General features: G+C 48.1%; 1 protein-coding gene across 2 annotated transcripts; it reads right to left on the reverse strand.

The window, feature by feature from the left end:
- Positions 1–12549: 12549 nt before the first annotated feature.
- LOC133354644 (PR domain zinc finger protein 1-like) lies at positions 12550–52724 on the reverse strand. Of its 2 annotated transcripts, none has more exons than XM_061571680.1 (8): positions 52592–52724; positions 52226–52287; positions 31041–31283; positions 26194–26313; positions 22420–22657; positions 17491–18992; positions 16883–17011; positions 12550–15621 (listed from the first exon to the last, which is right to left on the reverse strand). In XM_061571680.1, exons 3-8 carry the CDS (start codon positions 31272–31274, stop codon positions 14794–14796), a joined length of 3051 nt encoding a protein of 1016 aa, XP_061427664.1. In that variant the 5' UTR covers positions 31275–31283; positions 52226–52287; positions 52592–52724; the 3' UTR covers positions 12550–14793. The 2 variants fall into 2 exon arrangements, with proteins under 2 accessions (XP_061427664.1, XP_061427656.1); XM_061571672.1 differs by having other exon boundaries at positions 31041–31286.
- Positions 52725–72089: the final 19365 nt, after the last annotated feature.

A 72089-nucleotide genomic window follows, 5' to 3' on the forward strand; every position in this document is an offset into this window, starting at 1 on the left:
ACAGTACTGTGGGTTTTGTCCAACATATACACAAGTTAGTCTATAAACAATCTGCCTCTCGGCAAAGGCCTTCTGCACCAACGTTACATAATAGTTTTAGTTTAAGCAGGCAAACACTGGAATGATTTTGACATTCTGGGTCTCATCTGCAATTTGACAGTCAGAACTGGTAACACAGTTAGAAAGTTTTCATTTTGTTAAATTACAAAACTGTGCTGGTGTTCTTCCTTGACTTTGTTCATAGATTGTTTAGCGAGTAACGGTTTTTTTTTATTTCATGAATGCAATGTATTTTTTTTAATAAAGATCTGATGCTGGCAATCAGGTTGTGAGACGTTGTCCATCCCTCACCCCTATCCACCATTTGAGGTCTCGCCTTTCAAATGGAGCCACTCGCGACCTCATTAAATTATTAAGGAGAGTTCAAATGGAGGCACCAGTAATTACATGTCGTTTAGATGTTCCAGCTATGTGGTTAGCATTATACTGTATGGAAAAACTATATCCTGCGAACACACCCCCGCACTCCACCTCTACCGAACCACGACCACCGTTGCTTCACGTCTGAAAACCAAGCAACGAACACTGACAAAGCCTCCGTGCAAGGTTTCAGATTAATGTGCACGCTTACAATTGTGTTGCAGCTTCTTTAAATAGAGTGAAACCGCGATACAGCCGCTCCTCCAATGGACAGCCAAGTTGAGCGTTAGTTGCGGGCAAAACGCTCACGGTTCACGGAACATTTGTATCGAGTTTTAGGGCTTTATGATTATTATTTTCTTATTCACCCTCAATTCTATCCTGATTGCGCGATCCGCAGCAAGTCACGAGACGAAATATCCGTTAGGATCCCTTGGAAGTGGATGTCGCAGAGCCACTTCTGAGATCCCTTTCAGGTGACCTCTGTTAGAAGGCCAGCACTCTCCCACCAAAACCAATCGTTTGAATTCTCAGGGATCGAATTTGGCCAAATTACGTGTCGAACCAAATCGAATGTCGTTTTTTTTTACATCGATACATATATACCGTATACAGTCAGTGGTGGCCGGCCCGAGACCATCGACTCGCTTGAGTTGAGAACCCAGTTTAGTCACGGGCGGCCGCCTTGATTCGAAGTTGGGATCGCAGCGATGACAGCCAGCTCGGAGCTCTGACCTCTCAGTCACCCCGGCCACCTCCTTGTTGTACTTAAAACGTGGGATGGTAGATGTGGGAAAACGCGCGAGGCAGGCAACGTTACCGTGAGGATTCCCTCTTTATTTTAGGGTGCCACGGTGGAAAGATGATTACTACTTCGCCTGGTTATACAGTAGGGCATAGGTTCGATCCCGACCCTGACGCCCGCCGTATATTTTGAGTTTGCGTGTCTCTCCCCGTGGTCGGGTGGATTTTTGCCTGGGTCCTCCGGTTTTCCCCTCCACATTTAGCAACATGCGTTTCGAGTATCTGGCTCCTATAAATGTCCACGCAATAAGCCACTTCGTTGAGCTATCATTATTACCAGGTGGCTTCTGAAAAAGAACTACACAGCTCAGTGGTAAAATAAAACATATTTTATAGTTTTAAAATAGTTTGAAGTTTCCACGTTAATAAAACTTTTTTTATTTTGCTTGGGATACATTTGCTTTTAATTCTTCTTGGGGTTTATATCTTATTTAGTTTGATAGGAAAAGCAGGCTACCTCTAGAAAACCGGCGTATAGAGGAGAACAACAATAAGATAAGATTGATAATCATCAGAGTAGTGAGGAGAATACCCAATAAGATAAGATTGACCATTTTAGTAGTGAAGAGATAAACAATGAGATGAGAATGATAATCATCATAGTAGTGAGGGGGGGGAGGAAATGAGATAAGAATGATAATTATCTTAGGAGGGAGGGGAAAACCAATGAAATCAGAATGATAATCATCATAGTAGTCAGGAAAAAAAAAATGAGATCATAATGATAATCATCATATATGTCAGGAGAAAAACAATGAGAGTTGAATGATAATGATCATAGTAGTGAGGGGAAAAACAACGAGATGAGAATGATAATCATTATCAAAGTGGTGATACTCATTTTTGTACATTTGGTATTTTACCATTCTTCTAGCACAAAGTTCTTATTTTTATGAACTGATACTCATTTAACAATAGTAAAATCTTGACTTAAAGCTTTCGTGACTGCAGGAATACATATTCTATGGGTCTTTAGGTAAAGCCACGTCGATAGAAAATAAATATCATGACGTTTCAATCGGTAACACAAGCAATCGTCTTCAGGTGAGAGAGAAAGCTGCTGAGACAAGGTCTTATATAGGCCTGAGATGGGTGCATCAAACATTAACAAGTGTTCTGAGATGTTATTATATATGCTGGTAATAATATACTGCCCATAGGCCTTCTAAGTCCATATTTTAATATATCCATTTATTGTCCTCGAATGTTTTTGGAATGTTTTGTACTAAACGTTGAGTTTAATAGCAATTCCCTGGGTTTCCAAGATGAAGTGTAAAAATGTACTCGGTGTGTTCAAATCAAAATGTAAGTGTGTTTGTTGAACTTCTTTTGCACCGTACATAACGAAGCATATGGGAAGTGAGTTTATGGTTTACGACTCTTAAATTGTTTGGCACTAACCGGCGACTTTTTGGCAAGGCGTGCTTTAGATCCTCGCTTTGTAACTGTGATTGTATAGAATCTATCGGTCACATTGTAAATGTGTAGTGACATATGACGCCACTACTGTGTCGGGACTGTACGAGCGTAGTGACATATGACGTCACTACTGTGTTGGCTCTGTACGGGGACTGTAGGCGGGGTGTCACAGAGGTCGCGTCAGGCCATGACACTCTGCATGAACCCAACAGGACACGTGACTGGACAAAGTGGGGCTGGGGGACCCAGGGGGGAGCTTGGTGGTCACGTGGTAAGGGGCCCGGACTTTCCCGAAGGATCGGGAAGGGGTGCGTGGCCGAGGCCGGGGTCGGCCACGCCGCAGCAGTTATAAGCTGGATGTAAAGAGAGATATTGGCTGTTCAACCCTTGGATGAAGACGCCATCAGCGGTCCTCAAGTCTCTGATCTTTGTCCATGACCAGGCAGCCTGTTAACCTGCCCTGGTCACGTTATGTAGTTAAAATAGGAATGGTGGTCACCACCTTAAGTATAGTATTCAAGTTGCTTGTTACGTGTTAATAAATAGTGTTGCCTCCAAGTTGAGTGTGCGCCTCAATTGAACTCATTACAACTGGTGCCAGAAGTGGTAAAACATTTTCTAAGTTGTAGGCTTAGTATTAGTGAGGCGGTATGTTGATGCCATGCAGACAACCCACCAAAATGTCCTCGGGCAACGAAGACGAGGAAGAGACCTTCCCTCCAACAGCCATGGGGATAGCTTCCCCGGAAGGTGCAGGCGAGGCTTGGTCGCCGGCGGAGCAGCGCTGCGCGACTCAAGCAGCCGCGTCACCGCCATCGCGGAGAGATCGCCGGCCTGCCCACGTGAGCACTGTAGCCGTGCTGGTCGCCGAGCTCGCCGCGGCAGAGCCGGCGACGGAGGATGCTGCCCCGAAGCCGTGTGGCGCCAACCTCGCTGCCGCTGCCGTCCGCACGCACGATTCCCCCTGGCCATTTTGGCGGGAGCATGGGAAGCGGAGCCTGCCATTTCCTCCTTCCCGCCAAGTTCGCCGCGGGAGATTCTAGCGCTGCAACGTCGAATCCCATTCCTTAGGAGAGTTTGTGGCGGCTGGCGAGGATTTGGAGGCGTTCAAATGACGCTTCTCCACAAACTGCACGCTGGTGGGCTGGACGGAGGCAAAGGCGTTGAAGGCACTTCCCACCACCCTCGACGACGATGCTTTAGCGGCATTTTATGCCATCCCACTGGGAGAGAGGACCACGTTATTGCAGGCCTTTGCACAGATGGCTGCGGTATACGACCTGCTGTCGAGCATTCGACACAAGTTCGCTGCGCGGAGGCGGGGGGAGGCCGAGACGCCCCTCGCCTTCCGCAGCGCTCTCCTGTCCTTGGCGCAGGCAGCGTTTCCCGAAGATGGAGCCAGCAGGGGTTGATTCTCTGGTCCTAGAATGGTTGCTGGTGCTGATGAAGGCATTGAACATCGCCTTGCCCGATGTATTCAAGCTCACCTGAATCTCAAGCGTCGAACCGGGCTGGTGACGTTCACTGCACCCGCAGAGGTGCATCAGAAGAGGACAAGCCGGCCCTGGCCTGCGCCGCGGTCGACAGCGGAGGTTGGCGGAGGCGCGATGAAGAGCGACGAGGGAGACACGATCGTCCTCGAGGAACCTTCCCTCATCCTGACAACAACCCCATCGTCTGCTACAACTCTGGGCTGCCAGGACACGTCTCATCAGGATGCCGCGCTGAAGTTGACGGCATCCCAGATGCCGTCAACTTCAAGGAGCCCTAAGGCGAGTCGCGGCATACCACACACTCGGCCCTCGTTCCAAACTCACCAATCTCATTCTCGTGTCAGTTCGCATCCGGTTGTTGTTCGCCCTCGTCGGATCGTGGCGCGTGAGGGGTCAGTTGTGTTGGGTGATGGCTGGCCACTCCGGCCGGCTCAGTGGTCGCAGTTGGCCCACCGTGTTGTTGCCGCGGCGGTGGGATCATCGGTGGTCATCGGAACGATACAGGGGGTAGAGGTGCAGGTGCTCATCGACACGGGGGCATCTGCCACCATTATTTCCGAATTTATTTTTTATGTTTTGCCCCGAGGATGTCGTTTCTTACACCCTGTTACCGTTCGGTACTTTGCCACTAACGAGGATTCATTAGGCATTATAGGCCAGATAATGGCGACATTAAATTGGCAGGGCCTGTCCTGGTTTCCACCTCCCTGGCTGTGCCCTGTCTGTTAGGGACCATTTTCCTGAGTAAAATGCCCTTAAAAATCTTGATAGATCAAGGATGTTTGGAATTGCCCTCGGGCCATCTCATCGCATTCTTGTCTTGCCCCACTCGAGTGTGCATGGCTAACGTGACTGTCCAGGCGCTAGCTAGCGTCACAGGTTAAGATCCCCCCCGGAGTGCAAATGCTTGTTCCCCTGCAGCGGCGAAAACCGCTCTTTATGGGAGGCCACCATGGGAAGGGTCGTGTTAGGACCCTCTAACAGGGCGGTCCAGGGGAAGATGCTCATGGGGGCTCAGATGGTGATCTATAGGGAGCAACAGCCGTTCATTCAGATCCTCAATGTGAGGCCAGATGCGTCAGGTTATACAGGCGGGCACAGTGCTGGCCCACGAGTCGACCACGAAGGAGGACGGTAACATTGTGGGGGGAGTGAGGGTCGCGTCAGCCACGGACCAAGGGCAGGTCGGCAAGGACAGCTGGGTGGATGCCCTCTGCTCCGAAAATTTGGCCTTGTCCGACGCCCAGAGGTACGCGCTGCGCACGCTGTTGCTTGAGTTTGCAAATTTTTTAGCAAGAGTAAATTTGACATTGGCCGCAAGACCCTCCTAAGCCACCATATTGATACAGTTGTTGCTCCCTGTCACATCCCTTCATCTCCAATCCACGAGGGCCGAGTGTCGGGTGTGCTGGGCGAGCTGGGGTGCGCACCCACTGAGGTTGTTCCTCAGGGTGGTTCTGCGGTCCCGCCCACAGGACCGGAGTGCGTCATGCCCTCAACGTCGCCGGCTGCTCCTGTTCCAGATGCTCTGCTTGATGGGGAGCGACCGTTGACCAGCCGTTCTCCACCGGCGCTGTCATCTCCTATGGAAGGACCGCAGCCGTCGGCCCATATTCAAGTCCCCCCGAGCCTCCCTGGGAGCTCACGCCCACCTCGCCTGGGGGCCCGGTCACGCGAACTCATTCTAAGACTGGCCGCTTTACATGACTTTCACACACCATGCTGTTGCCTACACCGTCGTTCAACAGTCACACTCACATGTCAAAGGAGGTCATTGGCTGAAACTGGCCTTTTATTGTAGTGTGCGTGCTGGGGGAGTAAGCGGGTGAGCCAGTATCATCTACATTTGTTGTTGTTGATTCCCCCTCTTTCCATGCGTTCTACTTTCCTTTCTCCCCCCCCCCCTCTCTCGGAATGTGTACATATTTTATATGCGGTATTTATTATCAGTCGCCGGTTATTTATTGATGTTGTTTTTTGGGAGACACACTTTTCTATACTTCCACAGATGCGTTACAGCCGGGATGGCTGTGTGTTACACGAGGGGAGGGGGGGGGGTGATGTAGTGACATACGACGTCACTACTGTGTCGGGACTGTACGAGCGTAGTGACATATGACGTCACTACTGTGTTGGCTCTGTACGGGGACTGTAGGCGGGGTGTCACAGAGGTCGCGTCAGGCCGTGACACTCTGCGTGAACCCAACAGGACACGTGACCGGACAAAGGGGTGCCGGTGGGCCCCAGGGGGGAGCTTGGTGGTCACATGGTAAGGGGCTCGGACCTTCCCAAAGGATCGGGAAGGGGAGTGTGGCCGAGGCCGGGGTCGGCCACACCGCAGCAGTTATAAGCTGGGTGTAAAGAGAGATATTGGCTGTTCAACCCCAGGATGAAGACGCCATCAGCGGTCCTCGAGTCTCCGATCTTCGTCCATGACCAGGCAGCCTGTTAACCTGCCCTGGTCACGTTATGTAGTATTTCCCCCGAGTGTTAGTTAAAATAGGAATGGTGGTCACCACCTTAAGTATAGTATTCAAGTTGGTTGTTACGTGTTAATAAATAGTGTTGCCTCCAAGTTGAGTGTGAGCCTCAATCGAACCCATTACAACTGCATATGTCCAAGAAAAATTAAACAAACGTTGCATACATTTTCATTGTGTCCATGAGTATGAAACTTTTTGTTGTTGTGTCGTAGCAGTATTTGTACGTTCATCCATCCTATCAATTTTCAAAATAACCTTTCTCTGAATAAACCACACCTTCTATGAACAAACAAGGAATTGGAAACCCACTCATTGATCGTTTTACTCATAGGCGATATCCTGTTGAGCATTTTCCAATTTAATACGCTACTATATATCGTTGTTTCTATGTAAATGGAATACATCTGTCCAGCACCTCGCATACAACCCTACAAAGAATTTTCCAAAGGCAGTGCCTCATCTACCACGAGAAGCCAGTGACTTGGCATGAGCTGCTTCACAAAACCATGAAGGACATAAGAAGATAAAAATGACTGTAATGAAACCAGCACGATAAAGTAGCTCATTGGGCTGTGGCTAAAAGTGGACATGCTCTCCCAGTGACGCATGCCTAGTATGCGCCCCAGAATTCCTTGCTGCCACACAGCATTCCATTTAGGGCGCTTACAATGCAATGCCTCAGGCCATATCATCTGTATGGTATGATTTTGTTTAATGATTATAATTTAGCAATAGCATTGACACTGTTGCATCATGAGATGCGATATTGCTAGCCACGTGCATGGATGGAGCATTTTATCGGTGTAAAAGCCCTCCGTGCCGACCGCTTTAAACGTCGCTTGAGCCATAATCCTGGTGTCACCCGCCCGTCAATGAGCTCCCCCATTCTCTGCCTGGGCTCTCATGTGGACCTATAAATCTGACCGCAGAATTTCATTCTTGACGCGTTCAATGTGGCTTGTTGTGACCAGGAACTGACAATCAGCCCGGGCCAACACACGAAACAAAGGGGGCTTGCCTTTCAAACGCACGCGCCCCGCCCGCCCGCCCGCCGGCTCCTTTTCAACATTCGTGGCTCCAATTTCACACCCACTTTCGGCGGCGGCGGCGATACGCCAAGGTTACATCCCCCTAGTCGCCCCCCTCCGTCTCCCGCCTCCGCGCGTCTCCCTCCTCCCTTCCCTCTTCTCTACGCTGCCCTTTCTTTCCTCGCACGCTGCACACCCCCCCCTTCTCTTTTTTTGTGCTGCGACAACTGAGACAACAGGCGAGAGTTCCGAAAAAGGAAAAGGGGCCCATCCCTGATGGGGGGGGGGGGGGGGGGCACACACCCACACGCACACGCGCGCGGACTCTCTCTCTCGTGTGTCGCCGTGGCCTCCCGGGCTCGTGGCTTGCAAAATAAATTTCCAGCCGAGGTGGCGGGTGGGGTGGGGGGGGGATGGCTCACCGAGGCTCGTGTTGAAGCGCCGAGCCAGCAAGACGCTAATGCCACGTTCCCAGGGCCGCTCAATAGCAGGCTGGCCTCCTCCGCGGAGGATCGCTCCCGCTCCATCGAAATCGTTTCCGCGGTTCAGTTTTTTTTTACTTTTATTATTTTAATTTTTTTACCTACGTGACTTTACCGAAAAAACCTAAGAATATGAATCCTTGCAGTCACGAAAGCTTCAAATCTAGAATTGCAAGCGCGAGTTCACATTTTAAGTGAATGTAAAAAAATGTATATGCTGTATATATTTCATGGAAGCTGCTTCGTAAGTGCAGGTATTTCGTAAGTCGGGTGTTCATAAGTCAAGGAATGTATGATACACTTTCACCTGGCCAAGCGAGCTGTAGCTGGGCCACCCAACCCACGTATGCTGGGCTGCACAGCTCGTTTTGTCAATGGATCTGTTCGCTTTTCAGCCGATCTATCCTTGGAAATAGTCGTGACAGCACGGGTCCAATGCGGAAGAGATGAGCGGCCAGGCTTCTCTTACTCAGGCCAGCTTCAGAGCCGTGTCTTCATTTAAAACACGTGCCAGAAAATGACGTGACCAATGGATTCGGGCTTGGGATAGGGTACGATGTTAAATTGTGTTACGGTCTCGAAAACGTTACGATGGCTTCCCTCTCCGGCTGCATAGCAGAGCGGGGTGTGGGGGGGGGGAAGACAAGACGTGAGCTCTGCAAGATCACTCCCCGAGTTTTCATTCGGACATTGCGTCTGATTCGCGAAATTATATGCGCGTTAGTTTTTATAACAATAATTATCACTATTATCGGTGACACGGCGTGGCTCAGGTCCACTTACTAATTGTCACGGAAACACAGCGACTGATCCTGGACTGTAATCTACTGGGATAATTTAGCGAGCGTCAATGTTGTACGATGTGTCACGTACGCAGCACCTTTTTGCCAATCCACTGCTGGTTGAGGGCTTCCACTGTGCCACGTGGATTGTGAGGATCGTTTGACCACCGTGTCGTATGGTGGTGGTGGTATTCCATTTAGGCTCAATCCTGATGTGTTACCGAGACCTGACGAAAGTATGGAAGGTTCTCGGTGATTACATCAAAGGCAATACCGTACAATCATCGTGCGATATTTTAGAAGTATGCTTTAGCTTTGGATGCTTTTAACACAAATATCTAATTACATTTCACGGAAGTTAACAATGACACGAGTTACAAGGCCGGCAGACTGGAATATAATGTTTAGTCTTATTTTGTTTTGGTTGTGTCTACAGGTTTTATGCCAGCTTGTCATAGTTTAAAGAAGAATAAAAAAAAACATCTAGGTTTCGTCTATTGGTCTGGAGGGTTCTATCCCCTGGATCTGGAAAAAGTGTGGTTTGATGAATGCGTGCCGGCACGTTCTACAACAACGCAATCACCGAGCAGATGAAAACAGCGATAACTGATTAGCGCTCTTGTGTACAGCACGGCCCAGCAAATCGGTCGTGCCCAGTCAATGCGAACACGTGGTATTCGAGGGCCTGATCGTACCACCGTTTACGTACATTTCCATGACGCCGTGAGAGCATCGGGGGACCAATCGTTAAAGGCCAAAGGCGCAGCACTGCCATTGCTTGCTCACGCCACTGCCAACGGGAAGGTCCTCACCCGATGGGAAGCTCAGGAGAACCCCTCTAGAGAGGGATTATTGAGCCAACTCTTTTCCACGTGGGCCAGACATCTCGGTAGAAGGAGCGAATATCCACACTTTACTCCACCACACACGACCTGCCAATCGAGTAAATGTGCTGGGTTGACAGAGAATAGAGAGATTGAAGAAACATTGCCTGTTGTTTTTAACGGCCGTGCCGGAAACTCTCACCGGTGACCTCTGGATTGCACATCCAGTGTGCTGCTAACCAGGGCTTAACCTGTGTTAAAAGGGCTCGCATAATGCACATGCATAATGTGCGTTGACTCAGTAATCTCCACCCCACGTGGCGCAAGAGCGCAGAAGCGTGGTCACCATATCTACACCTCGATATGAGGAACGAAACAGGTGGACTTCTCCACAAATCTGGCTGTCGCCTGATGAAGCTCGTTGTAATTACTGGCGAAACGTCGTACTCAGATTGTAAATGCTGTGGCTTGGCTCTCCAACACACCGGTGTGCTGTACTAGTGACGAATTGGCACGTTCTGTTTACATGACAACCCTTACTAGTTGGCTGTGTCGGGTGGTGGCGGGTTTTAACGACACGTTTATATATTTACGCGATCTAACCCAAAAAAAAAACCTCTATTATGTTGAACATTAATTCATATATTTGCAAATTTGGACAATGCCTGAGATATTCAAGCACTCGTGTGGTATTTTGTATTATTTTGATATCTTTCGGCTGTACAGTGGTCACCTCTGAGCAATTTAGTTTAAACATTGTTATATTATGAAATAATAATATTATAAAATGATTATGTTGTGCCATCTGACGGGACGTGTGCATTGCGACAGGAGAGACATCGCTGAGGCTTAGAGGTCACAGCTCTGAGCTGCCAAGGATGAGATCCTTGGTTTTAATCCGGATTTCAAATGATGGTATGTTTAGTCACCAATGACTCCGTAAAAAAAAAGTCACATTAAATTTGGTTATCAGATAATTTCCATCTCTGAGAATTAAAATTATCGATTTGACTGTCATGTATGTGTGTATGGTGGGCTTCTTTCGCGCCGTACGTAGCCAACCGTGCTAAGCAGAGGTGCGGGGGGTAGGACAATTATTCTAGATTTGAAGTTTTCGTGACTGCAAGGATACATAGTCTTTAGTTATTTCGGTAAAGTCACGTAGATGAAAAATAATAATAAAATATGAAAATAACTAAATAAAAAAAAATATGAAAATAACTAAATAAATTTAGTTATTTTCATATTTTTTTAATTATTAAAATAACTAAGTAAATGTAGTTATTAGAAGTTGTATTTTTTTATTTATTTTAAATCTCATCTATGTGACTTTACCGAAAGAACCAAAGAGAAGGTCAATAAACTAAACACAAAGGCAGTTCTAAAGAAACGAGTTTTCAATCTCGATGATTTCAAAGTGCATCGTTCCAATGCCTTCCTAATATCTGGAGGGCGTTTCAGACGGCCGCAGAAGCGCACATGACAGCGAGCAAAGCGGCAATCCATTACTCTCCGTCTTTAGAGCAGTGGGGGTAAGTCGTACTTTCTCCTGCGCGGAGCAGAGGATAATTGAAGGCATTTCAGACGTAGCTCCTTGATATCCGCTTTCATGGGCCGATCATCTCATGACAAGGCTCCCAAAGTAGCTCAAATCAGGATGACGTCGTGGAAAAATAAAACAGCAAAGAAGTTTCAACGAAGTGAAACGCAATCGAGAAAATAGAAACTCTCAAATGTATAAAATGTTAAGCCTCTGCTGAATCAATGTGCAATGACTTAGTTTTGCACTTGATTACAAAAGATTGTAAAATGGGGTTTTGAAAACTGAAGTCATAGAAGCCCTTTTATCAAGGTACATTTTCCAGTCAATCAGAACTTCCCAAACTGATTATTATAACTGTTTTATTTTTTTATCATGATGTGATGCATGTTGTTTCTGTACCAACCCGTGTGTTCAAGGGGGTGGGTGAGGAACCATGACTAGTTCAGATAGCATCCAACAATAAAACTAACAAAAGTAAACGTTTTATTTTAGGGGCCGTCCATAAATGACGTCACGCGATTTTTGACGATTTTCGACCCCCCCCATCGTCACACGGCGTCACAACAAGTCAGACCCCCCCTCAAATATGACGTCACAAAGCTCTGCTCCCCCCCTCCCTCAAAATAAAACACACTTCAAATCACTTTAAACTATTGTCATTGTAGTGCGTATTTAATGTGGCGCTGCACTGATGTAGGAGAACACATTTATTAAAAAGTATATTTAATTAAGTAGAACGTGTTGTCCATATTTATTTAAAGTTGCGCATTTTGATGTGACGTCACATTTCTCAAACCCCCCCCTCCTCGTCACACATCGTCACAAATGTCTGACCACCCCCCCTAGGTGCGTGACGTCATTTATGGGCAGCCCCTTACCAGGTAAGGCCCACTGAGCTATGTAGCTCTTTTTCAGAAGCGACCTGGGCACAAATGATATCTCGACGAAGTGGCTCATCATGCGGAAATGTTTCGCAGCCAAATCTAAACGCGTGTTTCTAAATGTTTAGGGGAAAAACCGGAGGACCAAGAAAAAAATTCACGTGAGCACGGGCAGAGAAACATGCAAACTCGAATTATATAGGTGTTAGGATTGGGATGGAACTCACGACCTCCTGCATACCAGGCGAGGGTGTTAACATCTCGGCACTGATGTTAACCACGGGCCAGGAATAAAAGTCATGGTGCAGTGTGCATACCGCTGCGTTGTATGGGGGGGGGGGGGTCTTAGTAACCATGCTTAAGAAGAAGCACCCAATAGCCATTGCCAGTGTAACATTGTGTTTAATTAGTCAATGAGAACAACCGTACAAAATGAATGTCCAGCTGTACAATGTTAAGAAAAAAATGAAAAACAACAAATTTGCCCCATTGCTGCTGATGGATAGGTAACAGTTGCAATTGATACTGCACAGTCACGAGAAGTTGTGTCAGTGGTTTGCGCGCGCACGTGCGAGTGTGTATTTGTGGAAGCCGTATGTCAGTCAACCCCACCTCCGCCAAAACGTTTGGCCTGCGTGGAAGAGTAGGCCAAAACACCCTTCAAGAAGGGCTCTCTCGAGGCTCCTGCTAGTTGAGGCTTTTCTTCCAGCAGCGGTGTGATCCCGGCAATTGCAGGGCTGTGCCTTTGCCATTTGCATGTGTCGGCGTGAATGTGCTCTAATGCTGTGGGCCACGTTTGCCTCTCAGTGCAGCTTTTCCTCACTCGTTGCTGGGAACCATTGTGGGCAAATCTTCTTCCGGTCGGCATGAACATCATTGTGAAAGATGTTCCAATTGCTCCGTTGCGTAATATTGTTTCCCCAAAACTACATCATTTACCGGATACTGCACTCATCAGCATTCTTAAATAACAGTTACTACCATGACCTTACTTTAATTGCGAACAATACATAAACAACAAAAAGTGTTAAATGAGAAGAGATTTAAGCGGTCATTTTATGTCAGTGAAATCGTAAGCGATTAAACAATATTTTAAATACAGCAGGCATTTGTGATTCATTTTAATGTTACCATATTCTCCGGATAATAAGACGGGTCAGAAAAGTAAGACGCATCAGTAACTTGTGCCCGTTGTCAATAAAGCTGTACAAATGTGGTTACACAAAACAAAGACAAAGATCCCCCGTATAGCCTTAACAGACTGTTAGGAAAAGTGCTGTTAGTGAGCACCCATGAAGGCCGGCACGGCACACGAGGGGGTGATTGGCCTTTGTCTCGCCAGTGGCGATGTTTACACATCGCACCAGGTACCCATTTGAGGCTGAGTCGACCTAGGGGAGGCCCAGGCCAGTTCAGATAATCGTCACCGGTGTCGACCGTGAGCAAGAATCAAACTCGAGGTCGCTGGGTTTGTAGCGGAGCGCGCTAACCGCTTCGCCACCGCTCCCTCCAACACACACACTGGATTATAAAACGCATTGTTGACCTGACTATTTTTCTCGAACACACAGGGTGAGGGTGAAAGTGGTGTCATATAAATCCGGAGAACCACGGCCATATGAAATGTGAGCTGCAGTTGTGCATTTCCGGAGAACTGCGATGTCCCTTCTTTAAAAAAAAAAAACAATGGCGGCCATCGAGAAAACAAAATATATAATTAGTGAGTCACAATGTACACAGTTACAATAAACATTAAATTACCTAAATCGTGAAAATTATTAGTATATCTTGTCGGGAATTTATTTTTATTGATAACTATCAAAAGGAAACGACCCGTACAGTATCTGCTAAGAATCCACGATGCTATTTAAAGTCCGTCACTTTTTGTGCTGAAGCCAACATATATTACGCAGTCTACCCCAAACCTGCATCACGACAAACCTGAGCTTTGTTTGTTTATTGTTAAAATCTAACAACAAAGAGGTATTTGATTTGTAGAGCTATTTCCCCCCAAAAAAGTGAAAGCTACCAAAACAGATCAGAGGGGAAAATCACGTGAAGAAGAAGAAGAATAATAATAGCTTGACCTGCAAGTCACGCAATGCATTTAGACAACGCCACGGCTGCTACACGCATGTATAAAACTAATGGCTTGTATGATAAAATATATATATTTGTTTATTACAGGTAAGAAAAAGTTACTTTAGATGTATGGAAACATTCCACGTGCGCCGATTGTCTAGCAATTTTTAGCTTTTAACGAACAACAAAAAACATCCTCACACATAAGTTACACGTTAAATATCGCCGTCGTATGCGCTTGATCGGGAAACTTTAGAAAAATGTTATTCCTTTTCACTTGCACCATTCAATCCAAATGCGGGCTTTAAGAACGTCACGGTGAGACACTCCTTTGCTTGCATTTCCGGCACAAGTTTAAGAGGACTCATAACCGTGGCATCGAGACGACCATCAAGGCCTGACCTTCAAAACGATGTCGAAAAATAATATTACAACAGATGATCAAAATCTGCAACACAACAAGTATTTTAGATTTTTTTTGTGTTTTTGACAGGCTGGAGTTGTAAAAATAATGCCTTTGGTGAGAGAGTTTTTCAATCGGGGGTTGTGGTTTCAACATTCTGGCCCTTTTACGATGCTGGCCACATTTTGGTTAATTTTGAATTGCGGCATATCGCCTTGCCCCGAGCCACGGCTCCCACCGACGAGCGACTCATCTTTCTGGGAACCCACACCTCGCTCTGGAGGAATGCCGCCCCCTCCCATCGCCGCGTCCTCCGACGTCATGTCCAACCCAGCAAACTCCAAGAGCTTTTTGACCTCCTCGGACAAGCTCAGGAAAGCCAGGCCTCTGTTCGCCGGGCAAAAAGTGCTCAGGATCTTGCTCTCGACGTCGACGTGGGGATGCATGGACAACTTCTCCGCCTCCTCGCTCACGTCGAAAATGTCGATCTCCTGGTTGACCCCGACCAGAGGGTCCTGTTCAGACCTGGACTCGGGGAAAGCCTGCAGCTCGGCTGGATGCCACGACACGGGGGACGCCTGCAAGTCCACCGCCGCCGTCGAGCCATTGTGCCCATGACGCCCGAGAAGATCCAGCGTCGGGGCCCTCAACGCGGCCGAGCCTCCGAGCTCCACGTCGGCGAAACCTTCACAGGAGGCTCGGGGATGATGCTGCTCGGACGCCACCGCCGTAGGCCCCTGCTGAGATGGGCAGAAGCCGTTGAGGTGCAGGCTCAAGCTGATCTGGTGGATGTAGCTGCGCTGGCAGTTGGCGCAACGGTGGGGCCGCTCGCGAGCATGCAGGCGCCGGTGGAGCTTCAGGTGGATGAACTGCGTGAACTTGGCCGGGCACAGCTTGCACTGGAAGGGCTTCTCGCCCGAGTGCAGGCGCAAGTGGGTCTTCAGGTTGCTCGTGCTGCTGAAGCGGCGGCAGCACACCTGTGCGGGTCAAACGGAGACGGACGCACATTTTTAGTGCTCTGGATGGGAAACTGGCGTGCTGTACTGCCCTGTGTAAGGGTGTGCAGTACAGAGGTCGCAGGTTCAATTTGGATAACAGGTGCGGCGATTAAAATGATGGTGCAAGTTATTATTCTTATTTATAAAATGCTTTGATACATTTATCATGTGATCAATATCATTAAGGCTATTACCGGTACCAATGAAGCCCTCATAAATATAAATAAATTGCGCTTTCGATAACGCATCCTCATTGGAACCATGTTACAGTGACCTCCTACAGCGCTTTTTCCTATAGCGCTCCATTTACTAAAAACTCACCCTTAGCGCCATAAGAGATATGCCTGTACTTAATCCCTGGGTGCATCGGTGCCTGTCAGGATATGTAAGTATGTATGTTGAACTTCTTTCACGTCGTACGTAGACAAACATGCTAGCCAATCGGTAGTGCAGGGGAAGGATTTAGGGTTGGCGGATGATGCAGGGACAGGGCGTTTGTGTAGGCGAGACACCCATATACAGACAGGGGCAAGGAAGTGGTATCTCTCGGAGGGAGTACAGCAAGTAGGTTTACCTATATACCCTGTCATGCAAAATGTTTCTCCGAATCGCTAACAGCCATAGACACTGCTGGACAACGATCTTCCCTTGTTTAATATACTAAAAAAACATGTAATCCAAGAATAAACTTAAAAAAAAAATACTCAAGTTTCTTTCCAAATGCCAAATAATACTCAATAAAGAACTGGCCAAGTTGAAGCTCGCCCAGCTAAAGGATTCCATGTCTTGCTGTTCAGCCCATGCTTACACGGATGCCTTACTCTGATTGCGCAATGCAACCTCCCTATGAAAAAAAATCAGCCACTAAAAACACACACACGGTCTGGCGTAGACATGAGTCTGTTGTGGTTTCCCAGAATATTTTTTTTCTCAAAATTTCTAAGCAGCATCGTGACGTACGTGCCGAGTGTGTCAAGTGATACGTTGGTCATGCATTAGGGTGGCTCTTCGGACTCTGGTCTAAAGACAAAAATGTATTTTTTGTTTTCTCAACAACGGTCGCCCCACACTTTGCACAACTGTGAAGTGCTTTTGCTGGATTCAAACCCACCGCCGGAACCTCCGGGTTGTTGAGGCTTCCATCTTAATAGCGAAGCTGCTTCGCTCCGGAATTCGCGAGCGCTGGGGTCGTCACAAACCCCGCCCCTCCCCCCCCTCGCGGCCACGGCTGCCCCGTTACCTGACACTGGTAGGGCTTCTCTCCGGTGTGCACCAGGTGGTGTTTCTGCAGGTGCGCCAGCTGCGTGAAGCCCTTCCCGCACGTCTGGCACTTGAATGGCCGTTCGCCGCTGTGGATGCGCAGGTGGACCTGTTGGGGGAATAACATCCTCGTCACGATGGCAACCCGTGCGGCGGGTGCAAGGTGGCTACTGTATCTCCCACCACGTGCAAGCGGCGAAACGTCGGGCATCGTGCCGGACAATACTGCGTGCACGCGAGCGTTGACGCTCACGTTTTTAAAAGTGGTGCGCGCATCGCTGCAACTTGTTCCGCATTTACACCAGTTTTTTTCTCGGTATTTCCAACAAAATGAGAATAAACGTCGATTCTTCTTGTAAAACGATCACGTAAAAATGTAAATGCCATGAAACCTGGCATCACACCTAAACATCTAGGACTGAGACTCAGCTGAAATAAGCTGACCGACCGCCTGACCATTCCTCTACATGTACAAAACAACTTTGCAATGGACACGTTGCGCTTATGGTAAAACACTTTCGTGTTAAATCCCGCAAAAGGATAAACAAATAAAAAATGGAAAAAAAACAGATGGATGCAAAAGCACACCTTCAGATTGGAGAGCTGCCCGAAGGTCTTGCCGCAGATGTTGCACTCGTAGATGGTCTTGCCGTTCTGCTTTTTCAGCGGGTATGGCACCGTGTGACCGTTCACGCTCAGGTTCCCTTTCGCCCTCGACTCCGTTTGCGGCGGCTGGCGATCACACGCCGACTTGGCGCCTCTCCCCTGCTGCTGGCCCTGGGCCTGCGCCGCGTAATCGCTGGGCGAGCCGTAGCCGTAATCCTCCGGTGCCACCGCCGGGCGCACCGCCGCCGGTCGCGCAGCCGCGAGCGCCGCGAGCTTCGCGTCCTCCAGCCGCGGCGAGAAGATGCTCCACGGGTCGCACCGGCTCAGCGCCGTGTGGTCCGGGGAGCGAGGCAAGCCGGGTGGCTTCCTCCTGCACGGGGACGCGTGCCGGTAGCCGCCGTCGGGAGACCTCGGCGGGTAGGAGAAGCCCCGGAAGATCTCCAGCGCAGCCGCGTCCTGCCGGTAGCCCGCGTCCCCGTTCTTGGCGTCCCTTTGCGCGGCGGACAGCGCCGGTGGAGAAAAGGCGCTGTTCTTAGCCACGACCAGGCGGTTCTTGGGGCACTTCCCCGAGCCGAAGCCGAACTCGTGCTCGGCGGCGAGAGAGGAGGCCGTGGGGATGGCCGGTGGGGGTGCGACAATGGCAGGGTGCAGAGACACGGGATGCACCCAGGAGGAGAACATGTCCATCCTGCTCACGTTCATCGGGTAGTTTGGGAACATAAATCCCTGGTACATGAAGGGCATCGTCCTTCCCATAGGCTGCAGGAACGTGGACGAGAGGTACTCGGCTTGCAGGCCTGAAGGGAAGCCCTCCAGCACGTGCGTCCGGCCATACAGCTCGCTGAGGCTCGGTGCGTAGCTGGGCTTTGAAGGCGGCGCGCTGGACACCGAGCTGTAGATGACTGACGTTCGCTTCGGAGGAGGAGGGAGAACAGGAGGTGCAAGAGAAGGGCACATGCTCTGACTGGGACTCACTCGGTCCGAGGGGGTGGATTTACCAGAGGACAGCTCTCCGGGAGATGGGACGACCTGGTCGAAGTCACACCTCACGCCCCTGCTGCTGCCGGTCAGCAGATCGTGGTGGGTGCTCTTAGGCGGCTTTAACGAAGGTTGGTGGCTCGGTTGACCAGCGGTAAAACTCCTGAGATTCTCGTCAACTTTGGTCACTTCTGCGGGGCATTCCCTCTTCACCTTAACCCTGACCCTGCCAGAGGAGTCCACATGGCTTTTGTCGCTCGTCGTGCAGCGACTGATGGTTTCAGGGTGGGGGTGCCTCCACTCCTCTGCCACGGGCGCCTCTCGATTCTCAGGCCTGTCTCGACTCTCCCCTCGCTGCTCCTCAACAGTGCAAAGGGGTGCTGTGCCCCTCTCTTCAGCGGCCAGAGCCGGGGCCTCCATCCGCTCTGCGTCATCGCCTCTCCTGCGCTTGGCGTCTCTCTCGACGGCCGCTGGCGCTGAACGATCATCACTCTCGGGCTCTTCGTCTGCAGGAAAGGGGAAGCGGGGGGGGGACAAATGAGGGGGGGTGAGGGGAGTGAGAGGGCACGCAGAGGAAACGAGGTGAGACTAATGGTCCAGCACACGCAACACAAACAAGACTCTGGGTTTGGTTGGTAAGATGAGACTCTGGCTTATCGACTCCGGATATCGGCGCTAGCTACTGACATCAACGCTCCACTCTCCTCCACCCCCCACCACACCCAATCACTACATTTCCAAACCACTCCCCATGCATCCCCCCCCCTCCACCCATTCAGCTCCTTCAACTCCTTCACTCCAACTCATGCCACCCCCACCACCCCACCACCCTCCCTGCCACCATCTCCATCCAGCCCCCTCTCCTGTTTGTCTACCGGGGAGGGGCGAGATATCGGGATTTAACAAATGACTCCGAGTGGCTCTACTGCTGCATTGTTTGGGACATTCCTGTGAGGAAAACAAGATCCCGTGGCCCCAGCTGAGAGATTTCGCTTTATCGGCTTTCGCAACTGGCCGAGATCCAGCGCGATTACCGCCTGGGATCGAGTCGCGAGCGCTATTGTCCTGTGAAAGGTTTGTTTTGTTTCTCTACTCTTTGTTTACAAAACTTCGGATGCAAAAAAAGGTAACTGTTGCAGATGTTTCTCTGCAGCAGAAACTGAAAGGGATGATAGCACAATAAGCGAAGGAAACGCCGCTGACGGAATTAGAGTTTCATCTTCATTTGCTGTTAGATGCTTTTTTTTTGTCCTGCACCACGTTTTGAGACGTGGGATACTTTTCACTTGTGTACATTTGTACAACAACAACAAAAATCGACCTGGATTGGAAATGTGTGCGCGCGCGTGTGACATTTGGGCTTATCATCAGCTTTACTATTATTGCAGAGCAACTGCAGGCAATCTGTGTGGCGAGGTCAGGGAATGTGTCTGCATTGGAGCCGAAGTCTGGATTTAATAAAGCAACGACAACGCCAATGATGGAACGGCGGCATCCGACGGAGGAAACGCACGCTAGCGGAAGACCAAAAGGGGAAACGGAACGGAAAATTAGACCGTACGTGGGCGTTAGATCGCGTGCAGATGCACGGGGGGAATCGCAAGCAGCGGTGCCGACATCCGGCAGTGGATAGAGCATGGCCTCAAAGCGAATATCTGTCAATGACGGGTCGCGTGCGGCCGCTGTTAGCGCACGCGTCCAAAACTAAACAAAAAACCTAAACCGGTTAACATCGGAGGTGGAGGGGCGCTGAGGTTCCAGATCACGCCAGCCAGGACGATGCCAGCAACTGATAGTGCTATTGTGTTACGGGGCTTTTTTAGCTAGGGGGTGGGATTCTGGGAGAGGGTTTTAGCGAGAAAGACAGAGAGAAGGTGGGTGGGTGGGCGGCTGGCTGGGGAGAGAGAGCAAAGGGATGAGAGAGGCAGGCGGGGGGGGGGGGGGGAGTCGTGTGAGAGTTTGAGCCCGGCGAAGTGAAGGCGAGTATTATTAGATTAGAAGGAGAGGCGTGCGTGTGGGTTGTAAATACCTTCCAAAGGCAATTAGTGCAGTTGTTGGGCGCAGGTCGCGTTTTAAGGTTTTAGTGTTTGGCATCCTGCACACATTCAATAGCAGTGTGACACAAACTGCCACTTGATTTTGTATTACTTACAATATCAACAGCGAGCAGTGCTTATATTCCCCGTATAACGTTACTGTTTATTCAATCAAAGCAGTGCTGTGTGCTCAGCCATAATACAAGTACATGACTTCAGTCAACTTTACATTGACCTCCCATAGAGGCACAACATTGACAACATTGGAAGTGTCTCCTTGCAAATACGCAACCTGAAGGAGCGAACGATCGTCGCCTGTAACTCATTGCCCCTGAGATTGGCGGTTTTCCCCATTGAGGCACGGGAGAGACGTGACGATAGCAGGCCATGCAACATTTATACTCGACAGGACCGTCCTGCCAAAGAGTCATGAGACTCGGCGAGGCTGGCGTGAGTAAAAACGAGCGGGATCCATAACACCGAACGCCATCCTTTCCCAAATGGGCAAGAGACTTCATCGCGCGTCGCCTTACCAACATTGCTTGCGGTGCATTACAGAGAGATGGCACGCATCAAGAGTGTGCGCGTGCGTCGGAGGTGGTGACTGAGTGAAGCTTTGCAGCACGGGGGTAAGGCGATGTGCTGTGTGGCTGGCAAGGGACCCTTGGAAATGGGGATAGTGAGAGATAACTAGCCCAGCTTTTCCCAGAGGGCAGAGGGAGCCAGTCAGATTAATCACCTGATAAGCCGGCTAAATGCCGCTTCTGTTTGTTTCCTTTTGCTCCAGATAACCCCTTCTCCCCACCACCACCAAGCTCCCCACTTCCCCAACCTTCCACACAAGCCATTACTTCCCAGCCTCTCATAATTCACCAACATCTCTTCGACAGCTCTCTGCCCCCCCCCCCACCGATAACCCTCCCCCCCCCCCCCACCTCTAAAGCCAAGATCCCCCGTATAGCCTGAACAGACTTTTGGGGCAAGTGAACGAGCACCTACGGAGTTTAACACGTCGGCTTTCGCGACCAATATTATCCGTAATGGAGCTTTTTTGGGTAGATCGCATGAATATAAATGCAATTAGGAAGGTTTTTCACATAAACAAAACATGCCGATTCGTTACTAGTACAGCACACCGTTGTGTTAAAGGCCGGCACAAGAGTGTGGGTGGCCATTACCGCACCCGCCTTTGTCTCCCGAGTGGCGATGTTTAGACACCACACCAGGTACTCATTTAAGGCTGAGTTGTCCTAGAGGAGCCCCAGGACGGTTTCAGATAATCGTCACTGGTGTTGTTGGCCATGCGCCGGGAATCGAATTCGGGCGACCAGATTCGCAGCGCAGCCAGCGCGCTAACTGCACCACCACTCCCCCCACCACCACCACCCAACCCCCCCCACACACACACTCCCCACACACACTCTGACACTGCCCTCAAATAGAAAGGTGATACTTGAGTGTGACAAGATTCATCACGTTTAACTTAATCTCCGCAAATTCACTTCCGTTGTTATTTTTAAACACGTAAGTTTGAAGGCTTGCTGCAGTCGCGCGCATCATTTAATTAGCTGCCAAATAAAATTGGCATTCGTAATTTATGCACGTGAGCCTTGGTTGTTTTAACAAAGGTGCCCTTTTTGAAGAAAGAAAGAAATAAAGGTTTCACTTATTGATTGCATTGTATGCATTTCAAATCTGCTTTAGCCGACTGGCCTTTGCTCGAAACATTTTACCAGCAAACATGCCGGGATGGATTGAATCGTCAATTAAATGAATTCCAAGTCAAGCGATTCGATGGCCTTCAATGTGAATATGTTCGCGGTGTACTTGTTCACGAATTGATCGACCGCGGCGCTCACCGCATCGCTCACCCACGTCGCTCACCACGCGCGCTCACCTTGCAGCCGGTGGTGTGCCTGGCCCATGCGCCGCGTGTACTCGGGCGAGTACCACACGAGCAGCTCGCGCCCGGGGGAGACCCCGCGCAGCGTGTAGAAGAAGACGTCGTCGCCGTGCTGGCACGCCACCAGGTTCTGCTCGCGCCGCGACCGCGCCGGGTTCACGAAGCGCATCCAGTTGCTGCGGCTCACGTCCCAGCCGTCCACAAAGTGCTGCAGCTCCCCGTGCCGGTAGATCTGGCGGACGCAAATGGACGCGCGGTCATGCACTCGCACCGGCCACGCCGCGCGACTTTGCGCGGGCCCGAGGATCGGAGGACCGAGCTACAGCGTCTCGTTAATGACGATGGCGGTGATGAGAGATCTGTTGGACGGACAGACAGATGGGTAGACGCACGCACGCACGCACGCACGGACGCGTCATGCACTCGCACTGGCCACACTGTGCTCGTAGAACCAATATAAAGCAGTTTGTTAATGACGATGGTTGTGAGACCTGGTGGACGAATGGATGGCACACATCATCAAACTGTAATTTTCCCATTCATATATTTTTTTAATACGACAACAATAATTTCAACCCGTGACTTGCACAGTGTTCACTCCTGACTATTGCGGATAGAGGCACATTAATGGACCACTTGACAGGCAGGAAGGCAGCCACGCAATGAGCTGGCACCTACAGCACAACAAGCTCTGCGATCCTCCACATATATAAGATGTTTTCAGCTAATAATGAGTGTTTATAATGAGAATCAATCACTATTTTCACCATTCCGCATTCATGCGCGCATTATGAACGTAGCGTGATTCTAACTGCACGGTACTTATAAAAGTAACACCTGCCTTTCATCCTCTTTGATGCGCATGCCCCATTTATTTCCGTAGTGTCCTGAGATGCAGCGGCATCCAAATTGCATTGTGTCGCGTGCTGCACGGCATGCACAACGCCAGCGCAATACAGCGTCTGGCGCAGGAAACTATCGTGGTGTGGGGCATGCTGTGGCAGACTTAATAGGTGCTCACTAACCCCCCCTTATATGCCACAACAGTCCATAAATGATACGTGTTATTGTTACGTTTTAACCGCGTGTGTACTGTTATTTCACACCCTCTTTCCAATTGCATTGTTTCCCCTTTAATCTGAAGATTATACATTACTATAAATGACAAAGGGGCAAAAGACCACGTGTTGACTCAATGGGCAGCTGATCCATCACATTAGCACACGATGGTCTTCCCTTTCTCCTCAGTGTCTTGCCAACTAGGTGCTGAACGTCTGCACATTGATGCCAAAATTTGGCTTTGGTTTCCTCTCTTGCTGACGGGACATTTCGAACCACGGTGGTCCATATGCCCCATCCATTCATTATTGTCATCTTAAACTACAACTTTCTTTTCGCTTAAATTACACTGCAACTTGTAAGTGCAATAAAAATAAACTAAACTTAAACCAAACAATTTTTATTTTACCACGTAAAGCCCACTGAGCTATGTAGCTCTTTTTCAGAAGCGACCTGGCCACAAATGACAGCTTATCGTGTGGTAATTTATAACAGCCAAATACTCTAAACGCATGTTTCTAAATGTGGAGGGCGAAACCACAAGACCCAGATAAAAATCCACGCGACCACGGGGAGAACATGCAAATGCCAAATATACAGGCGTCAGGGTTGGGATCGAACCCATGACCTCCTGTATACCTGGTGAGGTAGTTAACATCTTTCCACCATGGCGAGTATTTTATTTTTCACTTATTGATTCCAATGCACAATTGCGTTCTGATAAGCTGCCAAAATAAAACTATTCTTTGGGGGAAAAAATAAAGCAATTGCCAACATAGGACAGAGGTTCACTTTGACAAACAATGGATGGGACCTATACGTCAATTTTGCACCCACAATAGCGCTGTGCTCTTGCGGACGCTGCAGACACACATTGCTTCCTTTTGGTCTGCCTCCCCCTCTCCCTCGTGAGCGGAGCGAAAGCATCTTAATAATAGAGGCCGCATTTAACATTAACGTGACAGAGAAAAATGGCAAAATGTTAATCGCAATTTCCTGCGCCGTCTATCTTTGGCCCCATTTTTTTTTTAGGACTTCCGCAAGTGGAAATGCACGGTGCAGCGCAGTCATTGCGTGTTGTGCTTCTCCGCTGTTGACTCTTGCCACCATCCTCTCCATCTCTACCCCAACCCAGCTCCCCTCCCCTCCTCCTCCCGCTCCTTCAAATTCACGCTTGTCTTCCCCCCCACCCCCAACTCCTCCTCCGAGCTCAGGGCCACTGGGTCACGACCTGGGAAATGCGTAGGCCCTGACGGATCAGATTGGACGGGTGTTCCCTTCAATGTCTCTGGGCCGCCGTGTGAACGGAAGCCTCTGACCAGCCGACGCGGGCGGGGGCTGAGTTTGGGGGAGAGCGGCGGGAGGAGGATGAGGAGGAGGAGGGAGGAGGCGGCGATGGCGGTGGGAGAATTGGGTTGTTGTCTAGGGCAGCGGCGTTGTTGAAGGGAGGGCAGGAGAGAAAGCAAAGGGACCGGTGGAACCTACAGGAAATGCGCGCCAGAAATATCTCGTGCGCACACGGGCAGCGGAAAAAACAGGAAGGCGCAGCAACCTGTTTGTGACGGCGGCAGGAAAGCTTCGACTTTCCCACGCGTCCCCGATCGATCCGGCCGCGCGAGGATGCACGGGGGCCTGACGGAGGCATCCCCAGTTGAGGCAGCTCCATTGTGCGAATTTCACGTCTCCAGTTCTCATTGTTTTTGGTGCACTTCAGGGTTTTTCGTTTTTTGCGGGTCTCGGTTTAATTGCGAGCGGTTTTCCTTGCCGTGCATTTGAACATTACAGTGACGCTCGAAGGATGCCATCGTGCTGTCCGTGCCAGTTGACAGTGTATGCGCTAAAATATTAAAGCGGAATATTATAACAAATTTAATAATAGCCACAGGCAGGGAATCAAACTCGGGTTGCCGGGTTCATAGCACAAACCACTTTATCTCCGCTCCTCCCCGCCCTACTCCATTAACAAATACTAATACATTTTTGAATTGCACTTTGTATTTTAGGTTCTTTAATGACAATAAAAAAACATTTAAGAAAAAAAATCTAAACTAATAAATACCCCCACTGCTGAGTCACTCAATTGCCCATTTTTGTGCACACACCAATAGGTGACGGCTAGCATTTTGGCACGGTGGCCATAAAAAAACAATTGTAAATTCGAATAAAAGACGAAAAGTTAATTCTTGGAAATGGCTGAAAAGAATCGCGCGAGCTTCCTTTATTTTCTTTCAGAATTGCCCCACGCCGAAGTGGGGGAAGGGGACCAGCCCACCTTGCTCCGTCACCTCTCCGTTAAGTTTCCCCCCCCCCCCGCCCCGCCATATACTTCGCCTGCCAATGCCACGATAAGGAATGGTATCCTCAACGTCACGAGACGGCGCTTTTGTTGCATAGAATCTGGAAGGACTGCTGCCAGATCTCACTATCTCATCAACGATGAAGATGGCGGTGGTGGTGGTGGTGGTGTTGATGATCTGCTTTAATTGTCGTTCATACGGCGTTTCAAAAAGATCAAATATGGCAAGTTACAATCGTATGCTTAATATTGTGAGCCATTCCACGGCATCCTAGGTGGTGGCTGAGTGGAGTCCGTGTGTTCCACCAGAATACACCGTGTTGTGTTGGGCAGTTATGATGGTAATGATAATGGAGGTGATGATGAAGGTGATGATCGATATTAATGATGGTGATGATGCTGAAGATACTCACTCTCCAGAAGTACTGCCGGTTGGCATTCTGCGGCACGGCGTCGCGCAGGTAGACGTCGCCCTGCAGTGGGCCGAAGCGGGTCCCCTTGGGGATGAACTCTCTGCTCAGCACCCCCACCACCTGCATTGACACAAACACAAAGATCCCCCATATAGCCTTTCACAGATTGCTGGGGCAAGTGCTGTTAGCGAGTAGCACCTATGAAGACTGACTCGGCACATGAGGGGGTGGGTGGCCAGCACCACGCCCGGCCGCCTTTGTCTTTCCCAATAGCACCAGACACTAATTTGAGGCCGAGTCGACCTAGGTGAGGCCCAGGTACCGATTCAGATCATTGTCGACTGTGAGCGGTAATCGACCTCGGCTCGCCGGGTTCGTAGCGTTACCCGCCGCTAACCATGACACAACCGCAACCCCAGTGAAAATGACACACACGCAGAGAGACGTACAATTTGTATTCTGTGTGAAGTGCCGTGGTGCCTGTTGCTGACACAATCTCAATATGCTTGTATTCAGTCCTGTCCCAAGACTGGTTAAACCTGACTTTTGTTTGTGCTTCCAGCAGGGTCTGCCAGTTATTCTGGTCTGGGGTGGCATCCAGCAGAGACATCCACTGTCAACCGGGAGGACTTTTATATCATAAACATAACCTAAGGAATTCAAAGGGCCTGGCGCATGAGTCACCGAGGTATGGGTGATCGTACAACGCCCTGCATACCGATGTTCATTACTGCATGACTTCAGCGATATTGCAAATCAAGGATATTAGTTCTTAATTCTCCAGAGCAGCGTGGCATGTCTTCAGTGGTTCGATTTCGTTTATGTTGCCAATAGGCGATGAATTATGTGGTAACCGTTTGAGTGGGGTTATCAAGTAATTAGCTCCTATTGGCTATCGAGATGAATCGGTGCTGCTAAAATGTTGCCACCTCTGGTGGTACCGATTTTGTTCTGGCCCGTGGACTATATATCACAGGTACTACGGGTGTAACGATGCGTTGGTTCATCAATTCAGATGGTTTATTTAAGACTTAACGATACGTGAATCCAATCATGTGCAGGAATTAGTGTGTGTTTTCTTTCAATTGAAGCAGACAATGAAAATCAATTTTTGACGCTAAATGTCACATTTAGGCTGATGGCGCGCAAACAAGCCGATGAGACACCAAAACCCTCACGAGGCAGTAATAATGAGACAACAGAGAATTGATTCTTTCAATAAATCGTGGGGCCGATTCATTACAATTCACCAAACCCTTCGCTCGTCCTTGATACTTTACTGCCAATAGATTTTCACTTTGCAATGTTGTACCAGCGAACGTCACTGAAACTACCAGCGGTGCACCGTGAATTATTCCTGTCTTGTTCACCAACCTTCATGCTTTAAGCATGTGATCTAATCCTAGAGAACAGAACGGTCTCCTGGTGATGTCATGAACGTAAAAAAGGCGCCGCGCTTTTCCCATACAAACGGCTCAAGATGGGACCTCCCTAACACCTAAAGTATGAACTTCAAAAAATATGTCTTCGCCTTCCTGCAGGCTGTTAAGTTCTTCGCTAAGGCCCGTGTATCCTGTAGCTTAGTGGAACACAGACTGCTGTTGTGACACCAAATACCCCCCTGTTTCTGCTTTTTATTCGTCCAGTTGTATTTGTTTAAACACAGCACACCTGGCCAATGTACGGCGCACACACACAGACCAGGTGCTTGGGATTTAAGCTGCGCAACACCAATTTCGGGATGAGCGTCGTCGTTGCCGAGTGAAAGGGTGACGTTTCTTTCTTGACGGCAGTATTTCGGCTGCCGCTCAACCACCGATATCAGGCCACATCGCCGATAAATCGGTAGGCTGTTGACGTTGTTAGTGAGCGCAAGAACGAGCCTAAGTACTGCCAGAGAATGGGGTGGATAATGGCAATTATCAGCTCCGAATTCCAGCACTTTTGGTAGCTAGTCAGACACGCGATTTTTTTTTAAAGCGGACTGGAAACAAAATGACGCACGCTCAAAAGTGCCTTAAGACAGCAATGCACAAGAGGAAGCCTGAGCATGCTTTGCATGTCCATATGCGACATCACCGTTCTTGCGTCCATTCTACACACGGCCGGTGATGGCCACCTGCTAAGTGCCATCTCTTTTATTTAGGCAGCGGCAACAGTGCGATTGGAGGTTTTCTCAGTGTAAGTCCCTCCGGTACAATGATGGTTATACTATAGTGATGAGTTCTAATAATATTGAAACCAGTAATACAGCCGGTGGTTATAACAGGCTGTGTGCAGCCATTGCTGGGGGCTGTTCTTTCACCGGGCCAGGACACTCGTTTTTTTTGCAATCGGCGAGTTGCAGCATCCGAGGCAGGCCCGGCAGCGTACAGGTGCAATCGCAGAAAAACTCTGAGCGTCACCGCACGTCCCCCTTCCAACCACGCCTTGACGCGATCCGACATGCTGAAGCCGTTCTGATTTTTTTCGCTGTCGTGGTTATCAGTGTCGTCACACCTGCCCGGTAGCGTGGCTACATTTCGGTTAAAGTCCCAGCCGTTGTTATTTCTGCCACCCACGTATTTAAACAGGGCCCTTCACCTCCGGTTTGCGCCACGTGAGCTGAACGGACAGCTGCTGCCACCCTGGAAAAGCCTCACTTCTCCGTGCCCCCCCCCACCCCCCACATAGATTTATGAGCGAGGTTGCTGAATTAGCATTTAGTGTCCCCTCGCACTGAACGGTAACTCCTGACCTCACAGTCCAAACTTGTCTGGACTCACTTGCACTTCCATACTTGCCTTCAAAGTTACAACAACCTTGGTGGCACGGCTAGCGTTTCTTTTTTTGAGCGTTTCACCACACGCTTCTGCATGCATCTTTGTGTCCAGAGACTGACGATGTTTTGCCTACAGTGATGTGTGGCAAAAGCTCGAGAGAAGACATTCTCAAGTACACGGCCGGACCCAGAAGGCCATACTTCGATAACGAGTGGCTACGAAAACCCAAGCTTTTAAAAGTAATCACCTTTACCTCACGATGTCGTTCTAGGCAACACCACGCACCAACAGTGGCTGTTTACAAAAAAGTGACTTTACACTTTTTTTTTGTACGAGACGTGACGATGTTTTCACCGGCGTGTGGCATGATGACGTGGTTACGTCAACAGACAAAAAACCTCCGGGGCAATGCGTGAAACGAAAACAGGAAACCGAAAAGCAGCCACCATCATCGTTCGCTCCTCTGTCCGCCACGCACGTCGGGGAAGCAGCAAGGCAGTGAAAAATTAACACGCAGCTCGCCCAAGTGCGTTTTCGGCTCGTACTGCGTGCTGTTCGGCACGATGTCCGATGGTTCCCTCTACCTGCTAGGAGCTTCTTTAGGAACTGTGGCTATCGGCACGTGGCACCGAACGACACAGCGATACAACTCTAATTCCGTCAGCGGCGTCTCCTTCGCATCAGGCACCTCTCCCGTGGAGTAAAAAAAGAGTCACGCTTACAACTGCATTAAAAACTAAATCAAATGGTAAACACAATGAATGCTTTGTGGATGGGATCAACAGATGGGATTGTAACCAACTGGAAATGCATGAACTGTCGGTAACCCTGTGGCTGATTGAAAGAGGCTAAGCTATAGTTTTTTGTTGGTAGAACTGGCCACAAATTGAGCGGGCGACTTCGGAATTGGCAGGAATTTGCGGCTAAGGGTTTAATAGGGTGGCAGAGACACTGGGGTCGGCTGGAGGTCAAAGCATCGTCCAGGCCATTGGGAGGGTGGCTGAGGGCAGAGTGGGGGTCCTGTGGGAATCAGACGGATGCCCCGAAGACGAAGTGCAGCGTTTCCAGCTTCAGAAAGCCCCAGAGTGTAACGAAGCTCTCACCTATGGAGAAGCTTCAAATGTACACTACATCGCGCAACTTTGGACTCTCTGAGACTTCTGTAATAGCTGCTGCCAAGGAGGTGGTCCAGCGTTGTTGTTGTTGTTGTTGTCGTTCTTGCATGCTACACTACGACACAATTTGACTCCGCAATCACCTCTCCAATTTCTCAAACCCGAGGTCTCTCTTTGCCTGACATGCAGAGTTTGCAGGCTCTCCAACAATTATCCCTGCCAAGTCTTCCCAGAGGCCTCTTTCTTTCTCAGATATCAAACCTAACATTGTTATCCCTGAAATTACCCTTTGGCCTTCTTGGCCATCCATCATAAATCAAGCCGCTTTCCTGCAAAGAATGCTAGGTTCCATAATAGGGGTTTATTTGGGTTAGATCACATAAATATAAATGTGTCGTCAATCCGGCCACCACCCGACACAGAAAATTAGTAAGGTTTGTCACGTAAACAAATTTGCTAATTCGTTGCTCGTTCAACCCACAACATTTAGAATTCGAGTACCATGACATTTCGCCGTTAATTACAACAACCAGCCTCATCAGGCGACAGCCTCCTCCTGTTTCGGTCTTAGAGGCGCTACATGTGATGTCCTCACTTGTTAGCCAATCAGATGCCAAGACCAATGCGAGGTCATTATCCACGTTCAGTCAGTCCGGCAACGAAACCAAACATCCACTGCTGGTTTCATTAATGAACACCCTTAAACTACTACATCCTTTCCACATTACAACAAGAATGAACCTTGATAATTTAATCTCTTGTTCTTTTAAATACCTTTGTCTTCTGCCATTTATATTCAAACTGTACTCCCATCCTCACGTTGAGAGATGAATAAAGGTCCATTCCGAACTCTCTAAAAAAAACCCAGTGAATCCCTACACGCTAGGGTCAGGAGTGAGGTCTCTTGAATTCTATCTGGGTCGGCGTTAGGAGTGAGGTCACTGGGGTTCACCGTGGCTCAGGGCCTCACCTGTCCCGTGTGTGAGACGTGGAAGCGGAGGTTGCGTGGCAGCGTGGCCTCGGCGCGCGGCGCCGCTCCGGGAAGAGGCCCCGGCCAGGGCTGGTCCTGCACGATGTACGTGCACGTGTCCTGCAGCTCCCGCTCGGAGCGCCCGGCGGCGACGCCGTCCTCCTCCTCCTCTTCTCCCTCCAGGGGCTCGTCTGGCGCAGCCAGACGGGGCGGCTCCCGCTCACCCATCACCATGCGTCCTCACTGCTGCAGCAGCCACAGAGACGGAGAGAGAGACAGAGAGAGAGCGCTCGTTAGCGACCCGAGCGTCAAGCGGGGAGTACGTGCGAGTGGCGTGGCTGTCGAGTGTGCAGGCGGTGCAACTGCACTCGCGATCGTGGATGAACCAGGGGGGGAGGGGTATAGATGCTGGACTATGAATAGGGGGGATATTAGACAGGGAGCCACGTTTTCATTTCTCGCCCATGCCAACCACGCCGAGTCGCTACATCACGTGCGGACACTCACCCATCGCTCCCTCCCTCCTGTTTCATCTAAATTCCAATCACCTAATCGTTAACACCATTGCTATTTGTAAAATTGTCACCATCGATGTCATGTGCGTTGTGGTTACCGATACTACTGTCATCTCCATTGTTATCAGAATCATCTCAATGTCATCTTGACATTTCCATTATGATCATGAGCAAATCTGTTGCCATTCTGTATACCATATAGAAGAAACGCTAGTTCACTTAACTCGTGTATAATTTCAATTATATACCCAAAGCTGCTCATGTTATTATAATAAATGCGCCAACTTTGGAAAACAGCTTTAGAAAACTTCTTCATGACTTACATCCCAGTTTTATTCACACGACTGTCAAACGCGTTTTCTTAGGCCATTACATTGCTGTGATTATCATTCCAAACGCAATAAATATCCATCATTCGTCACAGCCGATTATATAAAACTCTCTACAGCTTCCTTTCCATTCCAAAAGCACGAGTCATAACATCCTTTACTTTAAACATGATCTGGGGACTCTGCCGTATTAATAATGAGAAAACAACAAAAAGTATTAGAGTTCATCTTCATTCACTTACATTAAACCCGGCTTCCTTGGCAATTATCAGGTAATGTTATTTAAAAAAGAAGTTAAATAATTTAAACAATATCCAACCGTGGAAAAAGAATAAAAAAAACCCCGCAAGTCTCGTATGCTCCTCTGGGCGTTCTTCAATTCTCAAGTTCTGTCATCGACAAAAAACCGAGCGCTTTGACGATCTAAGTACGGAAAAACATATATTTTGCTTGCAAGCACAGGGTGGTGGCGTGGCGCTTTTTGAAAGGGTGAAACCACAGAAGGGGCTGGCTGGTGGTGAGAGACTGAGCATTATTGAGGAACACCAGCATGGGGGGCAGGAGGGAGAGAGAAAAAGGGGAAACAGAGGGCGGGGGGCCTTCCGCTGTCCTAACCGCGAGCTGCTGCCGCCGCTGCTGCCCGCCCCACTACCCACCAGAGCGGTGGCTCTTGTAGACAACCGTCACGGCCGCCCCCCCGCCCCTCGTAGGGGAGACCGCGACTCGGCTATGCGCTCTGCCCACGCCACGCCACTTTGTGGTTTTCCCCAGGCCACGACGTTCCCCGGGGCTCGGTGACGTGGGTCTCCAAGCGAGCTGCACAGTCGCAGCGCCAACAAGAGCCGCCCGCGTCACCGTCAGAATGACGCCAGTGAGACATCGCTCGGGCATCGTGTACCCGGGCGGTTTTTACATAAAATCTGTGTCGCAAGAACGCGATATCTTGTCTCGGCCAGATCGGTGCGGTTGCCGCAACAATTTTTTGTGTGTTTTAATGGCGTCTAATTTAAATGTCCCCATTTGTTCGGTACGCTTTTAGTGAATCGCCGTCTGTGATGCACTCCGGTTTTTATTAGACAGTGTGCTACCCGCTAACCGGCTCTGCATAAACATGTTATATAAGTTGACCTTTGTTTAACCTTCACATGTTTTGTATTAGCGAAGTATAAAACGTTTCAAAGATTTTTCAATATTTTAGATTAATATTGTTCCGTTGGCATCGCCGGAAGATTTTCTAAAAATGTTTAACTTCATAAAAATTGAGAAACTTACGGCCATTGTGTGTTTTTTTTTGTAAGAAATGTTTCTTTATGGGGAAAGGAGGATAGTTTTGGCACTCAAAGATGTTACTGTTGGGATGGGACGTTCGAAATTATTTGGACGCTGACAATTATTTAGAACACTGTCAGATAAAACCATTTTATATTCACATAAAATTGTTACATGTATCCTATATACACCGTATTGTGAAAAAGAGCATAAAAGTTAATCGGATTCCCCCAGTATAACTAAATAATCTGATTCTGAAATCAGTGTATTACCCATCACGATATGAATCCGAAACATGGAAACTTATGAAGAAAATGTAATTAAAAAGTGCTTTAAAGTGAAAAAAAAGACATGGCGAGATACATGTTGGGATTCCACAATGAGATGCAAAAAGAAGATGAACAACATGTGGATCAGGGAGCACACACAAAGTCGGCATCATTTTGACTGCTGGGGCAGGACACATCATCGTGAGGAAGGGACGGTGGCCATTGATCAAGACTGGTGGCGGAGTGGCAGCGTGTCTGAGAGGAATGTCCGCCACGGACACGCGGCGACGAGGAAGACAGTTCACGATGCGCAGGGGTCGCGATGGAGTTGCGGCGTAGCAACGACACCTCCGGTGAGCAGGGTTGGCTACGGACGGTGTGGGATGGTGATGGTGTGGGAAGGTCTCCGTCGAGCAGTAGATAAGACTGTTTGGCTCATGATGATAGAAAAACGGTGTATGAGAGACATTGCAAGGAACGTGTCTCAACGTGATTTAAAAAATTCATAAAAATTTAGGTAATCTCGATACGAAATGTTTTGACTATCTCAGCGGATAATATAATATTATACGTAACTCCCAAAATGTCGTCAAAGCAAGGCCAACAAGTATATTAAAATAAATCGGATATGAATATGAATCTAGACTTCGCTGAGGTTGGAAGCGCTTCCCTACATCATGGCACAGATTGAGCACCAAAGCGATCCGCCAACGGCGACGAGCTCTGCAGCAGATTTCAAAGCGGATTCCGCGGCACGTTGTTTGCATTTAGGAGGCAAACAGAAACGTCCCACGTCTGCTGTTTCACATCACAGCAACGCGGCAGTGCTTGCGAGCGGGCGCACACAGGGAGCGCCTATGCAGCGGCGCGCCCCGGTTCGATTGCCGCTCATGGGGGGAGGGCGGGGGGGGGGAGCCGCCCAACACAGGTCCTGGGCCTCCTCTAGGTGGACTCAGCCACAAATGAGTACCTGGTGCGGTGTGTAAACATCGCCACTGGGGGAGACAAAGGCGGTCGGGCGCGGTGATTGCCGCCCAACCCCTGGACCGTGCCGGCTTTCATAGGCGCTACTTGCTGACAGCACTTCGCCCTCAAAATTCTGTCGAGGCAATACGGGGGATCGTTGGTCTTTGTGCGAGCGCAGAATAGCACAAGCCCAAGGACGACCCACCATCGTCCTGTAGCCCTAGCCCACTTGTAGCCCTGTGCAATAAAAAAAGTATCTTGGGGCGAGCCCCCATTACGATTTATAAAATCCCACAGTGCTGATGACGGAAGAGATCGGAAGCGATATAGGCAAGGGGATAAAGATGTGGTGAAAAGAAAAAAGGGGAAATAGAGACGATAATACAGATGTCGTGCGATGGAAGGGAGATGCAGACAAGAAAGAGAGATGAGAGAAATTAATGGGCATGTTTTATGCCGTATTATTAGGTGTATTATTACGAGGTAATTTTGAGGGGATATTTGAAACACCCTATTTTATTCATGAACGTGTGTATGTACGTGTGCATGTTGAGCTTCGTTCACGCCGCACGTAGCCAACCGCGCTAATCGGACGCGCGGGGCTCCCCGAGCTACTTGGGGCCCACCACTTTGGCTTGGGGATTTTCTTTCTTCTCGAGCCACGGCCGCTGCCCTGGCCTCGGTGAAATGGAACAACTTTCGCTCTCTCTCTCCCTCCCTTATCTCCCTTCCTGGCCACGGCTAAACACTCCACCGAGCGTGTTCTGAGCACCGAGGGGGAAATATACCGACAATGACACGGTGAGTCTGGTTAAATGCGGGAGACGGCGCGTGTGTGCGTGTGTGTGTGTGAAGCCACGCTTCACCAGAAGAGGACACACACCTGAGTGCAAGCGTGTCCATCTATGTGTGTTGTCCCTGTGGGCGCAGTTCTCGTTAGGCCACGCCAGTGACTAAATGTGACATAACAGGCGGTGATGTCAGCCCGTCCCGGGGAATTTTTTTCAATGACACAAAAGACACGGAAAAGGAGGCTGCCGCCGGTGGCTCATCTTTGCTAATGCTTTGTTTGATGTTGTTGAGAGGCTGACCGGTAAGGCAAAGACGTCAGCCCAACGTTTAATAACACCCACGCCATTTCCCATGGCGTAGCGCGGGTTGCAGGCAGTTGCCCGCGTGAGGGCAGAGCAAAGTAAATTCACTCTTCAGCCCAGCGTGGTCTTCTATCTGAAAGCTCCACCATGAGTTGAGGCATGGACCTAAAACGTTTCCCAACCAAGGGGTGCGCAATGCATTCCTAGTATTGCAATTGTCTTTTATTTTGTCTATTCATTTTCATTTAAATCGCACCGTTTTAGTGCATTGCCATGTTATGGCAGGAAATCCGTGAAGAGAAGTGTCCAAGGGTGTAAAATTCTCACCTCATTATGTCGACACAGACGCGATCGTAATGTTTACAGAATGAAATCTACTTTAGCTTTATTCCATCGGTCACTCTTTTTGCCTACACTGATAGGCGAGCTTTGTTTAATTATTACTGAACGAATACAAAAAATACAAGGTTATATCTTAGTACCACATTCACCTTAAAGGTTCTCGGCCCATATTCCAATTATGAATAAAGCATTGTTGATACATCTTGTCATTTTCACGATTGTTATCCGTCAACCTGTTCATGATTTGCACTGCAAGGTAGGTAAACGCAGCTGAATCATCGCTGCTTAGTTCATTGGCCAGAGCAGAAATTGGTATTCCCTAAGTTAGCACGACTTGAGTAGCGCCAATGTATGTACAGTCTAATGGCTAATATAAATTACGCATTTGAATACGCCGCAAACTTCAAATGGTCATCACATGTCAATGCAATGAGCAAGTTATAGGCCACACTGTAACCACTGAAGTTATTCCACATCCCGTGTGGTACCCACAAGTGAAATATCTGGACTCGGTCTCGAGGGCTGTGTGGACATGCGGCGAAAAACCGAGCACTTTGCAGGACGTAAAGCGGACATGATTCATTGAGTTCCCTATCGCATTGGTGCAACCGATTCTTGTAAAATCACTGCAACCTCACATCAGGAAATTGCCAAATGTAGATAACCGCGTGTGCACACGCGCGCACGCGCAAACACACACGCACACACACACGAGCGCATGAACGCGGCAAGAGAACGGGGGTAATGAACACGGTAGAACACGTATGCTGTGTACTTCAGGATATTAATTTACAGCAGAAAATGCCGCAGGCCACAGCAGCAGATGCTGTTCGCGATAATAATAAAATGCATTGTACAGCCTTTTGTCAATCTACCACTGGATACAAGCCTTTCATAAAACATCAGGGCAATGACGATTCCGAGCCTACCCAAGCCATTTTTTGACATGATCGCGTCACGCTCGGAAGTCCCTGCATATCCTGACCCAACTGTTTTTTTGCCATTTGCCGCAGAAGGACGGTGCGGAAAACGCGTCGGAAGCGTCTTCACACGGATCCATTTTAAATCGCGCGCTTGATGATTGGTCGTAATCTAAGGACGAACCCAAAATCGTTGGGACCGCCTTGGTAAGCAGTGCGTACACACACACACACATTAAATGTATGAACAACTCACTGGAAAACGTCTGCCGCTAAGGCAGCACGTTGCGCACTGCGTTGGTGGTGCACCAAGTATGAGCACGACACATTGTCACCCGTTGATTCAATTAGCGGCGGGACGATGAGTCAAACTCAATGAATCAACTAAATTCTTGGGGGCACCCTTTCAAAAAAGAAAAGCACACGGCCGCCTGTACCTATAGAAGGCGGCCCCAAGGCAGGAACCACCCCCTACAATCCACGTCCAGGGCAAACGCGGCTAATGATCGATGGTTTGTTCCTATCCATTATCAGCTAATGGCTGTAGGTCAAAATATGTGTTGCGTTCAGGGCCATTGTTTGCAAGGATTACCCCAATATATATCTAAATGATAGATATGTACACTGCTGGCACAAGACAGCATTAGCCATGATAGAATGTAGGTGCTCATTCACCGGCATTTACAATTCGTAAGTTGCATTTTGGTTCAATCTCTCAATATATCCACAATTTAGCACTTATGCTCAAAATGTGTTCAACCCCCGCCAATCGCCTACAATGGTGATCTTTTGCTTTTGAGCAAATAATGTAACCCCCTTGCAAGCAAGTCCCCCTGATTCACAAATTATTTGTCGTACACCCTCCTCCACCCTACACAGCCCAACCAATAAAATTGTCACGTGAACAATCGTCACCAAATTGGCGACCCAATTTAGTAAATGTCGTGGATCGCACTCCGTTGGTGTTGCTGAAGCAAGTGATGCGTGGGTACCGTTTTATTCATCACGTGACAACTTTATGAATTGTCCGTGTTGGGTGGAGGAGGGTTTCAGCACACACATTTTTTATTTACTTTCGCGGCCATCCTGACCCATGAAAACAATCACGACTCATATTGGTCATGAAAGCGTAAGTGATACATTTACAATTCCCTCCCCCGTAATACATCCGATCTCAAAAGATCTTGGGGGCTAAGCGGCGTTGAGCCTTGGTTAGCATTTGGCTGCAATTACTTGACGCAAACTAAACCGCTCCTCGATACTTTTGAAGGCTAAATGCGCAGCCCGCAATCTGCTTTGCTCACGCCACCGCTGTCAGCACGGGGGCTTCTTCGACAGCAGGAATCGTCAGAGAGTCACCCCCCACCCCACTCGGGGGCATTTGGCCTACTCTTCCACACTGGCTTGTACGTCTCGCTCGGGGGCGGCTTCTGGCTCGCAGGTTCAGGGCGCTAAACCACGACCGCACACGTGCCCCGTTGCGCGCACACGCGCCGCTGCGCTGTCAACAACAAGCAAACAAATAAAAGAACGGGGAAAGAGAGAGAGGGAAATGTGAGCAGAGGCTGCAACGCTGGCGGCCGGGGAGAGCAGGAAGCTGCGTGGTGGCTACGATGCCGATCACTCGGGGACGACGTTGGGACCACTTCCTCCCGGGCCCGGGGCAGCTGATGACGCACCAGAAATAAAACCGGCGTTCGCGCTCGCATCACCGGTTTATTTATAAAAACGCATTGTACATGGAGGGGGCGGATGGGGGGATGGATGGATGGGGTGGTGAGGAGGGGGGGGGGGGCAGGCGGGTGGCGGCATCCTGTGATCCTACCTCCAAGCACATGTGCGCCCTACTTTTTTTTGTTGAAAGCAGCAAAGGAAGTTTAAAAGAAAAGAAACCAGGAGGGAGGTGGAGAAAGGGGGGGGGGGGGGAAGCCGGCGTCGGTGTAGAATATTGAGCACAAATAAATGAAGCCACCGTTTTCATATAATTAGGTGAAATTTGGGAGCATTGGCAAACCTTTTCATGTCTTACGTGTGTACAATTATTGAAATGCAAGGCTCAGGTGTGGCTTCGACGTAACTGCGACTGCGTGTGTGCGCGCGATGGCACAAGTTGAAAGAAATGTTAATTAAGAAAAATCAACAACCTTGATCATTAGCACGGATGTGCTGCTCTGTTTGTTGTCCACACAACTACAGCACGCGGATGCCTTGGCAATGGGTCCCGTGGAGCGAAGAGAGGACGGAAATATTGACACTCAGAGCTGGGGCCAGACTTATAAGCATTGACTTGTGGACTTGGACACCACTGCCAATAACGGGACCTCGATTTCTCTGCTAATAATATGAAAACTAAACTCAGCCCTTTGTTAATCTGCTTGCTTGATTAAAGGCCTGCTCACGCCACCCCACCGGTGGGAGTTGTTTGACCAAACTTTTTCACGACGCTGGTTGGTTCCAGTTGGTTCAGGAATCAATCGCCACTGATGTTTGCCGTGGCCGGAAATCAAACTCAAGTTGTCGGGTTTATTGCGCAGTCAGCTAACAATGGCATCGCCACTCACTGCACCCCATTGCCTGCTTGCACTCTAATATGTTTATGTTTAAATAGTTTAAAATACATACCTACACGACAAGCAGTTAAGTATATACATTGCAATTATATACCGTATTGTATATCAGTGCTTGAGTGAGTTTGTATGTATGTATGTTGAACTTCTTTCGCATCGTACGTAGTCAACCGTGCTCATCGGAGGTGCATAGCTACAGTGGCTTCCTAATATCAGAAGGAAGAGCATTCCATACGGCTGCAGAAGCACATCTGAAAGTGCGCGATGCAGTGACCGTCTTTGTTCGATGAATCACCAAAAGGCGCTGCGAGGATGACCGGCGTTCACGTGGTGGTTATGTTCCTTGACGAGATCAGCAAGGTACTGTGGTCCATTGGGGACAAGCACTTTGTGGGCAATGAGTGCGACCGAGTTTGGTGGATGATGAGTGAAGTGATGGGTAAGCGAGTGAGTGTGTAATAGCATGAGTGGGTTGCATTGTCGGTGGGCGAGGACTCTAGTAATTTGGTGGCTGAGTGAGTGAACTGACAGATGGGATGGTAGATGCTGTGTGGAAGGGGAAGTGAGTGTTTAGGTGAGGTGGTGGATGAGCGAGTGAGCAAACTGAGAGATGGGTGGGGAGTTGAGTGTTAGTTTAAGTGAGGGTGGTGGATGAGTGAGTGAGCTGGTAGACGGATGTGGAGGTAAGTGAGTGAGTGTGTGAGTGCAGATAAGTCAGCACGGCCACTCCGCCGCATGTCTTTCCTGCGTCGGCTGAGAGGACGATGGCAGATTGACGGAAGAAGACCGTCGCTTCCTTCCGCAAACTCGCCAACAAAGCGAGAAGCAGGCTTTGCGGTTTCAAAGTTCCGCGTGTCTCGCTGAGCAAACACGCGCCCAAGCAGCGCGCAGACCAAGGGTGCTCACGTGCAAAACAAAACAAAGAACACCCCCCACCCACCCCTGTACAGCCTGTGACAGACTGTTGGGGCAAGTGCTGTGAGCGGGTAGCACCTATGAAGGCCGGCAACGGCACACCAAGGAACGGGTGGGTGGCCAGTACCACGCCCGACCGCCTTTGTCTCCCCATTGGCGATGTTTTTACACACTGCAACAGGTACTCAACTGAGGCTGAGCCGACCTAGGGGAGGCCCAAGACCGGTTCAGATAATCGTCACTGGGTGTTGGACGTGAGCGGGAATCAAAGTCGGGTCGCTATGTTCGTAGCGCAGTGCGCTCACCACGTGCGCACACATACACACATACATACACACATACATACACACATACACACACATACACACACACATACACACATACATACACACACACATACACACACACATACACACATAAATACACACATACACACACACATACACACACACATACACACACATACACACAAGTAACCTGGCCGCAACCCACGGGAGCTCTCTGTCACTCTTTAAAGAACATTTTAACCAGTCCCTCTTATTTATACAATCACCACACCAACTCGGAACCGCGTACACACACGCACGGCATCGCAAAAACGTGAGGGATGGTGATTGATTTGTGAGATCATCCAGCAGTAGATAGACCATGGTTGATGATGATGATGATGATGACACATAGCACAAAGCTGCACACATTACTATCCTGCACATGCAAGATCGTTTCTATTTGCTAAACAAATGCAGAGACTGGAAGTGTTCTTCGAGGAAGAGATGTTTGCAAACTTTGATGTTGATTTACATGCAAATTCCTTCCCGAACAAAAAAGAATGCACGCGTTTCTGTGCTTGTCCCTGCGGCTCGCATTATCATTTTCCCCGCGATGAACAAGACGCACAGACACAACACGCGTGAACACGCGTGGTGTGTCTGTGCGCGTGTGTGCCGACACTTCACGTGGCCTCGAAGTGCACCTAGCCTGGCACCAAGCGCCGCGGTGACGTCACCGGGGGTTCGTCGTCGTTTCTGCCTTGACGAGGCGGCGCTCTTTAACACGGAGATTTTCGCGACCGATATTATCCATAATCGAGGGGGGGGGGGGGGTTGGGGGTTGAAGAGGGTCAGATCGCGTTACGCGCTACGCGATCTGACAAAACTCTATTACGAGGCGTACTCTGTGAGCCAACCGCGACTACGTGACCTTAGCTGTGCGAAGAGGGAGTGTGTGGGGGGGGGGACATAATTTATCCCTTTGCTATGCGCACTGTTTGTGTTCGCGTGCAGACAGGCGCTAAGTCAGGGGGGCCTAAAGGTGCGCCTACAGCCAGATGGGACAAATGTCTTGCGCACAATAGCCTTTGTTTAGGCCCACTGAGGAATAGAGATCCTCACCCAGGGTGGGCATCTCCGCTTAGTCCAGGTGGAATGAAGGCTGGCACCAGCCCTGTCTATTCTCAGATGGGTCGCCACATACACCCCCCTCCCCATCACCACCATCCCGTCAGCACCAGACGCTCTCTGTCTCCACAGTCCGCTGTCTACCCCCCTCCCTGCCCCACCCCCCTTACCCCGCGATTACACAAACAAACCATCACCTTTGGGGATGGTGGCTTTTGTAGAGGGAAAGCCCGGGAGGTGTGGGAGATAATGCTGTGTGAACATTGTCACCTATTCAAATGTTTGGGGGGGAGGGGAGACCTGGGGGACTGGGGGACGGGGAGCTTTGCTACAGAGGCCTCTGAGGGATGCTGAGATTTGCGTCGACGAGAATAAGTGAGTGGCAGCATTTGGAAGCTATACGGACCAACGAGAGCGCCGCAAAGGCAATGCCTTAGTGAGATTTGTCCGCGCCGGGAGCTTCTCGCGAGCGTCCTTCAGCAGCTCCCTGTTCGCTGCTTCCCCCCCTGCCCGCATCTCGGCCAGCCGCTGCGTTCTCTGGAGGCTCTCCCAGGAGCCACCACGCCAGCGACAATCGTGAATCGTGAATCCCGCACGGACGCGAGCGCTGTCGGAACATTCGTCGCGCTGCGCGTCGGGCGGGAGGGGAGGCGGCGGGCGGTCGGTTCACGTTGGGAGTACATTTGCACATTTTGTTTAGGGAAAACGATCCAGTGTGGCAAGCGAAGGTCCGCGTGCCTCTCGAATGCCGATTCATGCTGTTGCCCGTCGTGGCGTCCTTGCGCCCATCCGCACCTGTGCCGTTGTACAGCGCAGTCATTTGACCATTTGCTGACAAACGACCCCAACTAAAACAGCGTCGCCCGTTGCACTTAAGTGCCTAAAAGCGATCGCTTGTTTATTTAGAGAATGCAGCAACAACAACAACAAAACACGGTTAATTCAAAATGCGACGGCTTGAGCCTGCGCTCAGATTTGCCGACGGCAAAAGATGCCGTTTCTGCCAGAGAGCCTCCAATCCTCTTTAAGACAGCCACTGACCTACATAGACAACTTAATCCTCATTTCCCTACTGATCATCCCATAGAGGCCGCCTCCGCTAAATATGCCTGATTTCTGAACGGCGGATAAGGGGGGCTTTTCCGTTGCGTTGACGGGTCCGCTTGGGGCAGCCCGGGACAGCCACCCCCACCGCCCCCCCCCACCCCCACCGCCCCCCCCCACCCCCACCGCCCCCCCCCCACCCCCACCGCCCCCCCCACCCCCACCGCCCCCCCCCACCCCCACCGCCCCCCCCACCCCCACTCCGACCGTCGCAGGTTTTAAGTCCGTCTGGGCCGATTTGCCTTTGCCCCAGCGCCCCGTGAGGGGCCGCCTGCCCCCCTACCCCGACCGACCGATAAAAAACAAAGAGGGGGGGGGAGGAGATTGCCTAAAAATGTTTTAAAATAAAATGAGCTGCACATTTACTTGACGAGTCTATAATTTGCAGATGAAGATTAGCTCCGTAGATTTAAAGACGCTTTAATCGACCCGTACGGTAAAGAGTGGTGGGGGGGAGGTCTCAACAGATGCTTGCTGCGCCAGGTAGGAAATCAGATTGCGCGGGATTGTATTTTCTTTTTTCTGCTTAATGCAGTGGAAGCCAGCCTGCTCGATAATGCTCAGGCTTAACAAGCGCGCGTTATTTTCACGTCGAGTTAACCAAAAAGGTTTTGTTTTCTTACTGGGGAACGTTTCGACGACGTCGACCGAACGGACGGGCCGACCTGCCCTCCATCCCGCTTCCCATCATCGTTTGCCCGCTGCGTGATTCACAATACGGGCGATCGTTTTCCGAATATCAACAACAGCAAACAAGAAAGAGCTCAACACTTTGGTCCATGACACAGTACTGCTCTTATTCATGGCACGCGATTGAGTATGGGATGCTCTGTGTGTCACCGATGATCTAGTAATGGCTTCCTTTACTATGAAACAAAACGAGTCACGATGTTTTATATCAGATATATGCCTTGTTTTGCCAGCAGTCTAATCAAATCTAGCATATATTTATACACACGCACTGATGCGTGAAGCGGTCTCGCAGTGGCCAGCGAACTGAACCTGGTGGAATCACTTCTTTTTTATTTAGCTAAGGGAGAAATACAGTGCATGATTTTTTTTTCCAACAAGACTTGCAGATAACACAAACAAAAATTGGCATTTTGACTCAAATACAGCACTACTGTTGCAAATTAATAACACCGAGTCTTTGATTGTCCTCCTTTCTTTGATAATGCCGCGTAACAATATTGTTCGTAGGAACAAACACTGTGTAAGCCATGCAAACCAGCTCAATGGCGGGCACACAAGTCATTATGTTAGCCAACCACATTCAGTACGGACTACATCAGATTCATCGTCAGCACTGCATAATTTATCTGCAAAATGCATTCGAGATGCAGAAGTGTCAAATTGGTCAGAAAATGGAAAGAGTTCAAATAACGACTGCACACGATAGTATAGTAGAAACTACTGTATGCGCTTCTACACAATCTCATTATTGTTATCATGTTCACAGCCTGATACACACATATTAATTCGATTTTTTTTAAATGTGTAAATAACGACCCAATGGGCAGGTGAAAGACTTGGGTAAAAAATTATTAGTGTAACATATGCAGTATAATATTGACATAAAACGGACAACTAAATATTAATTGTAAAAAAATATATAGCTTTACCGTAAGTTAAAGTCAGAATTTTGTACAAATGACGGTGCTGTGTGCTAATAACAGAGAGGATTGTTAGCCGAGAAACATGATTAAAATAGCTTTACAAAATATTAGTTTTATCATTCGATGTGGTAGCTTTCTCGACCACAACCAAATAAATCACATGCGGCAATCACTATTAATCTCTCAAGAACACAAATTGATTCTGAATAAAGTATAATAATGGGCGGATTATTTTATATCACTCTGCATTAATGTCGAAAAAAAAAACATTGCCCACAAAGAAAAAAACTCCGCTCATCCGCGCGGCAGTTTAGATTGAATGAGATCGATCTTGGAAGGATGCATTTTGTGAATAAGTACGTTAACTTGGCACGAGGAGACTTTTCCTTGTTTATTTCGCCTCATAAAAGCATAGCCTGTGTAAGGTTACCGAAACGATAGGATACAAAAACAGGGCATTGCTATTTCGTGTCAATATACAAAAGGTGACGGGTTCCTCTGGTAGGGGCCAATTCTAAGAAGCGTTTTAAAAGGGAGGTTTTTTTTTCAGTATCCACTCTGTGTCACCAATGTTCTAAGAATGGCTTCCTTAATTATCAAATGAAACCAATACAAATGTACAGCCCTTTGTCAATGCCAGTGCTGGACGAAGGAATTGGTGGGCACTGTTTGGCCATTCTTCACCGCACATTTCAGCAGCGCTGGCTGAGTTTCGATTCAGTACTCCAGGGAATAATAAATGGTACACACAATAGCATAACGTAGCGTGAAAATAACAGCTCGCTGAATATAGGATCGCAGCACTCGATGCGTGCAGTGTTTACGTTGTGAGACGCGCACACATGACATCTTGCCATGTGTGCGCTCGTCATCGAAACAAAGACGATTCTGCGGCCGTCTGAAACGCTCTTCCTTCCGATGTTAGGAAGGCGCCGGAGAAATGCACTTTCAAATCTAGATGTAAAACACATTTCTTTCGAACTGCTTTTTGTGTTTAGTTTGTTGTTCTTCCCTCGCACATCCCACTGGCACGGTTGGCTACGCACGGGGCGAAATAAGTTCAACATACATACAAAGCGAATGAATGAGAGGACGAATGGCTTATGACTTGTTCTAATTACCTGCCTAAGCATTGCCACCAGGAAACCTATCGTACCTGCCTCCTGTTCAAAAGTGCACGGTGTTCCCAATTGAAATCAGTTTTCAAAGGCGGTGGAAATCAAGGAGACTGAGTTTCCACAGTTAAATAATTAATAGTTTCTCGAACGTTTAAGTTACGTTGTTATATTTGAGTTTGAAACGGTAAATTGCGTCTCGCGTTGTCGCACATGAACGGTTATCGTCGTAATAACCAAATATATATTTAGAATTTAAAAAACCCGCACGGTTTTATTTCACAAATTGTGGGTTTGACATTTTATTTTGTAGGCCTTTTGATCGCCTTTCGCAAACTTACTTTTCATACCGAGGCCTCCTTTTGAAAACATGCGACACACGGCTGCAGGTTTAAGGTGGGGTGATATTCTGTTACACAAACAAGTTTCTTAAAGCGGTTCTTCAAAGTCGATGGCTGGCTGAGGCCTTTCCAACGTCAACACACCACCGCCGTCACCTGTGGTTCCTCTCTATGGCGATCTGTCTTCACGCCACTTCGCCTGATCTACAAGAGGTCGTGGGTTCGATCGCGACCCTGACGCCTGCTGTATATTTGGAGTGTCTCTCTCTCTCTCTCTCCCCGTGGTCACGTGGATTTTTCTCCGAGTCCTACGGTTTATCCATTCACGTGTAGAATCAACGTGCATTTCGAGCATTTGGCTGCTATAAATGTCCACGTGATGAGCCACTTTGTTGAGCTATCATTTTGTGGCCAGGTAGCTCTGAAAAGGAGCTATATATCTCAGTGGGCCTCATTTGGTAAAATAAAAATAGTAGTTAGTTATCACTCAACCTCTTCTCTGGCCACGCCTTTGCGTGCATTACCTGTTCGCCCGATAACTTTCATCCCATCATTAGCGTCGTCCGTCACGTGTGCCCTATGTCGCTTGGTTATATCGTCCCATTGCTTCTGCCTCTACTCGTGTCCCTTTGACAACAGTTGTGCCAGGAGCCCAGGTTTCATTTGATTCTCTGATGCCAATGTGTCTTTCGTTCTGACCCCTTCAAATAATTTCAAAGATTTGCATGTTTTCAGACTCTGTAAAAAAATAGTGGGTGTATATGTATGGGGAGCGGTAGTGCAGTGGTTAGCGTGCTGCACCCTGAACCCAGTGACCCGTTATACGTTTTCACTCACAGCCAACACCAGTGACGATTATTTGAATTGCTCTTGGGGCTCCCCTAGGTCGACTCGGAATCAAATGAGTAGCTGGTCTAGTGTGTAAGCATCGCCACTCGGGATACAAAGGCGGTCGGGCGTGGTGCTGGCCACCCACCGTTTCGTGAAACCATTCCAGCCTTCATAGGTGCTCAATAACAACACTTGCCCAAACAGTCTGTTAACGGCTATACGAGGGATCTTTGTCTTTCTATATATCACATTTTGTGTCGTATTGTCATTTTTTGTGCGTTACAGCTGGCGGGGTGAAATCGTTGAGAGAATTAACCATTCCAGCGGTTTTATGCTTTGACCGCTTATCGAAAAATAGTCGAGTGGCTACGAGAGACACTATCGTCAGGGAGCAGCCGTAGCCGTGAGCGCAGTGATGACACCGCGATTGCGTTCAAGTTGCCTAAGGTTCACTGCATTACATCATCTATGGGGTACGACCTTTGTGTCGTTTATCGGCCGTTGCATGCGCGCGTGACGTGCTGTTCAGTTGCACCACACTTGTAAAAAAAAGAAAGCACATAAAACATTGCGTGGTGCGTGTGTCATAAAATGTAATGTAAAGAATAAAATATTGAACTTCTGGAGAATTATTATTTTTTACTTTGGTTTGGCTGCAAACGAGTGCTTTTAAATATTGTAAGACCAATGTTTTCAGCCGGGGCCAATGCAGCAACATCTATTGTTGTACTGCACTACGCTCCAATGTCTATGCTCCACTCCTTTGCCAACCCGCACTGACCAACGTGATGAAGTATGTTCATAACCCCATGACCCGAACGGTGTGGGGAGGCCCTCATCCAGCAGTGGATTGACGAAATGGCTCCACGTGTTCACCCTTGCTCACAGCTCGAGTGAAGTAAACGTTTAATCATATACACAGATGCTGACATTTCACACCGGCACTGCTGTTGGTGGCAATCGTAGCACTGAAATGTACATATGGTGATCTGCTTTCGCATGGTATGTAGCGTGGAGACAATGTTACTTTTCTCTTAAGAAAACTAAATCTGACTCGGATAGTCAAGCAAAATCTGACTGGGATACAAATTCGCCAGCACTTCAACAAGTTGTTTTTTTTTGTTCAAGAATTGCCCATATGTTAGCGACAAATAATTATGTTTCGGTCCGTAAAATCAAAGTCCAAAATCCGGTGGTGGCTTTGAACTTTATTCATAATCATACTTCTCTGAGAGTACATTCTTACCGACACCGTTTCTGAGAAGAGATATGAGTGCTATAGGTGAGCTCAGTATAAGAGGCAATGATAGAAAGCTCTTAGAGTATCCGGTCTCTGGTGACGTAACTGCTAAATGCTCCCTCTCATCAGCACAAAAAAGCGGCTTGGAATATAAAAGTAAAAAAAAAACAGTAATTCGAATAATCCAGAAAGGTCTCAACTTATTCTCAAGACTCTTTGAGAGGAACCCTGCTTGGAATGTTTGTCCAATTCCTTACTCGGCAGTTTGATGTGTATGCGGAAACAGGAGTATGCAGATAAGACTCACTCGTGTAATGGGATAACGCTCAAACATCCAAACAAACACAACACAAACCTACTTTCAGTACTGCCTTATACTAGCCACCTCGTATGCCCCAATATCTTTGTTTTAATCACTCTATAATGTATTACACTGAACAACTCATCCATCGCCACAAAGACATTCAAACAAGTCATAATTTTTAAAACATTTAAACACTTTTACATTTTGTTTTAAAATCCAACCCTAACCTGAGCGGAAGCAATCCAAAGGCTGCCAGCAGCAGCCTTGCCCTGTCCAAAAATTATCTCCTTGTGAGCCGTTTACAGGCCTGTAGTAACATCTTCACCGTCCAATGACTTAATCGCCAGCCTTCTAGGCGGCACGGCAGATGTTTACTGCCCATTCCATCATTAGACGCGGGCCCCCATAGCTTTATAGCTTAAGCGGAGTCAGAGGAAGAGCATTGTTAACATTTCCCAGGTGACAGAGTGGCGACTGGGGATGTTATAAACTGGCTCCTATCAAATACCTTTGGGATGATGCACACAGTTTGCATAACTATAAAGTTGTTAGCGTTCGCAAGGCAATGACTTTTATTCTTTTTCACCGCACTGCCATTGTAGCACGGCACAATGAATGAGTGAGCGATTTAAATATGCAAAACGTTTCGCACTGTTGTACGTTTAATTTTCGAGTGTATTGACTTCAGCGGTGTCGGTCAGTGTGTGCTTTTATTTCAACTCGGGATAAAGGCCTGCAATTAAAATAAATAAAGACCTGCAGTTAAATAAATAAGTAGAGGTCTGTATTTAAGTAACTATATAAATGCCTGAATTTTTATGACGACACCCTTTTAAGGGAACAATATGCCATAATATAGGACAGCTACATTATAATGCGCCATGATCAGCCCACTGCTAGATGAAGGCCTTCCTAAAGCAGCATATGAAACGAGTTTGCACACTTTATAAGTGTGCCACGCTTACTGCGAAAATGCTAAATTGAACGTATTGAGTTGTACAATAATTACAGCTTTTTGCTTGTGACCTGCATACATAGTACAATGTGAAATAGTTATGGAACAATTTACTACTTTTCTCTTGCAACCATTACACATTCGTGAACAGATACCTGGTGTGAAAAGATACGCTTTAAGTTGTGAGATGTCACAAGGTAAGGGAATATGGACATGTTTTATAGCCGTTTTCAAAGTCATAAGCGATAAAAAAAAATATTTTAAAATGTAACTTTGAGAAAAATGTGTTTACACACAGAACACAAAATGTTTAAACAGACTACGTTGGTTGTATTGGTTGTGCGTCATACGTGCAATACTGGATATATAAAAAATCTCTCCAAACACACATCAGCGGTCATCACGTGTTAGATCAAACCAGATCGAACACGCTGAAGGCTTGTTATCAACAGTATTGGTGTTTTCTCTATCAATACCATCTTAAGACGTAAAAACACGGCACACTGCCACCCCAATCCCGTTGAGGACAACCTCGATGTGGCGCAGGGCGAACCCATCCAGTGTCGGTCAGAAATAAACTGAGACAAAACCAGTCAATCCCAAGATATGGCGTAACGTGTCTGTGCCAGTCGTCTCACTGACATGTACGAACAACGAATCCCCCCCCCCTCCGCGCCCTTAATGCTAAATAATGAATGCTGCCAAAAGTGAACGATTCGCGTCTTTGTAGATGAGTTCCCTCCACAAACTGCTGCGCGCGCGTGTGTGCGTGTGTGTGTGCGTGCGTGTGTGCGTGTGCGTGTGGGTGTGTGCGTGTGTGTGTGCGTGTGGGTGTGTAGTTTGTGTCGGTCGTTAACGAGGATCTCGGAAGCAGAAACGGCCGAGGTTGTTTCACGAACGCCACAACACAAAAAGGCGAGCGAGTGGTGCCTCGTCCGACGGCTGCGGGCAATGAAGCTTTGCAAAAGCGTGCTGACAAAATAAACAACAAACTCAACCCTCTGTTTAAGATCATAGTTTGCTGGTTTTAGTGTTTTTGATATCGACTTATTTACACGTATCTTTTGTTTTGTTGCTGATTTTTTCGTATTGGCTCGTTATTCTTTTTTTCATTTATAGGAATCCAAGTGTAAATAACGCTTTTTTTATCGGCCAAAAAATATGTTTAACCTAACAACAATTTATTGTGTAAATGATGTGTCATTATTTAGGCAGGCCCACACAAGCATTGAACCCTAAGCCCGTATGAAATGTATTCACTGATTTGTTCCTGGTGTAAAATATATTACAGCAGATATAAACTGGAAAATGTTTAAACACCACAACAGATGCAACACTAAACACATCAATCACCTGGCAGTCTATGTTCAAGTTGAAAAGTTAAAGGTTGCAGGTAACTTTTTCGAACTTTTATGAAGTTACATTTGCATAGTTATTGCTGTTTCATAAATTTCTTAGTCAGCCAGTGCTTTTTAATTATTTATTTGGCGTATCTTTTCCAGTGCTATTTCTTTTTTCTTAAATGATGTTCAGTTATTAGTTTACAACAAAAACAAAACACGTTTAAACTGGCATAGGTTGCACTTAAATGTTTCCGCATATTACGTTGAGGCATTTAAATTTAACGTTCGAAAGAATGTGATAAGTGCTAACACACAATCATCCCACCCCATTAAATATTGAAATACCACATTGGCGAATTTAAGAAATGAACTTCACACTATTTGGGGTTGTTTCTTCGTCTCTAAGCGAACGTGTGTTATTGTAACTTTAAAAATAGACACAAAACCCAATCACATACGTACACATAAAATACGAATTCTATACTTTTTTACATTTTCTTGCTGTGGTTTTCACACCTGATGATGATTGCTTGTGATGCAATGGAAACGTCGTGAGCATTTTATTGTTTTATTTTTATTATTGTATTATTTCCCTTCTACGTGACTTTACCGAAAGAACCAAAAATATGAATCCCTGCAGTCACGAAAGCTCTAAATCTAAATTGAATCCTATGCTGTTCAACATGTAACAAAACGGCACTGTGTGGATTGTAAACACTACACGTTATCTCCGACGATGCGTTACGCTCCATCAAACAATTGTCTTCATTCTAGTTCAAGCGCACACACGTGAACATAAATCCTAAATTGATTGAACTCGCTGAAGTGGCTAGCATAGCAGATATCGTATCAGCGAAGTCGGCGACAGACAGAGTACAGGAAGTAGACCCCTGACTCTGAATCCTCTGAGGCTATTATTAGGCAAGCGCCGATTGCCGTCACGATGTTTCTGCGTCGTGTGCCCGGCTTCTTTGCCCTGAAGTGATCACAGATCGAGCAGCTGACATGCATTATTCACGCGCACGGCGGCGTGACTCACGGCAGGCAAATTCGCTGGAGGGCGATGTAGATGTTTTGTAAAACGCGCGGGGTTGGGATCGAACTTAGTGTTGTGAGGTTGAAGGCAGACGCCGTGGACTGTCGCCTCGTCACGCTCCGGGCGCAGTGTGTGAGGAGACCGCCGAGTGCAGGTACAGCCTCACAAATGTGTGGTACTTAGTCCGTTTACTAAGTCCACGTAAGTATTTTTGCAATTACAACAACAAAAAACCGTCGATTCTCATTACCAAAAAACGCGCAGCCTCAAGTGTTCGTCAAAATTGTCAGCGTCAATGAAGGTCGTTACATAATTTCCCCGTGGATTATAACCTCTCTCGCGCTGTACAATACGCGTTTACGTAAACAAGGGAGCGAGCTTACACACACACGCACTGAATTGTTGATGACAAGTGTTCTATTCCTCCAGATGAATGAATCCCCACGCGGTGTTGGCGATCTGTTTTGAGTTTGCAAGCGCGTTCGGACTGAATGAAGGCTTTTCTCGGAGTTAACAACGTAGGCTTTCGCGACCAATATTATTCATGATAAAGGTCGTTGGGTTAGATAAGCTTAAATGCGTCGTAACCCTCCGCCGGTAGGATTTGTCACGTAAGCAAAAGGCGCCAATTAGTGACGACCTGAGCCCACAGGTGTGTTGGAGAGCAACATCCACAACGTTTACAAGTCGAGGGCTCCCTCACCGCGCTTCACTCACCTGTTGCGCCGGACGAAGACGGGTGACGAAGGCGGACAGGTCTTGACCGTTCACGGTCTTCCCTGTCACGCGTGAAAACAACGACATTTTCATCAGAACCGGGCGGCCCAACGATTGCTAATTGTGTCCTTCAGGTTCAGAAGCAGCAGAAGAGGAGTAAAAAAAAAATCAACAGTCAATTTTTGTTTGCAGCGCCGATCGGGGGACCCGTCAACTTTCGGCACGTCTCGCCTGCTTCAAAATCGACGGCGATATCCTTGGGGCAAGACGCGGCTGTCTCGTCCGCCGGGGCTGCTGGAGACTCAAGGCGCATTCACAGCGCTGCGTGTGAAAATCTCAACGTCGTTGCGCTGCGAGACAACTCACCTGCAAGTGCTGCGGAGTCCCCTGTGTTTAATCTGTGGCCCCCTCCGTAGACCCCCTATTTATTCCCGTCTTGCCCGTCCTCTATCTCGACAGCGAATGCGTGCCCACTCCCCAAAGCGGCCAACCTTTAAACCGGTATTCTGCCTCCGACCCCTCCCTTCGCCTCCCCCTCAACTCCCCCCCCCCCCGCCTCTCTAAACCAAGCCCAGGGCTCTCAAGCATCACCCACAATGATGTTGATGACGCACCCCCCACCAAGCTAAAGGAGGGGGGAGGAGGAGAGGGGGGGGGGCTCCTCCCACTCACCCTCCGCCCCCCACCTTTTACGTCTCAAAGGCCACGTGACTCATATCGCACCCAGAACACTAAACCCAGAAACCTTCTGGATCCCCCCCCCCCCCACCATCTCATCCTCCTCCCTGTGACACCAACTGACCTATTTCCCATTGCGTATCAACCTCCCAGTTGACACATAATAGTCGTGCTAACTTTTCCTGAATCATCAAATGGACATGCGAATGGGTTTTTTTATGAGCATTTTCTTTTTTTTTTAACTCGGGATTTCTCCCCTCCCACAAAACAACTTTAGCGATTGAATGGATGTCATTTAGCCAAGCCAACATTTTTTTTTGGCGGCCACTCCTGTCACATTTTGGCGTCAATCAAAACACGGCATTCTTTGCGATGGAAGGCGTTGATCGACTGTCAGTTAATTTCGCGTGATTTAGTTGCCGGTGATTTTGCCACCAAAACACAACGGCTTAATCAACATTGACGCACTTATTACCTTTTTTTTCTTCTTCTCTAACGACAGTACTTTGCTTTTGGTATGTCCCGGTATCGTTACCGCAGCTGGAATTATTGGTAACCATCAACACTTTTTTATACGATATGTTAATCATGAGATTATCACACGGAGCTTTATATATTAGACGTCATAAAATGCGTGACACTTGTTTTTATATATAAACATGTAATATATGCACCTCCTATATTTGCATACCTGTTTAATTACTTTGGGTGCAGCTGTGACGTGCGGATTGACAAACTGCGCCAAGAACCCGATGACCTGAGTTGTATCCGAGCCATGGATAACATCAACATCAGATGATGCGTACAAAGGTTTTACATGGATTTAATTTTATAATTAGTTACACGAACAAAACATTGAGTAACCGTATTAGCAGTGATGTACAAACACGAGTCGACTGCTAAGTCAGGCTCCAGATTTTAGTCACTAGAACATATTTCTGTACAATTTCAAAACGTAGTTTATTTCATTACCATATCGTACATCAGCAAGCCTCTCGCAATGTTCACTCACACGAGGACCTCCTCACGCCGTGCACGTCATGCGGGCGCAGGTTGGCAGAGTCAAGAGGCAAATACGATGGAGCATAGAAGTACGGCACAACGGTCGCTGACGATGCGCTATCGTTCGCTTGCCATCCACGTCTTCCAAAAGCGGACTATGGTGACGACCTCTCGGTACTCAGTGCGAAAGAAGTTCAACATAAATATCCAACCTTAACGCTGAGATGTGACATTAGCGGGTGCATTCCAGGTGATTTGGTTAAAGGCTTCACTAGCATACAGATTTATTATATTTCCGACGAGTTATAGTTTCGGTTTTCAGAACCAAACGTGAAAGACAGGTTGGTGTGTCGAAGGCAAATGACTCTTCAGAGTGGAATGTTTAAATGTGGTTATTTCAAGATGTCTTGTTCTAAACTTAGAACTTTTGACTTTGTGTAAGGTGTGTGTTGACATCGCCACCTGGGAGAGAAAGGCGGACGGGCGTGGCGCTGGCCACCCTCCACCTCTTGTGCCATGACACCTCATTCGAGTTGAACGTCAGCCGAGCCTCTGTTAACGCCTGATGATGCTGGCTGTAAATCTCAGCCGAAACGTCGGATACAATTGTTGGAAAAAAAATCCGCTCGCTTGTGGACATTCCGGCTTTTTGCTGAAAAAACCCCAAATCGATTGGCACAATTGCCCTCGTGACTAGTTAGGCTACTTCGGGTGGCGGCGAGTATAGCTGAAAATTGGCATGACACCTCCACGAACTAAGTAGTTCTTAATCACAACATTGGCCGTGAAAGCCTCCGTATAAAACTGACCTGTTGTTGTTTACAGCTGTATTTGCCTCCCCACTGCTTTCATCTAGAGCTGAGGCTGTTATCCGATTGCTGAAAGTAATGGATTATTCTGCCGATTATCAGTTCCATTACTCGACGAATCAGACAACACGTAAATATTTGAAGAGGAAAAAAAACGTCTTGCATATGTCCCTTGTGCCGCTGGACGGGATGTGATGGACGGAGCTTGGTGACATCATCAACATCATCACGTTTGACGTGGATTGTAAGGGTTTCCTGCCTTTTTGAGAAAGGGTGTTGAGAAGGCCTTCATCCACCAGTGGATTGATCACGGCTAACGATGATGATGATGCACTGTGTCAGTCGGTATGCTTTTAGTGATTATTTTTTTGTGTGGTGAGATGTTAACTCCCTCGCCTGGTATGCAGGAGGTCGTGGATTCGTTCTCGACCCTGACGCCTGCTGTATATTTGGAGTTTGCACGTTCTGCCCGTGGTCGCGTTAATTTTTCTCCGGGTCCTCCGCTTTTTCCCTCCATACTTAGAATCAACAACACGCGTTTACAGCATTTGGCTGCTACTATGAATTTCCACGTGATAAGCCGCTTTCGTTCTGCTATCATTTGTGATAGCCAGGTCGCTTCTGAAAAAGATATCCATAGCTCAGTGGACCTTACCTGGTAAACAAAAAAAATGCTTGATTGCGCGTAGACACACACACACGCGCACAGAAACAGCAGTGCTGGGCTGCCACCTAGCCCCTCGACATTGCAAGTACAGCATTGCGTTTGAGCACTTGTGGCCATGAGCAACAAACCGGTCTTTATTACGCCACTCTCCTTTAAATCAGGCGACACTGTTGAGATTCATTGCGTAAGCATTAAAAGGTTACTTACAGAGTACATATTCATATTCTTGGTTCTTACCGAAAGAACCAAGAAAATGAATCCATGCAGTCACGAAAGCGTTCAATCGAAATTTTACAGAGTAGATATTTCGAGGAATGGTTATCAGACGTGGCCTATTGCTAGCGCAGTTGCCACTTGTTTGTTTGTACGTAGAAGTTGACGGTTCGATTTCAGCGGCCACCCCGGTGATTACTGTGGCTGTATTAACCGTCACAATTCCCACCGTCTCCTTCACAAGCGGACGTTAAAGATCCCCTGATGCCAATCACAAGGGCAGGCCATTGTGTGTGCCGGCGGCAGAGTTCACATTTGCCAACCAACACTTTTTTTTATTTGCGCCTGCAAATTACTAAATTTGGATTACTCACACAGCGGCAATTATCATTCCCTCGTGGCAAAAACGAATGCCTCATGTCACTCTTGCAAATTAGACTATTCTGGTCTCTTGAGTTCTCATCTGTTTAGTTTGTCCCCCCCCCCGTGCCTTCGATTAGAGTGGTTGGCTACGTACGATGCGAAAGCAAGTTCACCATACACACATGCATGATTCAACAAAACACTTGAACTTGATTGTGCGCAATTGTAATACGCATGTAGAGACCACACCTTTTTTTACCTGGCATGTTTTGGCTTAGATGTGAGCGCACTGCTGGATGAAGGCCAGCCTATGTTGTGTCGCTCATGGGAGTTGTTATGGTCATACTTCATCGTTCTGGTCATTGCGCGTTGTTCACCAGGGAGGTGCTCAGGACCAGTGCAGATACCACTCGCCACAGACTTTATTGTGGCTAGAAATCAAAATAAGAATCTTCGTTTATCTTGGAGAAATCCTATGAGCTATAAAGCTCTTTTTCACAGGGGTCAGGAAGTTCAAACAACAAACAGTGCAAACATCGATAGGAAAGCAAACTTTAGTAAAGGAAAGCATATCACAAAAAGTAAGTACATAACATAGCCAAAGTATATATAAGTTCAAATTTCTTATGTGCATTATTTCCCAAGCTTGGGCAAAGCAGCAAAACAACAGCAAGAACAGTCCCACACCACACCAAGACCACAAATCGAGCTCAGTGTTGTAGAGTAAACCTACAACATTAAACATTCGAGTACGACGTTTTGCCAGTAATTACAACGAGCGTCATCAGGTGACAGCCAGGTTGTGGCTGATGATGCTAGTTGTAATTACTGGCGAAACGTCGTACTCGAATTGTAAATGTTGTGGGTTTACTCTCCAACACACCGGTGTGCTGTACTAGTAACAAATTGGCATGTTTTGTTTACATGACAAACATTACTAATTGGCTGTGCCAGGTGGTGGCGGGTTTAACGACACATTCATATTTACATGATATAACCCAAAAAACCTCTATGATAGATAATACTGGTCGCGAACGCCTACTACGTGTTAAACTCATATTTAAGCAAGTTCAGCACATTTTTTTTCTCAGAATATTTTGCTTAATTCCTGAATTGAGAATTTTTGTTACGTGTGGAGAGGAAAACCGATATTGCAGGTGGAGCATCACTCACCTCTCACGTAAACAGATCAGAATGCCAACTGCGCTGCCACATTCGCGCGCCTCATTGCCCCTGCGAGAGGCTATCACGAACATTCCAACACTCCGCTGAAATGCATGATCCGCCAACAACACCGCCAAGCCGCTGGATAAAGTGCACGTTACCACCACACTGCGTGCATTACATCATAGGGCCCTCTGACATTCTCTTCCCAAACTTGGCTGATAATGTGTCACAATGTTGGTGGATTGGTGGGTGGTTGGGTCGGTGGGTGAGTGGATGGGTGGGTCGATGGGTGGCTTGGTGGATGGTTGGGTCGGTGGGTAGTTGGTTGGTTGGGTGGTTGGTTGGGTGGTTGGTTGGGTGGGTCGGTGGGTGGGTCGGTGGGTGGGTGGGGGATGGGATTCTAGGCGGTGAACCAACCATCGCTGTTGCGGACGCAACAGCGGCGCGCTCTCCAACCGTGGGGCTCGCTCAATCGCGTGTGGTTCAGTTGGGTCTGGATATTTAATGCTGCAAAATCACCAGGTGCATGGCTTACATAAAGCGGAGATTTCACGTCTGTGAGTGCTGCTGTCACACTCGCTCCGTAATTGGCTCCAGCGTGGCGGCTTAACTCTGTTATAGGATAAGCGAGTTTGTTGTTGAAGAAAATCCCATTAGCGGAATAACCTCAATCTCCAGTCTTGCGGATGGGTGTCTGCTCGCAGGCTGCAAGCAATTTGCTGGCTTTCCATTTCCCAGTGGCACAGGCAGCTTAACGAGCAATGGCCCACATCCGAGTGGATAAGTGTCCCAGTGATGGCCTAATCCGTGGCACCATAAACGTTCAAAAAAATCTTGCTTTAACCTCCAGTTTTAATTTGGCTATTTTAAAATGCAATCTCTCTCGCCTCGGCGAGTGCAGAGCAATTAGCCGCTTGGCACGCGAGTGTGTAAATAAGTGCACGTGGATTTTCTTTTACCGTTTAAAAATCTTTCACCGCATGGAAAAGTGAAAGCTTCCATGTTACTTCTGGGTTCAACAATATTATTTATCATTAATCTAACTTGACACGTGTTTTATACATCAATTTAGGAAGAATGGAAAACGAACATGTGCAACAGTTGATTGTTGCAGATAACACATACATATTTAGGATGCTCGTGATGTATCAAACTTGTTAAGAGAATCAAAACTTTTAAAAAACAAAGCTTTTTTCCGTGGGATAATAGCAAATTCTATTTTTAAAGACACAGAATGATAAGAATGAACTTTGCCGATGACAATATAGTCTATGTTATTAGTACATGCTCACATTTTATCAATCAGATCAAGTGCCATTCGACCTATTTACCAGGCATGGCAGACGATGGTGAAAGTCACGCTGGGGTGGCAGAGCGGACAGATGGCGCACACTATCGTGGGTCGTGCAACTAACATAACGACCTAGCACTTTGCCGACCCTTAGTTAATTAGCCAATTGTAATCAACCCAAACAGTGCCAGTTTTCTTTCCCCGTCATCGAAGAGCAGTTGGGGGCAAAAACTGTTATTACATGAAACACTCGACCGTTATTAAATCTCCGGCTCAGACTTAAGACAATGGGCTCGATAATCTGTGCCGGATTGAGGTGGGTCTCCGAGGATAATCACGGGGATTTAGCGTTTAGTGGCAATTTACTATCAATGACTGAGTCCCACCTGGTCACCTCCTGCAGGCGGCCTTAACAGATAGATCGATACAGGCGCCATGCGGCACCACCGCTTCACAAGGCAACCCGCGGTTAATCGGCATGGGCCGGGCAATGATGCGGATCGAAACAAAAACAAGTTTTTTACTATTTACTTTTTACACTCTTCAATAAACAGTGCCGGGCGTTTGAGTCGTAGGTACTAGTATGGGGCTGCTATAAATGTCCACGTGACGAGCCAATTCGGTGGGGCTATCATCTGCGATGGCCAGGGTCACTTCTGATAAAGATCGATACAACTCAATGGGGCCTTACCTGGGTAAAAGAAAAAAATATATAATATATATAGTTTGTAGGTACGATGGTTCAAGCGCTAATCCTAGAGCACAATCCTTTTCGCAGAGATGCGGCGTCTTCCGGCAGTGACAAATTATTTTGGCACGGTGTGTGTCGTCCCGTAATGATCTTAAGCCGGTGGAATCACCTTTCTATCGCTGATTGTTATTAAGATTTTAAATGTTGTGGGTTCACTCTCCAACACACTGGCGTGCTGAACTAGGAACGAATTGGCATGTTTTCTTCACGTGACAACCCTTACTAATTGGCTCTGCCGGGTGGTGGTGGGTTTAATGACATTCATTTAAACGTGATCTGAACCAAACAAAACCATCTCGTGGATGATTATGCTTATTTACCAAGAAAAGCCTCACTTAGTCTCAAGACTTGTTTTCAAGAGGGTATTCAACGTTTTCGCAGTCGGAGGGTGGTGGTGATGTTGCTGCGGCTGCTGTGTTATCCCAATCATTTTCAGCATCGTGATGTTTGGTCAAACCCCACGGCTATCTTGTACGTGTTATATATATTTTTTTCTTCGTGAGCTGATGTAGAAGACTCTGAGGGTGGATTTTCGGTGAGGGCGATGAGCGTCTTTCATCGGCATCAGATGGGAAATTGACCGCTGAACTCTTTACATCACAAGGGTGAATTGAGCTTCAATTTTAACACAATCTTCTCCATTAGTTCGCTACCAACAAATGCACGTTTTGTTGTTGTTATTGCCACTCAACGCGAGCCCAGTGCGAGGCACCGATCACAGTACAGGAGGGGGATGGGGGACGTGGGGGGGGGAGACAGAAACTCCGTGAGCAAAAAAACGCCGAGACCGGCGCGCCAGCGGCTTAGCGAAGGGGGGGTGGGCGTGGAAATTCGGGCTCTCTGCTGCCACCCAAGTGGGTACCACCGAAAGCGAAAACTTGTAACAAATGCAATTTAAGTGTGTGTTTGTATATATTTGATAAAATACACATCACAAATTAAGAACTACAAGCTCATCGCAGGGGTGTCCGTCTCTTGACGCCATGAGTTCAACGACAGAGGGCAATTGCGTTTGCCTCCAGAATTAAATGTGAATTTAAAAGCACGGCTTGAATGCGATTAACGAAACACACATCAGCTGATTGCGAGAGCCACGTGACGTGCCATGACAAATACATAAAGAACAAACACGCACAAATTCCACATTCAGATATTATTAGAGTCGATCGGACGAAAGTGGCTTCCGGACTATAATTGAATACGCTAAAGGGGGCAAACTCAGGGCTGGTTTCGACCTTCTGGGTCTCATCAGCAGGGCCAGGCACATTATGAACATGCATGGAACATTGCACATCTGTCGCATTGCACACTGGGGTGGATAATGCATTGTGTCGTGTTCAGTGAGCCGCGGCTCACTTCGCAAAATTGCGATGATATCAGCAGGTCATCGCCACCATCATGTACCAATCTCATTTCCAAAGGCTCACAGCTCTGTGGTAGTGGAATTGGGCTCCCTCCTACACACACCCAGGGTCTCGTGATTGCGCCTTCTGCTTCACGGTAAGCGATCTTGCGCCGTGCCCCCTCCTGTAGCTAATCGGATTTCTCCTCCAGCATCAATACATATTTATGATTCTGATTCTGCTTCGTTTCCCCGATTGTCTGCCACCGACCGCTTCTTGTGCTGGTCTCCTCTTCAAGTTCACTTGTTTAACTTCACGGTGAATGCGATGTCTCGAATTTTTCCTTAAACTTCGAGTCAGCGATGTCCACGCGGGTTGTCCCACGCGTGCATGTTGTCTTTTGCACACACACACACACCTTTGAGAAAAACTGAAAATTTAACCAAAGATTTGTTTTTAAATGTCAGCAAATATTTGTGTACTTCAACTTTTTGTCTCTCGAAGGCAAGCTGGGCAAGTAGCGTCTCTGCCAAAAAGGACGAATGGAAAGACCGCCGTGGGGGGAGGGAGGGGAGAGGGCGGTGGGACGGAGAGACGAAGTGGTAGTGGGGGGGGGGTGAAGCGGGGAGTGGGAGGGAGGGTAGAGGCTGGTGAGGGGGAGGGATTCGGAGCGCAGGGGGCATGGGTGGCCAGCCAGTAGGGAGTGGGGGGTGCAAAGCAGCAGCGTCGTCAGCAGACGGTCAGTTTTTGTAGAAGATTAGGGTGAGAGACAGCCGCACAGCTTGTGCCACGGCGACAGCCACTGGCTGGCTCTGCCCCAGCGCCCCCCTGCTGCTAAAACCTAACTCCAGGTAATGGTTGAGGGATGGGTGGGCAGAGGGGAGAGGTGGCTGCTGCAATAGGTCTGGGGCGCCCAAGCCCATTCTATTGTTCCGCTGATGGATCTGAGTGTGGCTACAGGCGAACTGATCAGCGGAGGCCAAAGCTGTTTGTTTTTTTGGAGCAGAGAAGACCGCCCACCCATTGAATCACCTTCTCGCTGATGAACCAAATAATAAAATAAAGAGTCTGAAGGCTTTGCTCTTTATTGTCTCGGGTATCTGATCCGCAGAGAGCTTTCTTTCCCCCACCCCACCACCTTTTTTTGGGGGTTCAAACCTTTCTCCAAGATTGCAGCTAACGGAGCGACCCTCGCGCGCTTCATCTCCGCTCTCTCACCTGAACTCCGCTGCGCATGCGGGCGAGCAGGCGGGGGGGGGCGAAGGGGGGGGCGAGCGGGGGGGGGGGGCGAGCAGTGGGGGCGGGGGGGTGAGCGGGAGGGCGAGCGGGGTGGGCGAGCGGGGGGGTGCGAGCGGGGGGGCGGGGGGGTGAACAGGGGGGGGGGCGGGAGGGTGAGCGGGAGGGCGAGCGGGGGGGCGAGCAGGGGGGGCGAGCGAGGGGGGGGGGCGAGCGGGGGGACGAGCGGGGGGGGTGAGCGGGGGGGGTCGAGCGGGGGGAGGCGTTCAATGATCGCGGTTGGGAACGAATTGGCGCGGGACGCGCGTTTGTTCGAACGCACGAAGTGGCTGAGCAAAGGGAGACGTGGAAAAATGAAATAGCGAATGCCATGTCAATCAAACGAGGGTTATGTGTAAATGAAAAACAAGTACATTAGACAATGCAACCATGGCATCTGAATGTGTGTTTGCTATGGGTGGAGAGCGGTGGTGTAGCGGTTAGCGCGCTGCGCTACGAACCGATTTCCGTTCACGGCCATCACCAGTGACGATTATCTGAATCGATCCTGGGCCTCCCCTAGGTCGACTCAGCCTCGAATGAGTACCTGGTGCGGTGTGTAAGCATCGCCACTGGGGAGACAAAGGCGGGCGCGCATGATGCTGGCCACCCACCACCACGTGTGCCGTACCTGCCTTCATAGGTGCTCGCTCACACCACTTGCCCCAACAGTCTGTTAAGGTTATACGGGGGATCTTTGTCTTTACTGTGCGTGGATAAGAGTGAGTTTGTACCACTTCCGAACGCTTTACAAGTTCGATGTCAGGGCACGACTAACATCAGTGGCGAATGTCTGCACTTGTCTAAGTTGGCCTGTGGCTTTAAACGAGTGGCTAGTGCAACGTGGAAAACACCGGCACTCAGGAGGCACTGCCCTGGCCACAACACTTGCTTCATGCCAGCCTCCATTGGTGCTCGCTAACAGAACTCATACCCTGATAGTCTATATCAGGCTATACAGGGGATCTTTGTATTATGCACTTGCAGTGATATAGCGGTTAACCCACCGTGGCACCATCCCATGGACTCCAGTTTGATTGAGCTGCATAACGCTCATAGCGATTGGTATCTGAATCTGGCTTGGCTTTTCCCTTAGGCTGTCTCGGACTACAATCGAATGGTGCCAACGTAAGTCCCAGGGAGAGAGCCTCAACAAATGGGCATGTTGTTGTTCGCGTCACCCCTCCGTTGTGCCACGCCAGCCTTAATGGACTTCTCACGTAACAGCACTTTCACCGCAAAGTTTATATGAATCCATGTGGGACGGACTCTGTGAGACTTGTGCTTTACACAGGCACACGCGCCTTTGGTGTGCAAGAGAGAGAGAGAGCGACGCTTGAGTAGGCAGGAGGCAGCATGTGCTCCTTTCGCCCCCCCGCCCCACGCCCCAACAACTCTATTCACCACGCCGTTATCCCTGTGCAGCTGCCCTCCCCTCAAACCAGGCCCTAAATAAATGTTCTCTGCAGGAAGCTTTAAATCTGGGCGCGTCACTTAACGGCTAGAAATTACCTGATATGCACATGGGAGGTGATGGAAGAGCGCGGGCAAAGGTTAAGGGTTAAGTGGGGGGCGCGCACTATTACCCATCTCTACGATGTGTCTTTTTGCCCCCCTCTATAAAATACCCTAGCTATGTGTGTGTGACGCCTGTGGAATGGAACCCATAAAAATGGACAAGGCTAGGTTAACAACCCCCCCCCCCCCCTCAAAAATGTTATTTAGTGGTGGACTTGTTTTAAAGTCGCTGCAAACGCAGGCGCGGCGGGGGGGGGGAGTAATTTGTATGAATCTGTTGCGCACTGATGAATGGGCAGTGCAAATCAGCCGTGTTCGCCCTACTGTGCCTTGGCACTGCGGTTTACCAACCTGGGGTACCGTAGGCCATTGGCTGTATTCCGCAAGACCGTGGGAAGTGGGTCCACGCAACGATTACAGATACTACAATGTTTGTACTTTATTTATAAAGCCAGATTAATGTTTTTGTTACTAACCGATGCAACACAACTATTTAGATTAGGCGATGTGTGTGTGGTGAACTTCTTTCGCACCGTACGTAGCCAACCCTGCTAATCGGAATGATGAGACATTTGTGCGTACGCGTCCATAAATTATATCATCATCATAATCTCAGGCGCTGATGTCGAGAATTCTCGTTTTACCTCAATGTTTTAATTTATTATTTAATATTTCATTCTATGTATACATAAAAAATCTTGTTCGTGTAAATACTCATAATAATGTCAGCCCATTGTTCAATCCACCGCTGGATGAAGGCCTCTTCGCACTGGGTCAATAATGGGCGCTGTTTGACCATACTTCACCACGTTGGTCAGTGTCGGTCGATGTAGCTAGAGGCACAAGACCAGTGGATAAAAATAATCACTCGCCACTGATGTTAACTTTGGCTAGGAATTCAACTCATCGTTCAGTTCATCAACCACAGGTGCACAAGCTCAAATAAGATTAAACTCACCTCTTAAAAAAAAACCTTATTCATTACATGTTGATGGATTTTTTATGTTGTATCAATTATAAACTGTCTATTGTAATTGTCAACTTCAATGTTTCCAAGGAACCACCATGTGAAGCCCGAACTTCAGCTAAACTTTTTCTGAGGTAGGCCCATATCCAAAAAAGTTAGCTTTTGATCGACATTTCTCTTTTTAAGGCTGCATTAATGAATCAATTTAGCGTAACATTCCATGTACATATAAACTGTAATTGCACATTCATTACAAATATTGTGTTCGTGAGCAGTGACCTCAAGACACCGGAGGCACAAACACATTTTTTTCCCTTCGACCAATAGCTGATTATTTATTTGCACAGACACCTGATCCAAACGTTGGGCTGCTCTCCCTCTCTGAACACATCGAGCAGAGCCGCCCCCTCCGTCTCCCCAACATCTCTGTCACCTTCATTCCACATCGCGCGCAGCCACCACCAATAACCACCAAAGCCGGCTCCCTTTCACCCCCCACCGCCCACCCTTCCCGGCCTGCCCGCACCCCTAGAAAATGCCCCCCACCCAAACCCCCTCTCTCTCTCCCTCTCTTCATTAATCCGTGTCACGCAGTGCGGGCAGAGCCAGCGACGCGACACACAGGGAGGGGGGAGGGAGCACTCGCAGTAATGATGTAGCTGGGAGCATCTCCACGCACACACACACAACACAGCCTCCTATTTATGGCCTTAAACAAACAAGGAGATGTTTATCGGGGTAAATAAGCTTCTCCATCAGGCCCGCTCTCTGGGGACAATGCCGACTGCACCTACGTGCAATGGAGGTGGGCGTGCGATGCCTTTTGTGGGCGGGGGGTTAACGTCTTTGGGGGGGGGGGGTGTTTCACAAAACTATAGAAAGCAGCAGCAGCAAGAACAACAACAACAAAAACTTTCGTCCGCAATATAAAAAAGGAACAAAAGAAAAAAGGTTTGGGCGGTGAGCGCGGGCATGCCACCACTTGTACACCCCCCCCCCTGCACCCCCCCCTGCACCTCCCACGTCTTCCAGGTGCTTCGTAGGGTAATTGACGGTGGTTAAGGAACACAAGAAATCATGAGGAATAGCGGCCAAACGCTTTTTTTCCATAATAGAGGTGGGTTTTTATAAAAAAAAATTTGGGGGGGGGGGGGGTTAGATCCGGTAAATATTAATGTGTCGTTCAACCCGCCGCCACGCGACACGGCCAATTAGTAAGGTTTTGTTACGTAAACAAAACGTGTAAATTCGTTACTAGTCCAGCACACCGGTTCTGTGTCGGGGAGTGAACCCACGAAAGCGTTTACTATTCGAACACCGTGACGTTTCGCCGGTAATTACAACAACAACAACGAGCAGCATCATCAGGCGGCAGCCAGAGTTGTGGAGACATCCTCCTCCTGTTTCTGTCTTAAATGCTTTTTGTTGCAAACACTGCAGCCAGCTTACCGACAGAGTTTGCCTTCTTCGCGCTGTTGCGTGGCAGCTCAGGTGATTAGCTTGTGTTCGCACATTTATAGACCCTTTAATGAGATAGGTTCGAGCATTTATAGGCCTTTAATGAGATAGAGGAATATCCCCTCCAGGCCCGATCATCTGTAAGGATTTAGGGGAATTGGAGATTTGGTAAAATGCGAGATTTTGTTCGCATGCTTGGGCCACTTTGATGCAGCCAGCTTTCTTCTGGGGATGGACGCGCATTATTTAACGGGGGGGGGGGGTCGTTCATTGGCAGCGATGCACAAGAGCACACACAGTACGACAACTCGAAACTTTAATTGCCAACAACACTGCCCTAAAGAGGAACGAAAAATAGTGAATGACAACGAAAACTCAAAACGTTCGTCCATAAAACGGTGACCTTGATCATGTTTGATATAATAGGCAACGTTTTGAGTAATGGTCCTCGTTTATAGCTATGAAGGTCAGTTGCCATATCTGTTGAACATTTCTTTTGTATTGGACTTGTACCCATGTGTGTTTACATACGAGTGCGATAACCACCCTAAATCAGTATTGTTTCTGTAACTTCATCTCAATGTTCCTGTGAACGGATATTTAAGTCATTGGTCAGAGACAACTTTTGTGACAGAAAATGTATTTATTTTATAAAATATTGATTAGTATTTTTAATTTCTTCCGTATTTGCTTAATTGTTGTATTTAATTTTTTACGTGATTGCTTTTGTGATGTTGGTGCAACAGGTTACTATAGCAAATGAGACCATATCCTAGTCTCTTGAGTTATCTCACCTGGTTAATCAAATTAAACTTGAAACTATTATTAAATATAATCAGGCAGCCAAAACGCATCAGTACATTATTCGCTGATGCGGAATGTGAGAGAATGACAGGTTGATTCCTAAAGCCAGGAATTACTACCTACCATACTGCAAGAGGGTAGGTCAAGTATTCTATTATCCCATGACAAAAAAAACAGATTTGAAAACGGGTGACCACTAAATGATATTGTAAATATTGATTCCTGCCCATGATGCACACAACACAAGCGGAATGTTGCACTTGACCCTGATCTGGGCTTCACCTGCGTTTACCCAGCCCGAAAATTAGCACCCGATAGCTGGCACATTACCTTTAATCAACATTAGTGACGAGTGGACACCAGGTGGCCGGGTCAACGCAGTGCATAGCCATCACCCCAATAGTCCGTAACGGCTCACCGTCACATCTTGTCTCTCTCTCTCTCTATGTTTTCTCTTTGAAACGCACAAAGTGAACCTCTCGATTCGATTCATGGCCAGCTGACAATTAATCAGAGCCAAGTTGACTGGTGCGGGCCCCCCGCACACCCGTGAATGTTCCCTTACGAAACATTCAAGAGCGCGCATTAGAGGGAATGTAACGCAACTAATGCTCTCCGTGCGCGCAGCTTATAACTCTGGGACAGACGGTCGATGGGGTAGCGAGGGAGGGTGAGCGAGTGGACGATGCCCGCGAGTCTGGCCTGAAGTTGGGGAGGATTTTGGAGGGAGGATCGAGCAGTAGGGGTCGGTGCCTGAAACTGTACCCGCGTTCCTTTGAAAGGGATCAAGTGGTGTAAAAATACCGAGGCTATTGAGCGTGGAACAATGGGGGGGGGGGGGGCAGGCATGCGTGGCTGGCGGGAGAGGCGGGCGCTGTTTTCTCTCTGTCGTCTCCTTCGCTCATGCGACGACTGCCCGACCTAATGGGTAAAGCACCGCTACCGTTTCAGATGGAATGTTAATGCATAATTGTCAATAACCCTTTCTCGACCAGGATAGAATCCTTGAGATTTTGTACACGACACATTTATATAAACTCGTTTGCAAGGGCGGGGAGGTGGGAGTGTGGGGGAGAGGAGTGAAAGAGCAGCAGCACATTAAATTTACTTATAGTATACAGAGAAGACAATCAAATCTACAAATGTTATCAAATAACACCGTATTCTCCGGATTATAAGACCTTCAGTAAGGTATTTAAAAATATATATTAATATTGTTAATTATTAAATAAGTCCCCCCGTGTGCGGGCTTTTTTTTATAAGAATAATAAATAAATGTTACCGAAGCTGTGGGTCGTGGTTAATGATGGTGACGGCTATACGGCAACTTGAATTACATCACGAAATTGCACAACTGCATTAATTGCAATTAAATTGTGCAACATTTATGACATTATGCAACTTTGACACAAAACCACTGCTGCACTGTACTTAACATGGGTATCACAGCAAAATCTTAATTGACTTGGGTTCATTTCTACTGTACTGTAGTAATAACGTGTTGTGCGCTGCTAATACAGTATAGCAATTTGCATATACACTGTCATTTTTCCAGAACTTTGCAAAGGTTTCTCTACATCTCAACGGAAGAATGCGTGTCCAACGTCAATGCACTCCATTGCAAGATCGGCGGCAAATGTGCACAGCGCAACACCTGGCGGGCTTGACTGAGTCAAGTGGAAAACGCGTGGCGCAGCGAACCAGTGACACACCGAGTTGAGCCGTATGCTAATGAGCCCATTGTGACCTCACGGGGGTCACGGTGAGCTGCAGGTCGCCCGAGAGCTGGAAAGTCGCCTTCTTAAATGCGCGGAATAACCGGCCACGCGCCTCCACAGTGGTCCATCGGTTAACGATATTAATTTGGTCCCACGAAAACCATCGGTTCATTGAAATGACCGTATATCGAATATAGGAAATCCGTATTAAAGGCTTCATGTATTCCAAGACGATCGTAAGTTGACCTTTTTCACCATAAAAAAAACACATTTTATAATATTTAAACACGCAATTTAAATAAATCAACCGTATAAGAAGATATTAGAGCAATAATATGAATAGCAACATGGATAAATAATGAAATATAGCATACAAATATGCATAAACAGAGCATAAAGTAAACATTCTTACCTTAAACGAAGAAGATGGATGGCTTAAGGGGTTGATGGAGAAGTTGGGGTGGGAGAAATTTGATCTCAAAACGTTCATGAAAGGGCGTCGCTGATTGGCTGAGGTCTGCCGAATCCGCTTCAGGAGCGCTCCGATGTATCGTTAATGTCAATAATGGGGCCCTATGGGAGGCGGATCGTTAATCGAAATATCGTGAATCGATGATATACTAAACCGAGAAAAAACTGTGACTCAATGTGCATTGACTGTAACGCGTTTGCTCAACTCTGTTGAGCAACTCTGTTGAGCAAACCAGTAAATATTGAGGGATTGTCTGTAAAATTGCGGTGCTCAGGTTTAACAGACCAACGAATAAAACCGGGAGGTTGCGACCACATTACGGGCCATGATCCTTAGCAAGACAAAAGTTGCGTCACAATCGCGCTGCGTTGCTTGCGCACTGACGTCACCGTTTTTCCGGCCCAATTATCGCGAACCGACGAGTCGTTTTTTGTCGTCGCTGCGGCTCGCGTTTGTAAACTCGCCATGAAAGAGTACGCCTGATTGATGGGCGCGAGTGTTCGTACAAAAAAATTGAAATGATTATAGATGTCAATGCCTGCACCTTGTCAAAAATGAATGATATATATATACTGGTAAAAGGTACATCCTTTTAATTAACCATTCACTTGGAATGGAATGCCATGGTTATGCTGTCATTGCTATTGAATATCTAACCGTGGCATTTACTTTATCGAACAAGAGTTGTACTTATTAATTAACGTTGTCGCGGTTATTCGTTAGATTTCACCCAGTTTTTTACGTGGTTTCTATATAAAAATATATATATTTGTTTCAAACCTCAAAAAATAAGCAAATAAATTATCAAATACAGCACGTAACTTGATACACTTTTGGCGAACATTTGCACTTGAAGAAACTGCCAAAGTGCCGCGTCCTGGTGTTTTTGTCCCATTAAGAATAGCAACAGTAACAGTGCATGCGTTCTACGCTCCCCCCCCGAAAAGAACAATGACACGTGACCAATTGCGTAGCAAGGTTGGCACGGGCCATGCTCCACGGAATGAAACGCGGGGCTCCCTCTCCAATTTCCCCACTCTCATAGCCCAGCGTTTAAGCCCCTCCCACCCATTAGCCCTGGGGGCAGTTGCACCGACTGCGCCCTGCATATCCACGCCACTCGAAGGGACATTTGCCAGCCCACAACATCAATTGGGGGCCCTATGAATCTTTTGGCCAAAAATTCCTTGCCGCCTGGTTACTTCTGTCCAACAAAGAGTCGGGCGGGGGGGGGGGGAGAAATCCTGGAATGAGCCGCCGACGATCTCCCCGCGCGCCACATGCCCCAGTCTCGAGGCACCATAGCGAGCGTGGTAATGTGCGCCTTTTGTGCTGGCACATGTGCGCGCAGTGGGGGCGGTGAAGGCCCCAGGATAAGGCACCTGAGGCAGTGCAGACTTTTCGGTGGTCACGACCCCGGCGCGAATAATATGTGCGCAGGGGCGGGCGGGCGGGCGCGCGACGCGCCAACTCGGAGGCCGTAGCTTACGGCCGTGGCCACGCGGGTTCGTGGTGCTCGCTCGCAGTGGGGGGGGGGGGCACAAATCGTGACCACACCTGGCAGCCCTGAGTCAACCGGGGGTCGACGGATTGGTGAAGCTGCAGCCCTGCAATCGCTCGCTCCTGTCACTGCTGACGGTTGTTTTGCCATACGTACTTCACCGCACTGGGCAGTGTGGGTTAGTGAGGCTAGCGAGCATTTACGTGGTGGCATAGAAGTACCGAACAACGATGGATTTTACTGCACTGCCATCGGCTAACTGCCATCGTAACATGGCCCCGCAGACTCCTATGACAACCTGGGGTGCATGGCGGTCATCCATTCAAGCTCTATCCAGGGTCAACCCTGCTCAGCTGCCAAGCTCTGACGAAACCAGGGCACATTTTTGGTGATTTGGTCATTAGCAAATATGACGAGAATAATTGTTAATTTCAACAAATCCAATAATGTGATAATAATTAGAACAATGATACAATTGGTAGTGGTGTTAATATTACATTGTGAGGAAAGATGGCACATGTGCACAAACCAGCTTTAAAGACGGGAAACAATACGTCCATGGAGGAGATGGAGTGATTCAATCGGCCGATTTGCAGGTGTTAGATGAATTGCGACACTGCAGAATTGTGACAGATGGCAGCAGCTTGGGCAGGCCTTCATCCAGGAGTGGATTGATCATAGGTGATAGTGATGACGTTGAAACCATGACTGAACCAAAAATGACTTTTGTGATACATTGTGATTTCCATGCAAGTTTCATTACCCCAGCAATTACCGTGATCAATTTAAACATATGTATTGGAATCGGGTGGCTCATGGGGCTAATACCATGGTTATGTTAAACATATTATTAAATAAATATAAATTATTAAATATATTGTATTTGGCTTTTCCAACCTTTTTTCACCTCTGACAATGAACAAAAATTACATTTTCATTGACACTAGATGAAAGTTGCTTACCGACCTAATAAACGATGTGCCTTTGGCGCTGTATAAAGTGGAATATTTAAGTGACTTACAAAGTCATAAATATTGTGTAGTGTTTGGCGGTTGTGCCGTGCAGCTCTTTGCACTACGTGTTCGGGTTGCGCCGCATGCTGCTCGTCTCGTCGAACATTTCGCCCCACGAACTGGAAGGTTTTTCATCAACCGACTATTCAAATCTCACGCATATTCATCAACCGATAAAATATTAAAACTGAACATTCAGTTTGAAGATGCAGTTGATGAATATGTGCCAGCATTGAGATATTCAATTCCGAATATTCAGTTCGAACATATATATATTCAATTATCTTTCAATTATCTTTTGAAATGAATTTAGGGCTGAATATTCAGTTGAAGAAGCTCCCAGCACTTCGAGTAAAACGTCGGACTATATGCCGAACAACACGTGGCGCAACACAATGGTGCCGCAGTGGCGAGATGTCATCTCTCTTGCTTGGTATGCAGGAGGACATGGGTTCGATCCCGACCCTGACTATGCCCGCATATTTGGAGATCGCGTGTTCTCTCTCTCTCTCCGTTATGGTCACGTGGATTTTCTTCTCCAGGTCCTCCGGTTTTGTCCCCCCACGTTTAGAAACGTGCGTTCATATTATTTCGCTGCTAGAAATTCTCACTTGTGATGATTAGCCACTTCGATGCCGCAATCGTTTGGGGCCAAGGGCGCCTCTGAACACAAGAATAACTTATAGCTCAGTGAGATTTACCTGGTTAAATAAAATAAAGATTAGTTCCGTGACATCGTCTGCCAGGGATGTTCTCTGACAAAGCGTGGTGAGAGTTCAGACTAGAAATGTCCTTATCTCGAGACACGAGTTCAATTGGGACACGATCGGATAAGATTAAAAAAGCTCAACATT

This window comes from Lethenteron reissneri, chromosome 6, assembly GCF_015708825.2.
Source record: "Lethenteron reissneri isolate LAM-NWPU_2019-01 chromosome 6, ASM1570882v1, whole genome shotgun sequence".
NCBI lineage: Eukaryota > Metazoa > Chordata > Hyperoartia > Petromyzontiformes > Petromyzontidae > Lethenteron > Lethenteron reissneri.

Excerpts from the sequence above, each read along its gene's own strand:
- LOC133354644 (XM_061571680.1), bottom strand. The coding sequence starts at position 31,274 with ATGGTGATGGGTGAGCGGGAGCCGCCCCGTCTGGCTGCGCCAGACGAG. Across the intron at positions 22,658-26,193 it reads ACCGGCAGTACTTCTGGAGA|ATCTACCGGCACGGGGAGCT; the intron begins GTGAGTATCTTC and ends TGCGTCCGCCAG. Across the intron at positions 15,622-16,882 it reads AGAAGCCCTACCAGTGTCAG|GTGTGCTGCCGCCGCTTCAG; the intron begins GTAACGGGGCAG and ends TGACCCGCACAG.